Source organism: Lycorma delicatula, chromosome 6 (assembly GCF_047948215.1).
Source record: "Lycorma delicatula isolate Av1 chromosome 6, ASM4794821v1, whole genome shotgun sequence".
In the NCBI taxonomy this organism is placed as follows: domain Eukaryota; kingdom Metazoa; phylum Arthropoda; class Insecta; order Hemiptera; family Fulgoridae; genus Lycorma; species Lycorma delicatula.
In genome coordinates this window covers 1,983,504-2,044,451 of record NC_134460.1, presented here as the reverse complement: position 1 = coordinate 2,044,451, position 60,948 = coordinate 1,983,504, and the positions used below count along the sequence as shown (strand labels likewise).

General features: G+C 31.8%; 1 pseudogene; it reads right to left on the bottom strand.

Moving 5' to 3' along the window:
* Positions 1 to 644: 644 nt before the first annotated feature.
* LOC142326337 (cAMP-dependent protein kinase type I regulatory subunit-like) lies at positions 645 to 58,589 on the bottom strand (annotated as a pseudogene).
* Positions 58,590 to 60,948: the final 2,359 nt, after the last annotated feature.

Genomic DNA, 60,948 nt, shown 5'->3' with positions numbered 1-60,948 from the left:
ATATTTATAATTTACACAAAAATAATACAAATAAATTAAAAAAAATAAGATAGAAGAATTTAATAGCAAGTGAAGGTGTAAGATACTGCACAAACCGGTTATTGGAACGTAAGTATAAATAATCTAATTACTGTGTTTAGGTGGTTTATATTTCATATAATGTTAAATTTTATATATATATATATATATATGTACACAATGAAATATACACAAATTTTTATGAATTTTGTTACAGCAATGAAACTTAATAACTTATTGTAAACATTTCTTGGCTTACAATATTTCAAGAATATTTTAAGTATTTATCAGTTAACTGGTACATCATTTGATTTTTTTTCATCATTGAAATAAAATTGAAATGCAACATGTACTTATAATTTAACTCTATTATTTTTTTTTGTAGACGACAATTATTCTTTTATAATGTAAAGAATAGCCATGAAAAGCATTGTTGATCTTGTTTGATTTCATCGTGTAAAATAAATGAAATAAGAATCAAATTATTGTCGTGATAGTCATCTTTTCACTTAGATACCTCCAAACTTTTAATTATAATAAAAATTAATTTTATATATGTTTACAGATAGAGAATGGGTTTTGATAGATGAAACAAAGCAATATTTTCATTTAACGTATTATTTTAATAGAAGATATACTGTGTGAAAATTTAGAAGTGGTTTCACAAGTTTTTTTCTTTTCTGACATGGAAATTCTGTTTAGTCCTTTATTGTTTCTCTTGCTTTGGCGATGAATCTCTTGCCTGACAGCAGTTTGAAAATTGAATGAAACCATGCTCGCACCTCATTGTCATAACTTGTTGTAGAATATACTTGCAAAGTAGATGGTACGTAAATAAATATTTCATGAATTTTAAATACCAGAGCGATCAAAGCAAGTGGAAACCTATATAAAATTGTAAAAAATAATAAGAAAATAAATGATGCATTTCATTCTATAAAAATATTAAGTATGATTTTAAAAAAAATAATATAAAACTAGTAAAAGGATCAGGTGGTATACCGATATCTTGTATCGATTTTTGTTACCATTCAACATTATTCTTAGCTGAAAATTTTAGCTCGGCCAAGTAGATTCATATAACACACATTCCTGGATGCGATATAGATTTGTTACCATCTACATCAGTGAACCTTAATTCAGAATAATGTTTTTGCATTTATTCTTGGTAAAGCGCTCTGATCTTGTACGAGAGGAATCCTTGCTGCCTTAAAAGGGGCTTAGAATTTTTTTGAGCGAGTTGTCTTGTTTAGCAATATTCTGTGGATTATTCCTTTCTAACCTTCTAACTTCCACTTTTTTCCTTTATTTTCTTCTACCTTGATCTATTAAAAGGGTGTTTTTCAATGATTTCTCAATGGATATCTACCCGATGCGGGGTCTGTAAAAAATTCAGTGTTCTTTGTATCTATCTAGTCTGGAGGAAGGTATAGCTTTTCTTGTGTACCTACCTAGCTAGCGATTCTATTTCTGTAAAAAATGTCTATATAAATACTTCTACCTTGGGTTAAATATTTAAGGAGTAAAAATGGACCACCTAATCATTCCTAATAAATATTTTTGTTAGAAAAAGTTCAGTGCTATCATACATGAAATGAATTTAATAATTAAAACAAAGCTATATTAATTTCACAACCGCTAATTGAATTTGTCTTATTTTCTTTGTGGTACATAAACATAGTTTTCATCTTTTCTGTTGCCTAAAAACACCAACTATGTCTCTGAAGGACTTCCTGTTATTTATCATGCATTAGCTTGTCGTTTCCTGTTGAACCGTTCAGTTACTGAGCACGATATAAAAATAACATGAGGCACCCAGATTTTATCTTGATCCCTGAGTGTGCAATCAAAATTAACAGGCAGTTTTTATCGATTCATAAATAAGTGTTTCTTTGAGATTTATGCGTACATTTACCTCTAATGTAACAATAACTGTCTGGATGATTTGAGTATCCACAAACTTTTACAGAGGCCATGTAGCAAATAAAAATGAGAAAAAAATCTCTTCAGTATTATAAAGAATTTATGAAAATATAGCAAAACACTAACAACTGTGTAAACACAACACACAGTATAGACAATTGAAGCTAGACTGAATAAAATTTTAAGCTCTGTAATGGCAACAACAGATGTCTGTATGATATCATACATCTCTACTTTCATGATACAATGTACACATACTTTATTTATTTTTTCTTTATTAAGCATGTGTGCATGCTGTTTAACTGATTAAAAGTAAAAATACAGAAACTATTCTGAATTGTAATGATTAGTTGATCAAAATGAATTTATTACCAAAAAAACATTACAAATTTATGATTTACGCAAAACCTTAACATAGTAACACAATTTCAATGGCATATTGGAGATCACAGCATCCAAATTACAGTAAGGAAAGTTGTGTAACATGTTAGATAGAAATTTTGCATAGACAGTGTTATTTCAACATCTGACAATATGTTTAAATTGAAACAATGTTTTATTTAAATTTAATAAAACATTTAATTATTTAAAACAAATAATTTTAATTAACTATTTTACATCTGCAATGATATTAGATTATAAGAATTAATTACATTTTTAGTAAGTAGAAGCAAAGTATATAATGCCCTAACACCAATCAGCTATGCATAATCTAATTGTTCAAAAACATGTTCATTCACTTCATTCGATTTAATGCTGGTAAAAGAGTACTCGATGAAACACATGATGTTACTGTTCCCAACTGTGAGGTACATTTCACGAATCATTTTCTGTGGCCAAGCAGAAGTTGTAACTTCGGTTATTGAATTAAATAATCTGTCATAATCACAATGTAGTGATGAATATAAAGCGCAAAAGAGATAAGAGGTACAATTGCTTTCTATTTCATTAAGAATAATGATTTTACATATGCGACCAGTTCCAGTGGTGAATGGAGTGAAAGGGCTGCTTGTAGAGCTGAAAGATTTCCTGCGTTTTAGTGGGCTTGGCCTACTCTGTGTAGAAGATGACAGGCAATTGTTTCAGCCCTCACTTTCCTTACTAAGCCCGGCATGAAATGCTGTTTTCTTGAGAATGCCAATGCCATTTTGTGGGACATGCATCTTGTATCTTGTCGCATTAAATCTTTTGTTCATAGCAAATGACATATATATATATATATATATATATGATTATAATTATTTTATTGATTTATTTTTTCTAAGTACAATTTCTTCCTAAGTAACTAGAAATAAAAAAAAATTATCATAACAGCTGCGGTTCCTCTATCATGTTTTAAAATAAATATCTAAATATCAATCAGGTTTAAGGTAATTCTTGATTACAAATCATTGTTCAGCTGTTCTTCTGCAATGTTAGGACAAATTAATAAAAACTGCCAAGTTTTACTTTAGTAAAAAAATAAAACTATCGTGAAAAGTCAATTCTCCGAAACGTACAGACAAATATGGAATGTACATGAATTTTGGTAAGAAAAAAAAACAATGTCTAAATCTAAATATTTTATAATTTAGATCACTATATGTTATAAACATATCTGCACTACACTTTCCCCTAAAAATGCTCCACTCTCTGGCACTTTATCTTAATAAAGAGATGGTATTCAAGCAGTGTCTAAACAGGAGTAACAATAAAAATCTCCAACTTGAACCGACAACTAAAGCCTTTGAGTGGCATTTAGCGTAAGGTTACTCATTTTAATTCAGAAGAATAAACGCTATTGAGAGCAGTCTGCACGGTTTGATTTGTCCAAACTCCTTCAATTCATAATAAGATTCTGATATCGCTGCAGTCTCAAGTTCCATGAATTCTGCTAGTAGACTCTTTTGTTCTCAAAATATTGTGACAATCATTTTTCAGTTCAATAATATCATTTGAATCTGTTTAGCTTGCTTCTCTTTGATTTTCTGTCATCATGACTACATCACTCATAATATTAGTATAAACATGAGATTATAATCTACAGATTTTAGTTTCACTGTTTGCTTGCTCACAAAAAATGAATTGCAAAACGGTTCTCACAGTTGGAAACAGCAATATCATCGTCTTTCATCAATTGCTCCTTTACCAACACTAAACAGAATGAAGAAGTGGTTGAACAAGTGATTACATAAAAAATTCCTGATCTGTGACTTCTGTGTTATACAAGTCATGCAAGATACAAGTGATACCATATAAAGTTGATTTCTTTACATTTATTAAGACACAATATAACCATTCAATGTGAATTAGAGTAAAAGGACCAATTTCAGGGCTGAATATCAACTATAGTTTAGTTTGCTTTGTGCTGATATGCAATAATTTTGAGGCAAAGGCATCAGAAAAACAATTAAAATATTCATTTTCCTCAGCAAGCCTAACTCGTGATATTGAGTTTTTATTAAGACTGGCTCTGCATTTTTTTTGTTTTGGGAATAGATATGTGTCATGTCAGGTTATCTGTTGAATTGTGACACCTTCAGAGACATATAAATATTAATTATTATTATTATTGTGAATTAGACTTCTTGAGTCGATTGGAACCCCTTTTCCTCATATAGATTCCATGAATATCAATTACATTTTTGAACTTTGTCTTTGATAAAATTCTGGATTTATCTCTTGAACTGAGGCAATAGCTACTTTCTTAATGTTCCCTTAACAGAGTGATATCTGTCTGCTTATGAAACATATTTCCCAGGAAAATTATTATATTAAAAGCACAACATACTAGGCTTTGATATCTTGATGAATTAATTTACATTTCTTATAATTTAATTCACCGAATTTCTTCATAACATAAAGCATAAAGATAATTTTATAATTTATTTATGGACTGTATTCACAATTATATGTGAACTTATCATTAAACAAATAATTATACTAATACACTTAATTATACTAATAACTTGTAGACTTGTTTGTTATTTATTTGTCATAATTTAATAATAGCTAAACCGGTAATTTTTCTTTTTCAGCAATGTCAGAAGGAGTACTGACATGGAGGACTTTTATCCCAGAATTTAATCAGAAATAGAATCTTCATTTTCATTAAATTAGATTGGAGAGGAAACTGTAAATCGGTGAGTTTTTAATTTAATTATTATAATATATAAAATGTGCAACACAATAAGTAAAAACCATTAAAAAATTAATGTAGAAAAGTGGTAACATCAACATACATTTAAGTGTCCAGCAGCTGTTACAGAAGGGAAGACAGTTGTAACAAAAGATTAGAAGGGCTCTAAGAAAAAAAATTCCATTGGTTTTTTAAGTTCAGAGAAGATACTTAAAAGGATTACGAAAACCTGGGATTAACTCATCGCTTCTTGATTCTACAAATTTTTATTTATTTTATTATATTTGAAGGCTTAGCTCTGTATCATAGTTTATAAATGTAATTAAATTACATTATATCAAAAATTATTTGTCTTGAAGATCAATACAATATTAGTAATGAAGCGATTAATTTGGATAACATCGAAAGTTCCAAGTTAACTTCAAGTCTTTTAGATTACTTCATATAAGAAATGCAGCATATCCTGGTGGGTTTCAATGTAAAATAATTTTTAGAAAAACAAAAATGGGACAGATAATATAGATGGTAATATACATAGAACTTTTTATGGTAATAAATGAACTTTTATTCTGTTTTTCATATACTGAATCTGTTTTTAAAGTATGTTCTGCATTACCTATACAAATGCTACTTGATGAGAGTAAGATGTGTATATTACGTACTTAAAATATCATACTCAAATGCGTGATAACTAAAAGAAAGTGTATACTTATATTGCTATGTTTATTCTTGATAAATATTACTGTGCAGTGTACTGATGGGGCAGCGTAACAGCAAGTGCAGCATTATATTTATAAGGTAATCTAATTTTTATATTTCCATTAGCAGACAAGTCTTAAGAAACATAGCCATTTCCTGATTTTTGGAAAATATTTTAAATTCTTTAAGACAAAAAAAAATATTAAGAACAAGAAAAGATATTAAAATATTAAGAACAGACAATAAAAGAAATATTGGAAAACATTTATTTATACCGATAAAACAACTTAGAAGCTGTGGTATCAGTATCTGAAAAGAAACTTCCTTTTCAAGTCGTACCTCACAAATTGTACACAAGTAGTAGAAATTTTATCATTTACCAAGAATACACATGTAAATTTAGGTCCTCTCTTCAAGATGTAGAGTGTGGAGCGCCTCAGGGAAAATTTTTTGCTTTGTTTATTGTTTATTAATGATCTGCCGCAAATTCTTGAGCCATTCATTACAACTCTTTTAACAGATGACACAGCTGCTATCTATTTCTAAAAATAATTAATAAAATTTAATTGAATTTTTCACAATTGCAGCTTTAAAAAATTTTCACTGGATGGATTATAACAATGTAACTTAAAATATGGATAAAACGGTCACATTGTGCTTCTTGGTTAAACATAACATTGCAGATTGTGTGGCCAGAATTCCCATTATATATATAGTAATTTTGTTGTCCACAAGGCAAAACCTTTGGGTTTTTTATTTGATAAATTCTTGTAGGATGATAAATCTGATTTTGTTTACCAAAATGGAGTGAACAGTTTTACTCTGAAGGATCTTTATAAAACGCTAAGCTTGTACTCATTATCGATTACTTTTATGCCTAAATATTTTCTTGTATAATGTGTAAAGTCAAATTTGTGGGCTTTTTAAAAACATAACCTTTTAGAATAAAAAAAGTGCTTTCAGATCATTATTGAGGCATACTCATCATACCCATCAGCTTATTTTACAATTAAAATATTTAGTTTTACAGAAACAATATTGTTCTGTTGATGAATTAAAAAAAAGACAATTACATGATTTATCTGCGTCCACTTCTACATGTACAAATATTAGTATATGCTCAAAATGATTTTCAGTAGCGATTTCTTTACTGTTAACATTTTGTAGTAATATTTTATAATCAATTTATTTACCTTAATGTCATTTCATGTATATGATTAAACAATTAATATGAACTTTAAACACATCTATTTCGTTTTTAAAATTTTATAATTTCTTCTGATTGGAATAAAACATTTATTTATAAAGCAGCAAGTTAGGTTAAATAATTTGTTATAAAAATCAACCTTACCAACTGTTTATATTATATCCCTAGCGTTTTGGGTCATTTGACCATCATCAGGAGATAGATTTTTTGTAATTAAAACTTTAAAATTAAAAACGTAAACAAAAAATAACAAAATATTATGAACAAAACAAGCCGTCAATGTAACTAGATAATCAAGTTAGGCAACTTGATAATTATTAAATAGAAAATCATCTTCAAATTTTATATGTCCCTTTATTAATTTATTGTTGTAAAAATATACATAATTTTTTTGAGATTGCTGGTTTTATAAAAATTGTTGGAAAATCTGATATATAAATAAAATTATCCGGGCTGTAAAAATCATGTTGTTTATTGCTGTAAAAATCAATAATGTTTATTTTATAAAATGTGTTAGCGTAATTGGATTTTTCGAAACAGCCTTTCTTTATACTATTAATATGTTGTTTAGCTGTAATAGAAAAAGAAGGGTTGGTCATAACAATATATTGTTGACGGTCGTTTTCACGGTTTAAACTATACCAATCTTGTCTATCTAAGATATTTATTTCATTATTTTAGTAGAATCGCTATTGTGTATAAAATTTATGTTTTAAAAAGTAAACTTAAAAAGTGATAGAACTTTTAATATATCTTTATATAAATATTTTTTTTCTTTAAATTGAGATTATACCAACCGGATTTGAAGTGGTGAACGTGTCTTTGCAAATCAGCTGATTTCGTAGTCGGGAGTTACAACTTTCAAATCGTAGTAATATTATTTGTATACCCACCGGGTTGGTCTAGTGGTGAACGCGTCTTCCCAAATCAGGTGATTTGGAAGTCGAGAGTTACAGCGTTCAAGTCCTAGTAAAGCCAGTTATTTTTATACGGATTTGAATACTAGATCGTGGATACCGGTGGTAGGGTTTCAATTAACCACACGACTCGGGAACGTTCGAACTGAGAATGTACAAGACTACACTCGTACATATCATCCTCTGAAGAATTATCTAAACGGTAGTTAGCGGAGGCTAAACAGGAAAAAGAAAAAGTAATATGATTTGTAATACTCAGTATTACTCATTATTTCAGAAGTAATACCCTCAGTGATTAACGGAGACTGCAGAAAAAAAATTAGAAATTGAGATCACGTTATACAGATTGTGTATATCGTAAGTTTTTTCCTTGATTTTCATAACCTATTCTGCTTGTGAAATTAAAAAATTTATTAAACAAGGCTAAAATGTTTCATTTGTAAATAACGGTTAATGAAAGATTTCGCTCGGGTTTCAGCAATCCTGGTGAAAGAGGTCGTACTGAGCATTTATAAGCTAATAATTAAGGGGCAGAATTAGTGATTTCAATGTATTTTTTACCTTAAAAATAGAATAAAATAGCTACCAAAACAGTATCTGCAATAGGTTTTAAGAAATCTGGGATGAAAATCAATAATTTAGAGTAAAAAACCCGTTATTATGTTTGATCTACAATAACTTTGTTAAATGGGTAATAAACATGTAAAACCTTCATATAAAACTAAATGAGAATGTAATTCTGAACATAATGGTGCAAGATAAGTCAAATAAAACAAAGAAAGTTTAGAAAAATTAGAATTCAATTTTGAAACAATACAGTAAGTTGTACCTACCAGTTTATAACAAATATTCATAACCAAGCCCACCAGTTTCAAAACCTCCCTTCTGTACTGCTTTTGTAGCTCTTTATAGTACTTCAGGGCTATCCATAAGTTTCTCAGCAGCATCCATAATGTAAACAATTAATTCCTCACGAGAATATATTTTTGTTTTATATATGATATTTCTCATCTGTCCATAGATGCAAAAATCTAAAGGTGTTATAACAAATGTTCTTGGTGCCCAGAAATGTGGACCTACACGACTGATCCATTTCTCAGTAAAATGATTGATACATTATCCTTTAGGTTTATTTATTTTATCTTTTTTTTTAATGCAAGTATTTGAATGACTATTTATATATCTTTGCAGATTTCATCAAGACAAGAGGGAGTACAACACTTATAATTTAAGATCTGATCATATGATCATCGGGTTCAAGAATTAAAGAGCCAAATCTTCCAATAACATCCATTTAATTATTTCATATGGCAGTCATAAACTTCATGATGATAAACTTTATAACTAAATTTTATGATGGCTGTATCATTATATTGATTGATATTACTGTGAAGTCAAGTAACAAACTTTTAAAAAATAAAAGCGTCAAGTACCATAAAACAATAAAAGTAAATGAATTACAGTCAAACTAAAAGAGAATGATGTGAAGTTAAAGCAAAATTAAGTAGGAACAAGTTTACAAGTTATTACAAAAGTAGATTCTATGGAAAGCCAAACGAATAAATTTAAAAAATAGAAATAATAAGCCTCCTCTATGAATCATGAGACCTTGCCGTTGGTGAGGGGGCTTGAGTGCTCAGGGATGCAGAGTAGCTGGACCTAAGGTGCAACCATATCGGAGAGGTATCTGTTGAGAGCCAGACTAAGGAATGATTCCTGAAAGAGGGCAGCAGCTTTTTCAGTAGTTGTTAGGGGCGTGAGTCAGAATGACTTAAACGGCCATATCAACATCACTCAGTCCTCTGGGTACTGCGCAGCTGAAAGCAATGGAAAACTACAGCTGTTTTTATTTCCAAGAAAATGTGGCTCTCTGCATTTTCATATAGCAATGATGGAGGCGCCTTCCTTGGTAAAATATTCCGGAGGTAAAATAGTCCCCCGTTCGGATCTCCGGGTGGGGACTACTAAGGAAGGGGTCACCAGAAAATTAAAAAATAACATTATAGGAGTCGGAGCGTGGAATGTTAGAAGTTTAAAAAAGGTTGGTAGGCTAGAAAATTTACAAAGGGAAATGGATAGGATAAATGTGGATGTAGTAGGAATTAGTGAGGTTCGGTGGGAAGAGGAAGGCGACTTTTGGTAGGGTAATTTTAGAATAATTAACTCAGCTTCAAATAATGGGCAGGCAGGAGTAGGTTTCATAATGAACAAGAAGATAGGGAAGAGAGTAGAGTATTTCAAAACGCATAGCGATAGAATCATTGTAATAAGGATTAAAATCAAAAAATCAAAACCTAAACCGACAATGATTGTTAACATCTATATGCCTACAAGCGCCCATGATGATGATGATGATGATGAGGTAGAGTGTGTATACGAAGAGATTGATGAAGCAATTAAACACGTAAAAGGAGATGAAAATTTAATAATAGTTGGAGATTGGAATGCAAGCATTGGAAAAGGCAAGGAAGGAAATATAGTGGGTAAATACGGGCTGGGCAAAAGGAATGAAAGAGGGGACAGACTTATAGAGTTTTGCACGAAGTATAATTTAGTAATTGCCAACACCCAATTTAAAAATCATAATAGAAGAATATACACTTGGAAAAAGCCAGGTGATACTGCAAGGTACCAGATAGATTATATCATGGTTAAGCAAAGATTTAGAAATCAACTCGTTGACTGCAAAACTTACCCTGGAGCAGACATTGATAGCGACCATAATTTGATGATAATGAAATGTAGATTGGTGTTTAAAAACCTGAAGAAAAGGTGTCAGATGAATCGGTGGAATTTAGAGAAGCTTGAGGAAGAGGAGGTAAGGAAGATTTTTGAGGAGGACATCGCAAGAGGTCTGAGTAAAAAAGATAAGGTAGAAAATGTAGAAGAAGAATGGGAGAATGTTAAAAAGGAAATTCTTAAATCAGCAGAAGCAAACTTAGGCGGAATAAAGAGAACTGGTAGAAAACCTTGGGTTTCAGACGATATATTGCAGCTGATGGATGAACGTAGAAAATATAAGAATGCTAGTGATGAAGAAAGTAAAAGGAACTATCAGCAATTAAGTAATGCTATAAACAGGAAGTGCAAACTGGCGAAAGAAGAGTGGATTAAAGAAAAGTGTTCAGAAGTGGAAAGAGAAATGAACATTGGTAAAATAGACGGAGCATACAGGAAAGTTAAGGAAAATTTTAGGGTACATAAATTAAAATCTAATAATGTGTTAAACAAAGATGGTACACCAATATATAATACGAAAGGTAAAGTCGATAGATGGGTGGAATATATTGAAGTTATACGGAGAAAATGAATTAGAAAATGGTGTTATAGAGAAAGAAGAGGAAGTTGAGGAGGATGAAATGGGAGAAACAATACTGAGATCTGAATTTAAGAAAGCATTAAAAGATTTAAATGGCAGAAAGGCTCCTGGAATAGACTGAATACCTGTAGAATTACTGCGCAGTGCAGGTGAGGAAGCGATTGATAGATTATACAAACTGGTGTGTAATATTTATGAAAAAGGGGAATTTCCGTCAGACTTCAAAAAAAGTGTTATAGTCATGATACCAAAAAAGCAGGGCAGATAAATGTGAAGAATACAGAACAATTAGTTTAACTAGTCGTGCATCAAAAATCTTAACTAGAATTCTATACAAAAGAATTGAGAGGAGAGTGGAAGAAGTGTTAGGAGAAGACTTCAGGAAGGTTTTTTTGTTTTAGGTTTCAGGAAAAGTATAGGGACAAGGGAAGCAATTTTAGGCTTCAGATTAATAGTAGAAGGAAGATTAAAGAAAAACAAACCAACATACTTGGCGTTTATAGACCTAGAAAAGGCATTCGATAACATAGACTGGAATAAAATGTTCAGCATTTTAAAAAAATTAGGGTTCAAATACAGAGATAGAAGAACAATTGCTAACATGTACAGGAACCAAACAGCAACAGTAATAATTGAAGAACATAAGAAAGAAGCCGTAATAAGAAAGGGAGTCTGACAAGGATGTTCCCTATACCTGTTACTTTTTAATCTTTACACAGAACTAGCAGTTAATGATGTTGAACAATAATTTTGATCCGGAGTAACAGTACAAGGTGAAAAAATAAAGATGCTACAATTTGCTGATGATATAGTAATTCTAGCTGAGAGTAAAAAGGTTTTGTAGGAACAATGAACGGCTGAAGTCCTACGCAAGAACTACCACATGAAAATAAACAAGAACAAAATGAAAGTAATGAAATGTAGTACAAATAATGAAGATGGACCATTAAATGTAAAAATATGAAGAGAAAAGGTTATGGAGGTAGAAGAATTTTGTTATTTGGGAAGTAGAATTACTAAAGGTGGACGTAGCAGGAGCAAAATAAAATATCATATAGCACATATGAAACAAGCCTTCAGTCAGAAATATAATTTGTTTACATCAAAAATTAATGTAAATGTCAAAAAAACATTTTTGAATGTTTATGTTTGGAGTGTAGCTTTGTATTGAAGTGAAACTTGGACGATCGGAGTATGTGAGAAGAAAAGATTAGAAGCTTTTGAAATGCGGTGCTATAGGAGAATGTTAAAAATCAGACGGGTGGATAAAGTGACAAATGAAGAGGTATTGCGGCAAATAGATGAAGAAAGAAGCGTTTGGAAAAATATAGTTAAAAGAAGAGACAGACTTATAGGCCACATACTAAGGCATCCTGGAATAGTCACTTTAATATTGGAAGGACAAGTAGAAGGAAAAAATTGTGTAGGCAGGCCACGTTTGGAATATGTAAAACATACTAAGGCATCCTGGAATAGTCGCTTTAATATTGGAAGGACAAGTAGAAGGAAAAAATTGTGTAGGCAGGCCACGTTTGGAATATGTAAAACAAATTGTTAGGGATGTAGTATGTAGAGGGTATACTGAAATGAAACGACTAGCACGAGATAGGGAATCTTGGAGAGCTACATCAAACCAGTCAAATGACTGAAGACAAAAAATAAAAAAAAATAATAAAGTCAATAGTTAATATATTAGAAGGAACGTGGAAGACAAAAGATGCAGTGAATGGTATCATGTTAAATACATTCAACAGAAACCGGCTAAGGAAGATCGATTGAAAGATACTGAGGTGTAGGAATGACAATAATTAAAGGAAACTGATGTAACCAAAAGTAAGGAAAATTTTTAGAGAAAACAAAGCTGAAATGAAATAGTAAAAGTGCATACGAGCGTTTAGGGTGGAAGAAACATAGCAAATGACTATACAGAGTGTAAAGTTACAGTGCTGGTAGAGAAAATGAACAGATTTTGAAAAATCAAAATTTGATTAAGCATAGAGAGACTTGAAAAAGGAGCAAGAACTGGTACAATCACAGTAACTATGTTGTGTATGCAAAAGACACGAGACCTGTGTTGGCTGTGTAAGATGAGTCTGGTGAAATACCATCAAGAATTTCAATAAAGTGTTTTTTTCTATATAAAAGAAAAGAAACTCCTGGTTTCTTGTACAAAGAACAAGAAACTGGTTTCTTGTTCTTTGTACAAGAAACCAGGAACATCAGGATGTATAATAGTTTTAGTGATTAGATATTGTAAACACCTAATTAATATATAATTCTTATCTGTATTTCTGTTATTTTAACTCTTCTATCTGCTTGAATTTTTATACAGCTTCATTCCTGATGACCTAATATAATCGTATGGAAAATCATTAGGAAATTATTTAAATATAAAATTATTAGTAAATAATTATAAAATGAATACAGAAAATCATTGTTAAAAGTAAAATGAAAAACATAATAATATATGATTTTGAATCATGTTTTGTTTTATTAGTAAATGTATTGTAATATTTTTAATTTCTATTTGGAAATATTGTGGAGAAATTATTCATTAAGATTATAATACTTAGTTTTATATTATGTGAAATTAATTTTTCTTTCGCCATTGAAAGTAATATTGTTAATTATTATTAAAAGTACAATATTTTTTTATATTTATTTGATTAATTTCTTTTGGATTTTGTTGTATGTTAAATTTATATTAAGAAATATTTTATTACTGAAAAACATTTATTAACTTTTATACTCTTTATTTATGTAAATATAAAGTGTTAATTACAAATATTTTGAAGAAAAACTTTCACGTTGCCCAACAAATATATTTTAAGGTACTCAAACTTAATTTCTTGTATATTAAAACAAGGGTTTGTTCTTATTTGTATTTATAATCAAATGTGTAAAGACAATTGTGAATGTTTGATAGTCACTAATGTAGGGCTCCTTCCTGACAAGAATATGTTAAAAAAATATGAGATTTTTCTTTGTTAATTGATTTTATTTCAGAACATAATATAATTGGAAGAACTTAAATTATTTATGATTGTAACTTTTTTTTTTTGTACAATTATGTTTTAAAATATTTTTGATGTTCTGACCTAGGTTTTACCATGGTTTCGCTTGGTTGTAAGGCAAATGCCAGAACAATTCATTTTGCTTCCATGGTTTGTGCTTAAATTTTTTTGCAAGTGCATATTATAATTTAATCATTATAATAAAACAATATTTGTTTTGTTATAACACAAATTTGTTCAAAAATATTTAATAATAATAATGAACATGTTATAAAACCATACAGGTAATTATTATTTAAGTCTATTTGTTTAACTTCACCTTGTATACCTTTATTTATTTACAGTTTTTCTATTTGAGTAGGTACTCAAAATATAATATAGCGCAAATAATTATACTTATCTCCATTGCCTATTACATCTAAAAGTAAATGAGGGACAGAGCTTTCATCATTTCAACACTGTTGTGAGAACACCAAACAACTTTGTTCGACGTTGCCATGGCATGTATAGTACAGTAGCACCACATGAAACATTAATGACTGTTGTTTACTTAAAATGTTACCGATAATTATCAATTTTCTAATCTTTTATCAATAATTACTGTTTACAGTAAGAAAACCAGGTTCATATACTATTCCTATAGTTTAATCTTTACAGGTCCTAACGTGTTTTATTCCATAATATTAAAAAATTGATTGCGATTAATAAATGCATTTAAACCAAACCGAAATGAAAGAAAAATTTTCATTTTGTAAGCTACTTTAATTAAAATGAAAATATTACAAAGGTAAATTTAATGCAAGTGAATTTATAATGTAGATGTTTGTCACCAGAAGCATGCTGTATAAATTATGTTTTAAAATATTCACAACATTAATACTTAAATCGCTAGAAAAGAAATTTTTTAACAACCCACTTGTGTAATTTTGATCACAACTTCTCCAGCAAAAATTATGAAAATGCATATTACAGCTAATAACTGATTTAGATTGTATATTAACCCTACAATGCATGAATTTTCAAATTAAAAAATGTGTAATTTATCAGAAAAATAGTTAAAAAAATTAAAAATTGTATTTTTAGATTATTTAGAAATTTTTTTTATATGGCTGACAAACGACTACTTTATGTATTTTGAACCATCTATTAGGTTCTAAATTATTTCTATGTTGTTTATACTGCTAAATTTTATTATAAAAATATTTTCTAATGCTAAATTTTATTATAAAAATATTTTCTAATGCTAAATCATATAAAAAACTATCATTTTCAACAATGTAATTAAAAATATGCAATTTTAATAAATTTGAAAAAATAAAAAACTAAATATAAATATACAAATAAAAATCTTAGATATTTTAAAAAGATGAATCTCAAATTATTTTTATTTTTAATTATATTTTAGTTATTAACAGATTTTCGATGCCTATAATCAGACTTTAAGAAAAAACACTTTTTTAAAAATTAATACTCTATTTTTGATAAGCCACAAGCTAATTTTTTAAAATGATTTATATTGACAATTTTTAACATTATAATACTATCCTTTAGCCAACACAATAATTATTCTCTAATCACTTTACATTATCTTCACAAATAAACAGTCTAATTATTGTTGTTCATCAGTACAACATTTCATAAAACATTATTTTTGTTATTGAAACACAAATAAAGTAAACACTGTGCACTTTACTCTTGTAAATCCTTTACAATTTGGAATTTTACATTTTAATTTTTTTATACGTACAGGCCCCAGTGTTCATATTTATCCAAATGAACATCAGCTGGAGTATCAGTTGACGATTTTAATTTTTTCTTTGCTGGAACTAGTATGACCTCTAGTCGATGTTGTATTTATACCAATTTTACATAATAATTAAGCTATCTCCAGTCTGAAAACAAATGATGACAGGGTTTTTTGTTTACTACTGGTAGCTGTATTTTCTAAAACTCTCCTGTATAACAAAATATTTACAACAGTTTTATCGATTGTATGATAGAACAAACTATAGTACCATTTTCTTGTTCTCTTCACAATTCATCCTCAACCATTTGAACTATTCATTAAGTCCACTCCACCCACGTGTTTGTCGCGATCATGTTTGGACAAGGTACCTATTCATGGGACTTGTTTTTCTATTATAATGCACAATATTCTTCACAGGTTGGGTTCCAACAAATGATTAAAACATTGTGAAAACTTTGTTATCTTTCCAATCAAAATTGGAGACTTTAGTTCCAACAAATTCAACAATAGTTTCCCTTGGCTGTTTTTTCAGCTCTTCATCTGAAAGAAGAATGCAGTTAGTTATCAGGTTACGATGCGCCGTGCCCAAGGACAGAATATTCCAAAATTTTTTAATTGAATTGTAGGGATTCTAAATAAAACATGATTATAAATTGAATTTTTTACTCTTAAAAAGTAGAATTTCTGAAAAATATAAAATATTTTGATGATATGAAATAATAAATTTTAATTAATTGTAGGCTTCAATTGGAGAAGTCTCTTTACGTGTTTGACATGTATGAAATTTTCAAAAATGTTGGGTGATAGAAGGAGTCTTGAGTTCTTATTCGTTTTCAGCATCAGAAAACAGATGAAAAAAGTATTGCATTTTAGGAAACTAAAATTATGTTTATCAGGGTATTTAATATTAATATGTATACTCATATTTAAATGATTACTATTTATTCTAATATGATAATGTGCTATTCACTAATGAGTGGTAAATATTTTTTTGGGTATATATATATGATTTATTTGTTTATTAATGAACAAATTATTTATGAATGTATGCCTTTTTTAGAATTATTTTAACAGGCCTACCAATATTGAAATGAATCTTAAAATATCATTTAGCAATTTAACAAAATATTTTTATGAAACACAGATTCAGAATTCACTGTTGCAACTAAAAATGATGAAACCTCACCTCAGCTCCTAGAAATACGTCCTTGTATTACTATTATTTCTCATGTATGGGTTATATCATATAGAAAATAATTTTATCGTTACTTGTTTATTTTTAAATTTATTAATATACTTTATCGTTGCGTTTTATTAAGCAGAAAGATGAGTGCTTTTATCAGAAGAAAATTTCCAAAGTTGCTGATTTTTTCTATGGCAAAAATTGTGAGAAGTATGCTTGTGAGAGACACATCGAACCTTTTCAGAAAAAATTTGTTAAATATATTTTAGAAAATCTTCTGAATGACTAAAAATGACAAAAGAATGCAGTGATTTTTATATTTAATTCAGAACACCGCTTGTAATAGAAAGATAAATCCGAAAAAGGTTTCCTATAGAATAACTGAAAAAAATGATTGCCTTTAAATAAGTCTGAAAAATTTTAATGACAGTTTTTAAAGGGTTAATACAACATATAGGTTCTTGATAACTTTCTGGTTAAAAAGGACTTTGCAGGGATTTTCATTTATTGCCAGTTACCACGTCTTAATATATAGTAAAATCTTTTCGAAAACTAAATATACAAAATAGTATAAACCCTTAAATTTTCATTACTGTTTAACAGTGTACTTAAACAACATAAATGCCAAGCAAACTGATTATTATTTCAAATTTGTAGACTGTGTCAATTTCAGGGTCTTTTATTGTACTTATCTTTGTGTATGTGTGTGTGTGTGTGTGTGTGTGTGTGTGTGTGTGTGTGTGTGTGTTGCAAATGTATGTGGGGGAGGCGTTATTTTTAATGAGAAGATTAGTTTTATTTAATTAGAAATTAAATTATTAGATCATATTTCCCAATCTGACGTAAAAAATTACGCTCGTGGTTCGTTGCTTTATTGATTCCTTTCAATGGTTATTACTTCCTTGTACGAAGTAAGGAAACTATTGTGATCGCGAAAAATTTCGTTTTTCAGATTTCAACAGAAATATACATTTTGATCATCCCTGAATCAATTTTGACTAGTTTCTGTTCGTACGTATATACGTATCTCGCATAACTCAAAAACGATTAGGATGTTGCAATTTTTTTATTTAGGACATCTAGTGTTGCACCTCCAATTTTCATTCCAATCGACTGGACCAAAAGGTTCCAAAAAATCCCCAAATCCCAAAAATGTGGACTTTTCACTATTTCTAAATTGCAGTAATAATCTCTCATTGAGAGCTTTTCAACTATTTAAGTGGTCCTTATTTCTTATTTTCATTGCTTCCAGAGTTATAGCCAAATAAAATTTTAATTAATGAAATATTTGATCTTACAAGGGGAAATCTTTGCACTGAGAGATTTATTAGTGAATAATGATACCATAATAAAAAATATCACATTTATTTTTTTAAAAAATCATCTACTCTGTTTACTACAATTGATTTTAAAACATTACAGATATATTAATTTGATTGTTTAAGTAGTATGAAATTATATCATAGTCATTCATTTGAATTAGACAAAAACATGTGTAAAATCTACTTCTGTAATGCAACACAGTAATGATTTTCACAACATTTCATTCTGGTAGGAGAAACCAATAAATTTTTTTTTGATTGGGAAAAGGAGAAAATGTTTTAATCATTAAAAGCGATGACATTTTTGGGTTAGAATGTCCAATATGGGCTTATTTTAAGGCTGATGAATTACTTTTCATATGAATACATTTTACTTTTTTCAATATTTACCATAATAATTTCCAGCGATTGGTTTTCACAGTATCCACATCTTCAGTTGGTATTAAATTATTTTTTTTATTTTACATATTGTTGGCTGGCAGTCAAAACCTGCTAAGTATTTTCACTTGGAGAGCTAAAAGTTATCATCATAATTAATGTAGCTCTGCTGTTAACATGATACAGTATATATTCATAATTTTTCATATATTATTAAGTTCAGTGCCAGAAATTTCCATCTCAAATCAGTCAGATTATTGTAAAACTATGTGTCACAAACAACAAAATTCACATAACCCCAACAGATACAAAAATGGTTGGCAAAAGATTTTCATTAATAGAATACAACACAACATGAATAAAACAAATTAGATAAAATAATATTGCACTACCGTCAGACTGCATTCAAAATACTCAAATAAATTAAGATTAATTTTGATCACACAATGATGGAATTTTATGTTTGTACTTTTTGTTGTCTGTATCATATCATAGCACATTATCTTATTACTTATATTAAGTTTATTATAAAAAAGTTTACATATAAAAAAGTTTATTATATCGATAAAAGTATAGTTGTTAGTATTTTAATATTATATCCAACTATACCTTTATCGATATAATAAACTTTTTTCAAATAATAACTTTTAAGCTTTTAAACTTTCCTGCACTTTGATATTCTGTTGGATTTTTATTGTTATTTTTTATTGAGTTTGTTGTTCTAATGTTTATGGTTTATTGTAGTGTTTTTCTTTGATGTAACCAAATAACAGAATCAGGCATCAAATCTGATCTTAGTAACCATATGTCACAACAAATGACACAATCACCAAAGAATTAAATACGTTAATAAAAGTAGTTGAATTTGGATAGTGTGATGTTTCTCTTTCAAGAGTGCAATAAAATATACTGGTGTAATTTTGTGTTAATGGTGTATTCAAAGAAAATAGGATCAACAATTTTTGTCTGATATTGCACAGCAGATGCCCATCTTCTGGTGCAATGGTTTTTCATGATTAAGAGTTCTGAAAATTCCCATCCCTATCATAAAAAACAGTCCACGACATGAATCCCCTCATGCACAAACTGACAAAACCAATGACAATATTCTAGCTACCTTTCTTTACTGGAATCAACAAGTTGACAAATTGCTTGAATCTGATATGGTTGTATTGATATCATTTTAACTGTTTTACTGCCTGATGAACGGTTGATTTTGACCAATTAATTTCAGCTGAAACACATCTAATTGATTTTTTTGATAAAATAGCTAAATCGGTTATTGAATTCAATACTGACCTCGATTTTTTGTGTTCCTGGTTATTAATAGAATCTGGTCTCTCAATTTAACAATGACCGTAATACTGATGTCTTATTAGAAACTGGTTTTTTTTCAGTACTTATGGTAAAATATTCTTGCACTGCAATCATTGAATCCCTACTAACATATGACTTGATAAAAAAAAACAAGTTCCTTAAGTGAAAAAACCTCACTAACAATGCACTGAGTGTTCTGATCGCTTTGTTTTATCTGTTATGGTGATCTTTTGCATCAGCTTGATAGCCAGATGATGAACAAGTTAATTCCAATATAATCTAAAAACAGGGGGAGGCATTTCAAAGGTTAACACTGAATGATGATTGCATTTTATATGGGGCACCATGTATTTCAAATAGGCAGTTGTAATATCTAATGCATTAAACCACTCTCCACAGGTAAGAGGTTCTCTGCTCATGCTAGAATAATTCTGTTTTGAAGGTGGCACCCAAGTGCCACAGTTGCATGCAGTCCTTCTGGGCTTGTATCCCAGTCAGGCATAAGCAATTTTTCATGCAGTGCAACTTTACAAACTTCAATTGCCCTAAAGGTTGTCATCAGGAAGGGTACCGGCCATAAAATCCTGCCAAACTGCTTCTGCATAACCCAAAAAACTGAGGATGAAAAGAAAGAAAAATTAATTTAAAAAAAAATGGAATGGAATATGCACACTTATGCATATTTTTCATTGTTTTATTGTTCCAGACTCTTTTCAGTATATTAAAACATCATATTTAATAAAAACTAATGCCGGTTTTTCTTATTAAAATATTTTATTTCACATTTAAATTTTACGTTTAACGATTAAAATTGTGTCAGTTCCTAACAGGGAAAAGTGAATAACAAATACATTTCAACATTATAACACACCATGCTGTACATCATGATAAAAATTGAGTATTTTGGTCTCCAACATCTATTGTGGAGAGGGAAGCAAATTTGGAATTTCATTATTAAAATACAGCGTTTAGAACCATTTCAGTCATTTCACAATGCAACAAATGACATGTGAAATGACCGTAATTTGTTTGCAGTTATTTTTTTCTTCATTTGTAAAAGTCTTTTTTTTATTAACTGTTACTTTTTTTATTAAGTGTAAAGCTTTTATTATTAATAATTTTAATAGTTAAAAGGTTAAATTAAAGTTGTTTTTTTTTTTGTTTTTGAACTCTAATGTAAATAAAAATTCAGTTAATAATAGTGAAATTAATATTGAATCGATCCAGTTATTTGTCAAGAAATGAATTATTTTATTTTGTCTGTATTTACAGCTTAGATCTTGTTATTTCTTTAATTTAATAATCTAACCTATTTTTTAAATTTATTTCTAAATCAAACTATTATCAACGTATCTTTAGTGTAGGAGGCCAATACGTTGCTTTGTCTGCAAATACTTATTAAAAAATCATCATGATGTTGGTACCACCATGTAAACTCAGTCAGATACAATAATACAGCAGCCTGAAGGGCTATGTTAAATCTGCAATTTGGAACACCCCAAAACCTCAAGGTAGGTATGTTGTGCAGGTAGTTGGAAATCAATGTATGTTACAATTTACTAGATGGTTAAACTAGATGGTTTATCATATTTTACACATGATAAAGTACAGTTTACCAGACAACTGTGCGGATAATCATGTTAATCTTACGCATAGATATTCAGATGGATCACCAAACTAGTAAAGGTAACCCGTGAAGATGGAAAACAAGTCTGAACTGTTAATGAAATAGTCCAACCTACTACAACCTGTCTACACTAATTATTATTTTATGTCATTATTGTAATCTTATTTTATTTTTTTGTTTATGGACAATGTTAAAGATAATTTATTTCAGCATTTTTTTTATGATTTGACTAATTTTCTTTCTCTTTTCTCCAATTCATTTACTTCCACAACAATCTTATTTTTCTATTTCTCAACTCATAATTGAAAATTAATATTCTAAATACATTGTGACGTCAAGGAATCTTTTCCTAAGGAAAAGTAAGGAATTTTTATAAAAAATCAGGAACAATTGCAAAAAATTTCAAAGTTGCATTTTTGTTACCAAATAAAGATGTTAGTATTTTTTAAGTAGTGGTGACCCATTGCTCAGCACGTTGCAACTACATGCTTTAAGCAGCCACTCTATTAACTGAAAACTCTATTAACTGTTATTGGAATTTTACTCAAACCACCATGATATTTTTTTTTGTTTAATTTTAGGTAATTAGTTTTAAAAGTGATGTGTGTAAGAAACATTTTGGATCAGGCAATTTGGGTTGAAAGGCAGTGACTTAACACAGTTTACCTGAAAATTTAATCTGCCAGCAATATTTCAACTTAATATAGACGAATACTTTGATCAGCAGTGGTTGTGATAAATATGTGTGCTATAAGCACACATATTTATCACACACACATATTTATATAATATGTGAGTAATAGCATTTCAGCAACAAGTGATACGTTTGATTCCTTGACTACATTTATGGAAAATTTCAAGCAGTTACTTCTTGTTATTGCAAGATGATGTTTCTAAGGCGCAGATTGTGGGTTGTCAATGTTGTAAAAAATAAGTTATACTGAAGTTTATGTGAAGATAGTTTTTTCCTGATAGTTGTATAGCATCAAAATTCATGGTCTTGAACCGAACTTTGATGGCATCAGCAAATACTTGTACTTTTCTTTTGGCTTCACTCATTTGACTGGTTTGATGCAGCTCTCCAAGATTCCCTATCTAGTGCCAGTCATTTCATTTTGGTATACCCCCACATCCTACATCCCTAACAATCTGTTTTACATATTCCAAACATACCCTGCCTGCACAGTATTTCCCTTCTACCTGTCCCTCCACTTTTAAAGTGACTATTCCAGGATGTTTTAATATGTGGCATATAAGTCTGTCTCTTCTTATAACTATATTTTTCCAAATGATAATCTCTATCAATCTGATGCAACAACTCTTCATTTGTCATTTTATTCACCCACCTGATTTTTAAAATTCTCCTATAGCACCACATTTCAAAAGATTCTAATCTTTTCTTCTCAGGTACTACAATCATCCATGTTTCACTTCAATACAAAGCTACACTCCAAACATAAACTTTCAAAAATGTTTTTTGACATTTACATTAATTTTTTATGTAAACTAATTATATTTCTGACTGAAAGCTCGTTTCACATATGCCATTTGATATTTTATTTTGCTCCTGCTACGTCCATTTTCAGTAATTCTACTTCCCAAATAACAAAATTCTTCTACCTCCATAACCTTTTCTCTTCATATTTTTACATTTAATGGTCCATCTTCATTATTTGTACTACATTTCATTACTTTCATTTTGTTCTTGTTTATTTTCATGTGGTAGTTCTTGCGTAGGACTTCATCCATTCCTTGTTGTAGCCTTCATTGTTCCTACAAAACCTTTTTATTCTCAGCTAGAATTACTATATCATCAGCAAATTGTAGCATCTTTATTTTTTCACCTTGTACTGTTACTCCGGATCAAAATTGTTGTTCAACATCATTAACTGCTAGTTCTGTGTAAAGATTAAAAAGTAACAGGTATAGGGAACACCCTTGTCAGACTCCCTTTCTTATTACGGCTTCTTTCTTATGTTCTTCAATTATTACTGTTGCTGTTTGGTTCCTGTAAATGTTAGCAGTTGTTCTTTTACCTCTGTACTTGAATCCTAATTTTTTTTAAATGTTGAATGTTTTATTCCAGCCTATGTTATTGAATGCCTTTTCTAGGTCTATAAATGCCAAGCATGCTGGTTTGTTTTTATTTAATCATCCTTCTACTATTAATCTGAGCACTAAAATTACTTCCCTTGTGCCTATATTTTTCCTGAAACAAAATTGGTGTACTAACACTTCTTCCAATCTTCTCTCAATTCTTTTGCACAGAATTCTAGTTAAAATGTTTGATATATGACTAGTTAAGCTAATTGTTATGTATTCTTCACATTTATCTGCTCCTGCTTTCTTTGGTATCACGAGTATAACACTTTTTGAAGTCTGACGGAACTTCCCCTTTTTTGTAAATATTATACACCAGTTCGTATAATCTATCTTTCGCTTCCTCACCTGCACTGCACAGTAATTCTGCACATATTCTGTCTATTCCAGGAGCCTTTCTGTCATTCAAATTTTTTAATGCTCCCTTAAATTCAGATCTCTGTATTGTTTCTCCCCTTTCATCCTCTTGGACTGCCTCTTTTCTTATTCATTTCCTTTGTATAACTAAAATATATTCCACCCACCTATCGACCTTTCCTTTCATATTATAACGCGGTGAACAATCTTTGTTTAACACATTATTAGATTTTAATTTACATATGACAAAATTTTCCTTAACTTTCCTGTGTGCTCCTTTTATTTTACCAATGATCATTTCTCTTTCCACTTTTGAACATTTTCCTTTAATCCACTCTTCTTTCGTTAGTTTGCACTTCCCGTTTATAGTATTTCTTAATCGTCGATAGTTCCTTTTACTTTCTTCATTACTAGCATTCTTATATTTTTTATGTTCATCCATCAGCTGAAATATATCCTCTGACATCCAAGGTTTTCTACTAGTTCTCTTTGTTCTGCTAAGTTCGCTTCTGCTGATCTAAGAATTTCCTTTTTAACATTCTCCCATTCTTCTTCAATATTTTCTACCTTAACATTTTTAGTAAGACCTCTTGCGATGCCCTCCTCAATAATCTTCTTTGCTTCCTCTTCAGATGAATCTGTAGAATTTAGAGAAGCATATGAAAGAGGTGAATCTACAGATTCATCTGACACCTTTTCTTCAGGTGTTTAAACCCCAATCTACATTTCAATATCACTAAATTATGGTCGCTTACAGTGTCTGCTCCAGAGTAAGCTTTGCAGTCAATGAGTTATTTCTAAAACTTTGCTTAATCATGATATAATCTATCTGATTGATACACTGTACTAATAATGAGATGTTCTGTTCCAGTTTTCTTACCTGTATTACTTTTAGATTTTAGTTTTCCTTTAAGGTGTGATCATACATAAATTCTTTGTTAAATTGAAATCTGTGTATCTTATTATTTTTATTCCAACCAAGTTATTAAATATTTCTTTTTACATGGTAAAATAATATAGTCTAGTTTTTGTGAAAAAGTTTTAGCAATCATATGTGTGTGCCAATTATTTTAAAAAACTGCTTTAATATGTTTTTATTGCTTATCTGTGTTATTTTTGGTTACCGTGATCATTTTTATGCAAGAAAAATATTAAATAATTTTGTTTTTTCTTTTTTGTACTTTACAATGTAATTTACTGAAACCATTTATCACAAAAAAAAACTTAATTTTTTTGTAAAAAAATCAAAAAAATAAAAACTTTAAAAATGAATGTAATAATAAATAAGGAAAAAAGGTGAGTTGGGCAGCATTGGGGGGGTGGTGGAGGCTACAAAAAAATAAAATATTTATGCATTTTGCAGAGTAAATTGCGATAACATCCATTATGAGGGTCGCTAAACTGTTTAGTAAAAGTCAGGAAAAACGAACCTTAATATTCAGGGGGAATCCTTTTTATAAAAATTTCTACAATTCCTACCTCGAAGATCCTTTTTAGTTGCTTCAATCTAATTTATTTTGGTTTTTCTTTCAACAGAAATCTGTTAATTTCTAAAGCTCAAAATAATATTAATAGTCAAAAGTTTTTACTATCTTTATGTAGCTATACAATTTAAAATACTCTAGGTACTTCTGTTTTAATGAAAAGGGGGCACTCGATTTTTATTTGTGAATTTTCACTTCTTTCTGTTACAAAGTAAATAACTTGACTTAACTGAGATTTAATTGAGTTTAGTTATGTAATAGTCCATTTTCCTTGATACCTCCTTTCCATTTCTTTCATGTCCTGATCAAATTTCTCACCCATTTCTTCACTAACTGCACCTGCGGAGAATGGCTGAGGGGGTCTGATGCTATTATAGATGTGTACATAGAATAGCAACCTGGCTTGGGACCCGTCTGGGTCCTTAGTTTGTCAAGATAAGTGTTTTGGTATCGAGTCCCGGTTAACTTAGATATTCTCTAGGATGAGATGGATGTGTGGAGAACTCTGTGATGAAGTTGCAATGTGGGAGGGTGTGGGGCACCTCACTCACAAAAGCGGACCAGAGCAGAGAAAGATAGAGTATGTTTTCATTAGAAGCTTATTAAATTTGTGAATCTGTTTCTTGATTTTTAAGTAAATCAAGTGAACTTTGAGCAAATTGAATTGCAGGACAAAATTATCATTTTTGCGATCAGCATCATTGTATGAGGGTAGTATTTTTGGTGTTTAAAGACTCAGTCAAGTAATGACCTGAGTGCATAGTCCAACTGAAGTTAGATATAGAAAGAGTTTTTGTGTGAAACCATTGGTGTTACAGGAAGGCACAGGGATGAAGTCTCCGCAAATCGGTTAATTTGATTGTAAGTTATGGTAGGTGGTTGTGATTGGAAGGGACCTGGAGGGTTGGTGGGAGCATATCCACAGCTCACTGGATTACTATCTTAAACAGTTTCTGGCAGGCCATGGGGATTTAGAAAATATCTTTATAGGTTTGGATGACTACTTCCTGTGTTGTCCGGTTTGTGAGAGTACAGATGTGACAGCATACCACGTCTTTTTTGGCTATCCCAGATTTGAGGATCATAGGAGTGAAGTTTTGCATGCAAAAGGCAGAAGGGATATGTTTTCACCTGAGGAAGTGCAACAGATTATGCTTGAGAGTGCAAGTAATCGGATGGCCATAGCAATGTTGGCCAGGAAGCTAATGCAGGAGCTCTACACCTGGGAGGAATCTCGCAGGGGCACGCAAAGAAGGGGTTGCCAGAGAGCATTTGGGAGGACAGGCTCTCAGCTGAATGCCTACAGGGTCCCTCGTATGTGTGGGGGGTCGCCTGAGTGTGATGAGGTCAGGAGCGCTCCTCTTATGCATCCGATGGTGGCCTGTGGTAGGTGGTATGCGGTTAAGTATGTCGTATGTCAGTGACTGTTTATGACTGTGTGTGTTGTTGAGGGATGTGTCTATGATGCGATTGTGTTGCTGTTGTATGCTGAGTAAGTTTTGACAAATGCGGTTGTTGTTAAGAGGATGGATGTGTAGCGGCGTGTGTAGCTTGTGGTTGCTGTTAAGTTGTGTGTGTGTGTGGTGTGCTTTTGCCTTATGCCATCTTGTTTGTGTGTGTGATTTTCTGAGTGGTGTTTGATAGTGTGTATGGGCGTTTTATTCCCTTCCTGATGAAATGAACACAAGCTGTACAAGGAAGGGGGTAGCCAGGGGTGGAGGTTTAGTCAGTAGAACGCAGAAATGCAATACGCTCCTAATATCATCTTGCGGAACTTGTCAGCAAGTTCGACACTGCTTCAGTGATCGTAAATGGGATTCCTCCACCTCTTTAAAATTGAAAAAAAAAGTGATTTTGGTTGTCCAATGGTAGATTGTCTAAATACACTGATGGAAATGTCTACCAAGGCATCTGCATCGTCGGCATCCTGACAAGAGGCCATGACTGTATTGTGTTATAGGTTTAGAGGGTTTAAAAGATGACCTCCAGTAAAGACCATCAAGACTAGGAATGGAGCGGAATAGTGTGGTGACCGGAATTGTGACAAGGGGGTGGGTGTCTTCCTGTTTTGGGATCAGGATATATTCTTAAAACATAACAATATCCACTTCACCGAACAAGACAACGGAACTATTTTTGTGTAACTAAACACAATACTTCAACTTATGAGAAAGGGGTGTATTACACATTAATAAATTACTGAACCGTTAAAAAAATTTCCATACAGATTAATTAAAGAAAATATAGTTAAAAGATTTTCTTTCATGGAAATAATATTACATTGTTGATGAATTTCTAAACGATAGTTTGAATGTTCAGTAAATAAAATAATACAAATTTACAGAAATAGAAGAATTGTACAAAATTTATGGCGCATCATTTTGATGCGTTTGATATTTTATTTTGTTTATTTTTCTATTGTTTTGTATGAAAAGCCTTAAAATACCCATCTTATTATAAATCTCAAATACAATTTACTTAAAAATTACATTACGTTAGGGATACAGGCACAATTACATTAAGGGTCTTACATCAATTCAATTTCAGTGACAATTCCTGAGAAAGTTCTGTAATCTTGAAAAAAGTAAAGTTCTATGAAAAAAGTACAAACAGTAACATGTAGGGGATTCAAATCTATTAAAATTCTACTTTTAGCTAACTACTTGAACCTGAGGTAGCAATATCACAAATCAATATCAGGAATATTATCTACTCATTCAAGTTAAGGATTACCACCACTTAACCCTCCATTAGGAGTCTGGGTGAATAATGCAGTCACATAATTTCACAGGGTAGCTGTTTAATACGTAAAGTATTAGCTGTTAATACGCACTTGCTCAAGGAAATGAAAGTGGAAACTAAGTGTCCACAGGGAAGCTTGAAATACTCCTCCTGATGGGCTGTTTTTCTTATTATGTGATCCTCTACTGACAGATGGACTGGATTTTTAATTATTCAGTCTCTTCATTGATCCTGGATCCATTCCTCCCCTGGAGTGTCTAGCGGGTTATATCTGATTACTAACTGGGTCTGTGCTGTGGATATGGACACTTTAGATTAATTTAACCGGTATAGTGTCAAAAATACAACCAAGGAATAAAGAATGCATTGAGAACTAAGTAGTAGTAGGAAAACTGAAACTTAATAATGTTGATTTCTTTTAACAGAGTGCGTTAGAGTAACAGTACTTAAAATAATTTGTAAAAGGGAATGAAAAAGATTTATTGTATTCCAGAAGATGAAGGAAAAATAGTAAGAGATTAAGAATCCAAAAAAGTCTATGAGAAATACAAGGGACTTTACAATTACATCTACCAAACATAAATTAAAAGTTAGTGAGAGAATGAAACAAATAAATAAAATTACTATGAATAAGTTTTCACATATAAATAACAAAGTATGAGGGAAATTTATTGTAAATAATGAATAATGAAAGATAGCGCTTATATTTTTTATATTCATCATTTTCCTCACTTGAAGTCATTTATTTATTTATCTTTAAGCAACAGCAGTTTTATACTCACTTGCAGTCACTTAGTGATAACTGAATTTTATAGTGAATAAAAAATTCCAAGCCTTACTGGAATTTAAATTTTGTGACAGCCACTCTGGCAAATTAATGGGTTTTAAGTTATGGCAGCTAATGAGCATCCTCAGTAAAGAATAATTTATTTAACTACAGATGTATAAGCAGAAATTTAGTGGAAACAAATTCTGTTGACAGTTCTAAACTGACATTAATAACTCATAACAATGAATTATTATAAATTTTAATTTATTCTCTATATATTATATATTAGATAATGATATTATTAAAAATGTGTCAAGTCTAAACAAACAGACTGAGGAGGATATGGTTTCTTTAATAATTATTTAACCTGGTTACAAAAAGTAAAGGTTATTTGGATACTCAAATTTCACAAAAAAAATCTATCAAATAATATTTCTATTCTACTCCAAAGTTAAACTAATTTCATACAGCTTGAAACAGTAAAATAATTCTTACATCAACTAAGTAAATTAAACTGGTGAATTAAAAATTAGTTATCGTTATGCAGAATGTATACAGTATAATTTATTATTTTATTTTTGGTAAAGAACTTACGATCTTTAGTTGTATAACCACCCACAGGTTTAGAAGTTTGATAAGGACCATCATATTCCAATTTTACTGTGTAACCATCTAATTCTTGTCGCATTGCAATGGCAATTTTCCTGTTCCAAAAAAAAAAAACCTCTGACCATCCATATCTGCAGACCAAACCATGTTACCTCCAAATCTTTCTTCTTTTAATCAAGCAATCTACAAACGAAAAAATTAAATATAATTAGTAATAGTTTAATAATACCTTAACGGTTAATACCCACGTTATAATACCTTTAAAGGTCTGCATCTTGTAAGAATCTGTAGGTGTTGCTGTTTACTGCCACAGTAAATAGCTTAATCACTTTACACATTGATTGCCAACTATGTAGGATTTATGAAGTCTCCTGTGTGTTCTTAAATTTTGAGTCTGTTGTTTATGGAGTTTTACTATTGTTTAAAACTCTCCTCTATTCAGTTGTCATCCGTTTACCATGTTTATTTTATTTTAAATACACACAATATGAAATTTACTTCATCCTAAAGTTGGATTAAGGGATTTTTATTTTTGTAGTGTAGTAATTTGTTCAGTTTGGATTTTTGAGATAACTCGGCCAATAAATTTTTTTTTTTCATTTAACTATTTTTAGTTAACGTGATACACAACAGGCATAGATTTACAAATACCTTATACAGTCCACTACTATTGAAAAAAATAAGAAAATGTCCTTCATTGGCAGAACAAAAGTCAGTTAAATTTATCAAATGAATTTACTTCAGAGTAAATAATAATAATAATAATAGAATAATTCACTCAATGAAATAAATGATAGATTTACATAAAATTAACGTAATAATTTATTTTATTTAATGGAATTTACAACTACACAAATACAGACGACGTTTGGCTATCTCTGTCGTAACCATTGAATTGTGCAGACAGTGATTATTAGTTTGCAGTATAATTATAACAACATTTATATTATACGAGTATATGCAAGTTTACCCATCATGCCTGATAAAGGTATTCAATACAAGCGATGAAAGAGTTAGTTGGCTACAGGGATTTTTAGTAGCTGAATCCGCGTGGCTAGGGATTCAACAGAAACTCACAATTGTAGCTATTTTTTCATATTTAGTGTCATCATCATGTATTTTATCTTAATATTATTTCATGTTTTTTTTATATTTAATAATTAATATAAACTTTAATCAAATCTATTTTTGATATTATAATTAACTATTTATTTTGTGATCCTGCTTTGAACAAGGTTTTACCTGGATCCATCCCGATAAATGCTGGAACAGTTCCTTTTACATCCATGAAATAGCATGACGTGAACTATCCATTCCTGACGTGAACTACATGTATTGTTACTGGGTCTTTAAGCATAATGGTGTTTTCCTCTAGTTGTTGTATTATTAATTTATTTATAAGATATTTATTTTTACAGAATTATAATAATTCCTCTGACAATTCATGCAAATCTGAAGGACCACTATTTTCTGGTTGTGGGAAACTGACACAATAAAGAAGCGCAAAGTTCACAGAAAGGATTACAAGAGAAAATATAAGTTAAGGTTAGAAAAAACTAATAATATACATGTGGTTGAAACACAACCATCAAAGAACACTGGTATCCACAATCTAGTATTCAAATTCGTATAAAAGTAACTGCGTTTACTAGGATTTAAACCTTAGAAATCTTGACTTCAAAAGTAGTTGATTTGCAATGACGAGATTACCATTAGACCAATCCGATGGGTTGGTGACTTCTTAAGTTTGAATTTTTAGAGCAGTTACTGTGGAATTTAGAAGTGCTCAAATAAAAAAACAAGAATGCTAATAAAAAAACGGTTTTGCACATAACAATACACTTTTGTTCTGTATCCTTAAACGCAATATATACTTTCAAAATCCTTCTTATTTATTTAATAAGATAGATTCGAAGGTACGGAAGGTGTCGCAAAACCCTATTTTAAAGGTTGTACAGATACTGTCGCCGTCTCTGTCATACTAGCGATGCCCCTCGATAATAATGAAAATATAAAATGTACAATTATTATCCTGCACTAAACTACACGCAACTCAACAATTTATTATTCGCCAATATCAATAAAAATGAAAATAAAGATTTACACACACCTGAATCAGTACGCTACATAACATATTTAACTCTGTCAAAATTATTATCCAGTAATACATTATTATGGACTATAATAGCATTTATTATATAAAAAACTGTTTTGGATCAAACCAGTTAATTAACTGTAGTTAATTCTCATGCAGCGAGGAAAATGTTAACTCTCGGTTAAAAAAACGGTTTTTTATTTATTTAATACCTCCAACGTTACGTAAAAAATAAAAATTGTTTTAACAGGATATAGTAAAAAATTGATAAGCTTTAATTGCAACGAACTGTTCGTTATTGAATTCAATACATAATGAATTCATAAAAACATACATTGTTTGTATATGTATAAACACTGTTTTATCACAGGATTACAAAAATACAAACACGAATGGCCGCAATCGGTCGTCGGGTTCACCTCAAAATGGCTGCCAAAATTAAAATTTTATAATAATCATTATGTAATAACGGTATAAGCTACCAAGTTTGTTCAAATACACTAATGTACGGTTTACTAAGATGCATAAAATATATAAATATCAATTTTGTAAATCACGTGTAAACGGTGGAAAAACTAACTTTTTAATAATTGAAAAAAAAAGAAAACCACCAAAACACTAAATAAATAAATTACATTAACTTAGCGTATGTAATAACGTTGTGAAAATAACTTTGTAAGAAATGAATTAACGATTGAAAAAACAGTAATAATAATATTACCGTAAAAGTCTTAGTAGACTTTCCATTGATAACTGCTTTATTTTATTTTTAAGATTCTTAAAATTAACCTGCTAGATGGTGCGCTTATAATCTAGATTGGGATAGCTAAGATGAAGAGACATTATAACTATCAAAGTTTTACTTTCCCATTAATAGCAGAGCTATAGTTCTAGAAGGAAAAGTATTAAAGGTATTGTAATCCATCCGATTTGGGTACATGAGGTTTTACCTGAATCTTGACATTTTGTCATCTAAGGAACCCAAAAATCCAGATGGAAATTTTCAGAATATTAATATTTGTATGTACGTCTGTGTGTTTGTTGTTGGCCTATAAATCACATTATATCTCCAAAACTACTGGACCAATTTTGACCAAACTTGATCAAACTACTTCTATGTATGAGGCACTGCCATTAAACTTTCAATTTGTAGTCAACGGGATGAGGCTGTAGAGCAAGGTCACCCTCAGTATATCGAGATTTCGCTTATTTAAAGTATATTTGCAAAAAGAAATATCGCATCGTACCCCAAAAAATGCTGTTGTAGTCGCCTGTTATGTTGTTACGTCACAAGTGAGCAGTAGAATTAAATAAATGAATAATTTTTTTCCTCTGGGCCAAATCCTGCAGTTAAGTATTACACAGCCCAGGGGAGTATCCTTATGCTTACGGGCCTCCATGTCTCAGCCCAACGGTCAGATCTCACTTTGTGCCCGCCTCTAACCCCCCCAGAATCCACCAAGCCCGGCTATGCCGTCCCTGCTCCGGAAGCCGGTACTCGGCCTTTATGCCAATGCCTCTAACGGGGACACCTCTTAAGTATTTTTTCTGTGTCGGTTTAAATGTAATTCTGAAGACCCTTCTTTTAGCAACAAAAGATTAGAATGTGATCGTTTGTGTCACTCGAAGTAAAACTACCAGAAACATCAGAATAATGATAAAGTACACTGGAAAAATCACTCACAAGACTAGCGCAAAAATCACAACTTGAAACTACACTGGAATGTGATGGTTTCATCATTCGCAAATATACCAAATATTAAGTAAAATTCAACTCAAGGTAGACTGTCTGGGGAAGAACTTTTTCAACAAACAAAGGAACTTAGGAACCTCAGGTTAAGATTATGTATGGATCTTAGCAGCTTACCTAGCATAACGACATGAAACACATCACCGACACAAAAAAGAATATATTGGAACTTTTCCATCGTTGTGGAGCTGACTTAAATGCACACCTTTGTGCAAACAAGCAAATCAACATAACAGCATGCGAAGCATGTTATCAGACAACATCCTCTATCTGTCTCTCTTAGTCGACTAATTTTCTAATGAAGACAATTTATTACTGTCACATTGCATTGTCATCTACAATAATTCGGTATGCAAATTTTGACCAACTTCAGTTAACAGGAAGAAAGTAAAAAATCGATGTCCAAGTTTTGATCATCTTGCCGTCGATAGAAAGACTTACACAAAAAACGAGTTAAATAAAAGCATATAAAAAAAACGCCAAAAGTTTTACGTAACCAGAAAACTTGAAAAATCTTTAAATCGTACTTACACTGACAAAATCAGTAATCACATTTTTATCAATAGTATGGTTTTTGAAATAATTTCTTATAGAAATTATACTTTATCAAGATCTGAAACAGAATCCTCACAAAACATCATTGCTGAAGCAATTTTTAACAATCTCTGATCTATTTGAGAATACTATGTATGAATTCCTTGTTTCTGTCCAAAAAGCTCTGAAAATTATATAAAGATATAAATTGTGTTCTTTCCATGCGTAAGCACATAATTCTCAAAAAGCATTCACATTCTAATCTTTCGTTGCTAAAAGATAATGGATCTTCAGAATTACATTTAAACCGACACAGAAAAAATAATAAAAGGTTGAACTCTGAGTGTGGCTCTTTTATTGAAACTTTTTTAAGTTATATTGTTATATACTCATTTGTAGTGATGTAATTTGTTGTCATGGATTTTGGAGTGACAAAAACCTATGTGGTTATTCACCCAAAAAACAATTAATGGTAAAAAATTAATTGAAGCCTTCTTAAAATTTTTGAATGAATATTTTCAATATGAACTTTATTTTGTAGTATCAACATTGTATAGCAGAGAGTACGAGAAGAAAATAAATGCCAAGTGTGCCAAGTTTATAACACTGTTTCTTTTGTGAGCTTTGTGATAAGGAATTCAATAAATCACTGAAAAAAACTCATTGTACATAAACAAGACAAATGAAGTGAAGTTCTTAAATTTATTAATTATCTACACTCGTCAGAAAATAACTGGCATACTTTAAAAAATATGTTGGTATGAGGTAATTTATTATATTGTAATAAACAAGTCAATACTCCACAACATACTTTTATTAATTGTTTTTATGATAATGATTCCCAATATCTCAGAGTTTTAGAAAATATGCTCATAAATGTAAACACATTATGATATGAAACTAGAAAAAAGACGAGCCTATAGCCCACCTTGTAAATGTTAATGAAACGTCTGATTTTGTTAAATATTTTTGCCAGTTGTAACTAAATAACTTCATGAATTTAGCATACTATCAACAACAAAAAACTTTTACGATGAAAAGTTTCAAAATTCTGAACATTTATAGAAGTTTCTTCGGTTGTGATTTTTAACACAGCTCTAACCCCATTGTTTTCCTTTTTTATCCCCAAAGATCAATAAATTTATTAAAGGTATATTAATCGCTTTTATTTAAATATATTAATAAATGTAAAATATAAAATTAAAGAAAGCTGATACGATTATTCCAGAGCATTTATTCAACACAATCCTTTTGTTTAACCAAAACAATAATTATTTGTTAAAAAAAAAATATATAAGCAATATCCTGCAAATAATCTCATGTCCCTTCTATTTGCTTCCTTTCTATTTGCTTTATCCCTTCTATTTGGTTTTCATAATAAAAAGTGAGCACATGTTTCGGTTACGAAATCGAAGCACGGTGCATCAGTTTCATAACAAACCGATGCACTACGCTTCTTTTTTAGATTTATAGATTACTTGGGATAAATTTAACTATACTGATTTTTATTTTTTTTATTACCTTATTTTTTAAGCGTAAATAAATGTGTAAATAGAGTGGCCGAAAAGTCGCCATACCCCTTAAGTTAACGAAAAATATGAATTTTTTTTAGGATATTATAACATACGGTATTTTCATTGGGATCAGGTGGCAACGGTTTTTTAGAACGTCACACTGAGTCAAAGACAGTTGTGCCAAAATAGCTAAAAACAAGTAGGTACAGCATCTAGGACAAGTATATGAGTTCATGAATGACAACATACGAATCAAACACATCTAATCAGGGATATGTTTCGGCAACGCTTTAATAAGCAGTCACCATCATGAAAAGCAACAATGTTGGCTTGAGAAAAACATACGTTTAAATAGGCAGTGTTAAAGATAGGCCATGGAGTGGACGCAAGTTAATGCGGTTAGAAACACGAGCTGCTATTAGTTTCCATCGAACAATCCTCAATGAAATCACTTGTAAACAGTCAACAAAACTTCGTGTACTGAATGCAAGATCGTATGAAAAAGAACCTGAAAATTGTGTCATTTCGTCTGATGTTCATCAATGAACTGTCAGATGCCAATATGGAGCGTCGCGCTGTATCCTGCCGGGCTTTATTAGAAAAATTCCCTGCTGCAGTGTACCATGGAAAGGTGCTTTTTACTGACGAATGTGCAATCTACCGCAGTTCACGTGCCAGAAATGTGATATTTTGGGTGAAAGAAGATCCTTATTACGCGACACAAAAGGAAAGAAATTCACCGCACGTCATGATACGGGTTGGAATGACAACTCGTTATTTGTTTGGTCCTTATTTTTTTGACGGGCCAGTGAATGCACAAACTTATTTAGAGATGTTGCAGGCGCGGGTAATACCACAGCATCAAGAGAAGGATCTCATGGAACAGCATGGTTGCAGCAGGATGGAGAGCACCTGCACATTTTGCTCTATCAATATCAGCATTTCTAAATCATAAATTTTCAGTTCAATTATGGAGTATCAAGGCACATGTATCTGTATGTCACTACACCACAAACGAAGAGTTACATGACGCTGTGAGGGACGCCTTCCATAACGTAACACCAGAAATGCTCTGTCGCATATCACAGGACGTGGTGACGTGTAGAATCGTGCGTGCAAAAATGAGGGCAAGCACACAGACCCACTGAACCATTAATACTACTTATCAAGGGAGTCAATAAATAATTCATTATTGCATCGCATTTTTCATTTATAACTTATTAGAAATTTTTAGTTTTTATTTTAGGGGGTACGGTGACTTCCTGGCTATTCTGTACATTTTTCAAAACTATCTTTTATGATTTTTTTTAATATATAATATAGTTTTTAATATATTTATTTTACAATAAAACAGGCTTGCTTGACCTCTGCTAATATAGTATTTATTACCATAATCTAATTACCCAGCAGACCATGATTATTTCTGCAAGCATTATTTTCTATGATGAAAATAGTTAATTATCCCTGTATGTATTATTTTCATGAGAAATAATTTAAGTTTCTTGTATACAGTAAATGATTTATAAATAAACTGTTGAAATTAAAAGTTTACTGGATAAGGAAGATTCTCATATACCATGCTGCACGGGATTTGCCAAATTTCTACTGACAAAAACCTCCTCTTCCCTGTCCATACTAAACCCTTTTTTTATTATATAGCTGCAGGTGACGGACACCTGCAGCTACCACGTCGCCCTCAGGAACTAAGCTAGAAGCCCAACCGCGGAATGAAGACCCCGCGCCTAGCTCTAACTATTAATGAGCCGACTTATTGAATGTCTCAGATCCGAGAAACTACCGCTATAACAAAATCTTTCCCGCTAAAAGTTTTAAACACAGCGAAATTTGGTCCTAGTTCCCTTAAAGAACCCCCGCTTAATTACTCAAAATGAGTACAAACTAACTGACTCCGCTTCGGTCTGCCAGAAAGAGGAGAACGAACGCCTGCTCCCACAGACTTTCGGTACGCTACGGGAACAGTGTGTTTCCCGTACGTTTAGGAGTGTCTACGAACGGATTGAAAAATTCAAAAATGGTCGCACAAGTACGACGAAGGAGCCGGACCATCGTTTACCGCCACAAATGAGGGAAACATTGAGCGTGCACGCGACATGGTTTTCTTAGACAGACGAGTAACTATCGATGAAGCGGCACATCGTCTGCAAATTATTCACGGTTCTGCCTACGGAATCGTCCACAACAGACTCGGGTTTCATAAAGTCTGTGCAAGATGGGTCCCAAAACAACTCACACAGTCGCATAAAAAAACGCGCTTGGACATCTGCCAAAAACATTCGGATCGGTACGGTTACAAACTCCTCTTAGACAGAATCATTACCGGTGACGAAACACGGATCCATCGTTACGAGCCGGAGAGTAAACGGCAGAGTATGGAATGGAGACATCCAAATTAGCCCTGCAAAAAAATTTCAAGACCCTTCCACCCGCACGAAAACTGATGCTTACGGTTTTTTGGGACTCACAACGCCGAGGACTGCTGTCGAAAGATGTTGTGTTGTTGCACGACAATGTCCGTCCACATACTGCTGCCCAAACTGCTGAAACGCTCCAGAAACTCGACTTTGAAGTACCGGCTCGTCCTCCGTATAGTCCTGATCTTGCCTCTTCTGACTACCACTTGTTTGGTCCACCCAAAGAGGCGTTAAGGGGCCGTCGATTTACCTCGGACGAAACGGTGAAAGAAGCGGTGTATTCCTGGCTCGCAGCTCAACCGAAAACCTTCTTTTATGAGGGCATCAGGAAACTTGTGCAACGATGGACCAAGTGCGTTGAAATGCAGGGGGACTATGTTGAAAAATGATGTACATGTAAGTTTCCTATTTGTATTGCGATAAAATTTATAACTACATTGCGGATAATAATCGACTTACTCTCGTAATTGCCAAGGATTATAAAAGAAATTATTAATTTAAAGATTTTTTCATTCCATGTTATTTACAAAGTGAATATATTTTTTGACAATTTTATGACAATACATTCGTTACGTTTTTTCATACCGCAAAATTTTGTAGCTGAAATTATAAAGAAGTAAAATTGAAACTTTAAAAATTATTCTTGACTAGAATATAAAAATTTATAAGAAATCGAAAAAAAAATCAAATCAAGTCTGGAATTACAATTCAATAAGTAATTTTATAAGAGTTTGTCCGGATGCAACTGATAATGTACTTTTTGTGAGTTTTCAAGGAATCTGGTGGAAAATAAAATCTTTTTCTGAGCCTCCACTTGTAAAAACGTTCTTGAAGAATCAATAAGTTATTAATTACGAATACATGACATGAAGGCTTGTAAAAACTAAATTTTAGTTTTAAAAATATATCATATAAAAATGGATTATTCAAGACGATATTGTTTTACTAGAACATATGCAAATTATTAGTAGGAGACGATATTCCTTGAACACTCATTTATCCAAAACTTGTACTTTTTTCTAGATTTACATTATTTTTTTATCTAAACGTTAGTCGATTTGTCCGTGAACATTTTTCTATCGAGTGTGTGCTAGGTCTACATACAAACCTAAAACTAATAAATAAAATCCTCAACTTTCGCGTGCATCCACAAACGCAAACATCTACTCGCGATATAAATTTGTATTTACCTCATCTTTTAAGTCGTCATCAATAAGAACTGTGTTCATCTTTAATAAATCCTTTATGATATCACGAACCTGAGAAAATATTACATTTTGATCAATATGAAACATTTAAATGTTTTGTTAGATAGCAGTATTAACACAAAAATAATTAAATATATAACTGTCGATGTTATGATATAATAATTTTTTGTTAGCTAAATGGAATATTTAAGTCCAAATATCAAATATTATTGAAATTATTACAGTTGCAAATATCCAAATACAGAGTGATTTTTTAGTCCTGTTACCCGATTGTTAATGTCTGGTAATTGTTTTCTAAGAAAGGAAAATTTTGTTTTGCGACACGAAGTTGGTAGCGCTACTCGACGGGTATAGATGCGGCAATGTGACTTGATTCTCCTTCAACTGTGAAAATTTTGTGCCGTTTCCGGTCGTATTACGAACAAAATGTATTTTACCGTAGAACAACGAGTTTTAATTCTTGAACGATATTTTCCTACGAAATCGTACGCGAGTGTAAATTTGTCGGTGTTCCTCCGCCAGAAAAAATGTCAATTTCTAGGCTAGCAAATCGATTTCGAGAGACAGGTAGTGTTTGCGACAGAAAACGTAGCGGTCGACCGACTCGCTTGACAGATGACGTTTTAGAGAATGTGAAAACAAGATTGCTCGATTCTCCACGGAAAAGTTTACGAAAACTTTCCACGCAAGTCGGTTTGTCATATTCGAGTGTTCAGAAAGCCGCTAAAAAATTGAAATCGTATCCGTATCGCGTACGATTAGTCCAAGAGCTTCAGCCTCCAGATTTAAACAAGCGATTGCAATATTGCCGTCGGTTTAGGTCTCTCGTAAACGGTAACGGAATCGAATTTTTAAATACAGTGTTCTTTAGCGATGAAGCTTGGATCCATCTCGACGGTTATGTGAACGGTCAAAACCGTCGAATTTGGGCGGTTGAAAATCCTAACGCTTTACAAGACAAATCTTTGCATCCTGAAAAAATTGGCGTGTGGTGTGTGATATCTCGTCATCGTATAGTCGGACCCGTATTCTTCGAAGAGATAGTAAACGGTGAAGTATACAGGAATTTTGTGCGCCGATTTGTGTCCCTCTTGGAACCTCAAGAACGGTATTGCTGGTTTCAGCAAGACGGCGCTACATACCACAAGTCTCGAGAAACCGTGGATTTTCCGCAAGAGTTCTTTGATGATCGAATAATAAACAAGGGCTTATGGCCTCCAAGGTCCCCAGACCTCACATCGTCTGACTGCTTTTTGTGGGACTATATTAAGTCCGAGGACTTCAAAAACAATCCTCACACTATCGATGAACTTAAAGTAAATATTATAGACTTCATCACGAATATTTCCAATGCGACTCTTAAAAAGGTTTCTTCTAATATGCTGAAAAGAATCAAGGGGTGGGCATTTTGAGCATATTCTTTAACAATTATGTAAATAATAGCTTTTTATTAAATCTCTTTAGTAAGTAACAAATACATTTTTTTATTCCACGGAAATTTCCCTTTCTTAAATTACATTTAAAATTGGGTAATAGGTCTAAAAAATCACTCTGTAGAACATTATTAAACGCAATAAGATATCTATTAAACACAACAGATGTCTTCGTCTCCTGAAATCAATCTTTAAAATTGAATTTAAAGTCAGTTAGGCGATTTCTTTTTAACAGTTAAAATTATCTGGTTTGTTATAAAAACTAAAAATGTAATTATTCCAAGTCGGCTTACCACGATATCTCTTCTAAGAATTAAACATTGAAGTATTGTATGGATAATGGTTAAAATAGTTGTGCAAATATAACTAGCAAACATCTTAATGAGCATTATTACGTTTTTTTTAAAAATATCATTGTAATTAAAAAAAACAAAAAAAACTATCTTACCGTTTTATTCGATCTGGTGGACAAAAGAGCTACAACCACGTATATTGAAATATTATAAAAAATCCATAATTCAAATCGGACAAGATCTTGTAATTTAAATGAAAAAATTATCAACGCTGTACTTGCATATCTGGTATACAAATGATTAAACAAACGTTCCCATCTGAATGCATTTTTGACTTCAGAAAAATATTCGTTTAAATCATTATGCGGCAATCTTACTTTCCCTATAAATTGTGATGGTGTGTCGTATTCTAATGCGCCTCGTCTAATGTTTACCGTGAACTTATTTAGCAAATGATGTAAAATTTTCATCCTTTTTTGTAAACATAATAAAAATATAACATTCAGCGTGAAACTCATACGAACTGTTAAAGTCATTAAATAAACAAACAAGATTGTAACAAGCACCGCATGAATGTTGAAATTTTTGTAGTCCAGGTAAGCGAGTAACAATGGAAACGGAATGACGGTCAGTAATAAAGCAATATTAAAATATTTATCGTCCTCGTTTTCAAAATATCTGTTTAGATTATAGGAAGGAAAATACGTTTGAACACTTTTATCAAATCTTTCGATTTTTATAAAAATATTATTAATATTCTTAAACAGAGGTATCAGTGTTATCTGTTGTATAATTATAGTCGATGAATAAAAACACAGTAGAATATTTAATAGTTTAGAATGAAACCTGTCATTTTCTTGCGTATTTATGTCGTGAAAATATACCGGAAAGAACAAGTAGGAATAAATAACGCCTAAGATTAAATACGAATACCAAAATTCGTAACACTTCCAGTCGTATCTGAAGTATCCGAATTCGGGACTTGTTATTTTTAATGGAAGTAAACCGACAAATTTTAAAATGTTTAATACTATTCGAACTGAATTATATAAAAACGAATGCGAGTCCGTCATTTTATATTATTCCCGTATAACTATTTACGATTAACCAAATAAAATTTATCTGTAAAAAAGTAGTACATTGCTTATATTCTGCACAAAGCAGCTAAAGTGTATCGATATTTGTGAATTAATAAAATAAAGTATAAATTAGGAAATGAATTATATATAGGCTTCATAAAAATATATTGTGATAAAAGAGCAATTTTATCTTTTAATGTAAATTTAATTTAAAAGGTTCTGCCGCGTAACTTAATGATTTAACGAATTGAACATTTGCGTTTTATAATTTTAATACAAAACGTTATAAAAATAATCTATAAATAATGTAACGTTCAGTTAATACAATTATCTGAAGATACTATACAAACGTTGACGGTCGATAAAATTATTATAGTTCAAAATGTATTAAAGAAAATTATTTAATTATTGTACGTAAGTTGTGCAAAAAGTTTTTATCCGATTTAAAACCGCTTACAAAACTAATCAAATATATCAAATATAATATCATTTTTTTTCTACATATACGAGTATAACCGTAAAATTATGTGGTAGGTTAAAGCTTGGAGATCGAATGAAAATTCTGCAATTATGCTAAAAAGAGATTATAAATATTGAATTTTTAATAAACATAATACTTTAAATATTTAGCGTTTGTTACGTACTTAACGGATACTTGAGCCCCTACGTTGTCTATTAGGATAAGATCCAAGAAAAAACATTAAAAAGAAACTGTCGAAAGAAAGGTAGACAGAAGTTCTGGTTAAGCCACTGATTATTTGATGAAATTGGATAGGTTCAACCTAAACCCGGTAATGTAAGTTACAAAAAATATAAAGAACACATCGAGTAATGAACAAAAATAGCATCTGATTGGGGTTTGGCATTCAACCGATACAAAAATAGCCCGTTCGCTTTCAATCTTCTAGGATTCTACGTTAAAATTCTTTCAGCTGTTCACAAACAAAACGAAAGGAAATTGAATGAACAAATAAAATTTGTCTTAGATGTCTTCTCCCTTTAAAAGAAACAAATACCAAAAGAAGAGATCTACTGTAAATAAATAAATTAAATAAGATTCAACGTAGGTGAAAAATACTTTTTATCTGGTAACATTAAGGATAGATGGATATTTTTAGCGATAGGTCTTAGATACCCGTAATCCAATTAATGTATAATTAACATACGTTAGTAAAATAAATATCAGGGTGATTTGAAAGCGCGTTGGGAATTTCTGAGTAACGTCTGTTTAATTATTATATAAATAACTGAACGGATTCTGAAGATTACAGGAGCGTTTTTAGTTGGTTGTTTGAACAGGCAAATATCGAGATGTTTGATGTAACAGGAAAGTAGTTGTTACATGTGCTTTAGAGTCTGTCTGAAATTGTGTTCGGAATTTATTGTTTGAATGTAAATTAGAATACAGTTTTATAAAAAAAATATTTTATAAACTCACCGTAACTTAAATGTTTAGATAAAAAAATACTGAATTTTTTATTCCTGCCATCAGATAACTGCTGTAATAAACTGCTTTAACGAGAACCCGAATATTTATTCAAAGACAATTTCAAATCCCATCGCCGATTCAACTGCAACGATACATTTTTTTTACGTATATCTCAATATTCCACCTATTCAACAGCTAACTTCAAGATTCCTTGAGATGTATACTACTTTCCCACACCCGTTCACCTACGGATACGGAACCTCGTATTCATAGGTGAATAGCCGAAGGAAACGATTGACTTTTGCGACGTGTTTTTTCCTCTTTTTAAGTTGACTTAAAATAATTTTTTTTTACGTTACAATTTCTACAAAGAAAAACCTTACCTTCAGTAAAAACTAGCGGTAACGTTTTTAAAATGAATATTCTCTGACGAATAGAACTAATTTTACACATTGAATAACAGCTGTTTTGTGTGCATGTGTTTAAAGATAAGCCGTTTACATCGAAAGATTATTTACATATAATTAGTTAAGAGTAATGTAATTATTTTAGGGTGTATGAGTTTTAATAAGTCGCTTTCATCTTTAATTGTACATTTTTAAACAGAAGTTTTACCTTCGGCAAAGATTAATTTGAATTCTTTGAAATTAAGGAGATTTATTTTTTTGTCGTTAGCGCGTACATTTTTCATCTCCTTAAGACATTTTTTAGCCTTTCCGAGTTAAATATTTTTCGACTCGAATAGACAATTTAGTACATTTATAACACCTATGTAATAATTGATAAAAAGATCTTTTTTTCGCTTTGACTTCTTAACCGGGCGAAGTGTGCATCGTACATCGCGTTCTGGAAATTCAACGAACGTAATAGTCAGTACAGAACTATTATCATCGTATTTTCTTCGATATCGATAATGATTTGCGATTTCAAGAAAGTTTCATAAATCTTATTGATGAAATTGTAATTACAACTTATCAAATTGGAAAATTTTGTTCCTACGTCGGCCAGCACATAAACCGACAACAAATAGATAATTCTTCCTAAAAGCGATCCGATCATAAGAATTGTCGATTCTTCTTTCGCTAATAAGTCCAAAGGAACTAAAATCAACCGTTCTCCGAAACATACGAATAACAATATTATAAAAAGACCGAATACCGAATTAAAAGCGTTCATACGTTTAGAGAATTTTTCGTTTATTCATTTTCCGCATCGATTCATCTAATACAGGATTATTTTTGTGCGGATTTTTAAAGTAGATATGTTTGCAATAGTTTGAAGCCGAATTCGTAAAATCATTGTAAATATCTAGTAACTCCTTAGCGACATACAACATAATCCCGGCATAATTTTTATTTTTTTAAATCCCGTAATAAGGTACGGAGGTGACCGTACATAAGTATTTAGTATCTTACCGATTGCCAAGTTATCCTTTAAAGCCCTCAATCTATATAAAATAAAAAAAGATATCAGATCGGTTCTCAAAGAAGCAAAATGTTATGAAAGTTCATTCTTATATGCCGTACTGCATTCCAAAAAGTAAAACTAACATCATGAAAACGCGTTTGCTGCGATAGAAACACAGTAACATAGGAATATCCTAACGGATTTGATAAATCAGAATACGTCTCGGTGGAGTAATTATAGTCATCATAAATTCGCTTCTAGTCTTCTAGCCCCAGGTACAGACTATCTCTTCTAAGATATTTTCAAAAGAAAATATCGTGTAGTGTAAATGATAACGATAGTAACGAGTAATAATAATAACAAAAATAACTTGTTCTAATCTAGTTTTCAATTTCACAGCCCTCTATTTTCGGTCATCATTAGCACTTAGGCCGACATAAAATTTATCAGTCTTTGTATTCTACCTCGAAGAAGTGTCGGTAGATGGACTTATATACATTCAGGCCGTTCTGCGGCTTAACAACGGTATTGGATTTGAAATGTATCGGTATTACGGACGAAGATTACGACTTCCTAGTTTTTAACGGTGTGACAAGATTCATACGCGATGATTGCAGAACGGTGAACGTAAACCGATTATTTGTTCTTGTAATTCAACTTTAAATCCCGGAGATAAAACGACAGTATTTATTAAATTTAACGATCTATTAAAATTTAAAAAATGAGTTTATATAAAAACCGGTTGTGCGAAGATCAAAACCGAGGATAAAGGATACAGGATTTCATGCGGTCGTATTACAGTGTCATAATGAAGAGGTGTTGACCCAGAGTTCTGGCCGAAGAAAATGTTTCCCTTATATTTTACGGAGCGCTGAAGGAACACAAAATATATAACGTAGACGTTGCAAACTGACATCAAATTAGTTACACTAACGTTGATGTTTTATATCGAAACGTTAGAGGATTTCGAACGAACGCTGTTCTTTACATCGGTGGAAACAGTACAACGTGATTATTACTTTTACGGAGAAATTTCTTTTCGATATCCATCTAACGGCGTATTTTCCTGGCTGTTGGATATATTTTTTTCTGATAGAAATACACTGAAATTATTAAACGTCGTGTAGGAGATTCTCTTATTGCTGTTGACAAGAAGATTAAATCTTTCGGAACTTTACACAAGAAGAAATTTACGCCGCTTAAAATAGCGTGTTGCATCATTTACTCTCCTTCGTGAATTACACTTGGATACGGGAACGCAAGAATGGCGGGAGTTTCAATATTTCTCCCTACAGATCGCAGAGCCTGGACAATGTCCCTTGCTGCTGTCATCGGTTATTTAGTGGCGGTTATAAATTTTAAGTTTTATTTACGGACGGATTTGGTAATTTTCGTTCCTATCCGTATGGACCGTCGTGAAATTTATTTACCGGTTCTGACCGTGAGACGCTAAGCTTTTGAGTCTAGTAATCCCGGCGTGATTCCCCTTCGGTCCATCCACTCAAGTCCTTTCGGTACCAGCACCTATGGGCTAACAGGAGTGCCCCTACCGGAGCCCTAGTTATTTGGAGGAAGAAATGCACCCCGTTCTCCGGAGGGAGTCGCATATGCCGACTAAATGAAATCGCGGTCTCTTCGTAGGACGGTGTGGGGTGTAGGTTAGCTTTTTATAGTTTTAACAAAATTTAATCGCGAAAACGGTTTTTCAAACTTTCGCGGCCGGAATTTTCGTGCGGTTTCCATTTATAGGTTACGCGATATAGAGGCTTCTAAGCCCGGTTTGTCATCTTTGACTCTCGTACCGCCTCTTCACGACGGTTCGTTTAATACGGCACGAGGCGGTTTTCTTATACCCTGTGGAGTACGGCCGCTCTCCGGAACAGTCTGCGGGCCTGCGCCACCCCCACCTCGGATACGGTGTATAATCCCGCATCGTAGCGAAGAGTGACGTTTCTGACGAACCACGGTGCTCCAAATATCTTCCGCAACGCTATGTTTTGGACGGCTTCTAATTTTTTTTGAAGCGTGGAGTTCAACAAAGCTCCCTACGCCGGGAAAGCATATGTTAGAATCTGCAGGACGTATAGCCGAAAAATGAACACTTCCATATACGCTGCATCCGGTTCTAATGACACTCTACTTTCAGTATCACTTGCCCGTCGTCGTCTTGCCTATTCGCCATAGCCGTTGTACTGTTTGTATATGTGCAGTTTATCTGTTTAGTTTATCTTGTAAAGTTTAATACGGTAATTTATGTTAATTACGGCGTTAAAGTTAGTACAAAAGGACAGCGTCTACGATCTTTTACGGTAAATGAAAAACTAAGCGTTTTAGAAGAGGCTGAAAAAATTGTAAATCGGGAGGCAGGAAGAAAATTTGACGTAGATGAAAGCCGCATTCTAGACTGGCGTAAGAAGAAACCGCTTCTGGCGAAAGGCACTGATAATAAAAGGGGTTTTCGTGGCTTAAAACAGAAATACACCGACATAGAAAAAAAGTTGTACGACTGTATCGAAAAAAAGGAAATGAGGTTATGCTGTCACGACAGAAATATATCAATCATATGGTCGTCAAATCGCTAAATCGCTGAATAAAGTTGATTTTAAAGCAAGCCGTGGATGGACCTACTAAATGGCGGTAAGGTCGTAATACATCAAAAAAATTTACTTACGGTCGAATTTGGTTCATATTCAGAATATATATTAGTTACGTGAAACGAGATTTTTTGCAAAACATGGACCTCCTAGGTGGTTGTGAAGTCGTGATATTTCATAAAAAATTTATTTATGTCCGATTTGATTTATATTCAGAATATAATTACTTACGTGAAATGAGATATTTTTGTAAAACTTGGACCTCCTAGATAGAGGGAAGGTACATGATATTTAAAAAAAAAATTTAGTTATGGTCCGATTAGGTTCATATTCAGAATATATATTACATACGTGAAACGAGATATTTTTGCGCGGTGGTGGTGGTATTTCAACAAAAATTTCTCGTATCACATAAATAATATATATTCTGAATATGATGCAAATCAAATCATAAATAATTTTTTTGTTGATATATTACGACTCCACCACCACCTAAGAGGTCCATGATCGGCAGAAATATCTCGCTTCACGTAACTAATATATATTCTCAACATGAACCGAATCTGACAATAAAAAACTTTTGAAATAACAATACCCCACCACCACGCAAAAAATATCTCGTTTCACGTAATAATCGGACCGTAGAAAAATAATTTTTGAAATATCACTATTCCACCACTACCTAGGAGGTCCCACGATTTGGAAAAATATCTCTATTCACGTAACTAATATATATTCTGAATTATAGCAATATCGGACCGTAAATAAATTTATTTTCAAATAACACGACCGCATCGCTACGAAAAAATGTCTCGTTTTACGTAACTAATATATATTCTGAATATGAACCAAATCGGACTATAAGAAAAAAATTGTTTGATATATCACGATCCTACCGCAACCTAGAACGTCCATGTTTTACAAAAATATCTCATTTCACGTAAGTAAATATATTCTGAATATGAACCAAATAATTTTTTTTTTAAATATCACGACTCCACCACCATCTAGAAGGTCCGCCGTATTTTGCAAAAATATCTCTTTTACGTACCTAATATATATTCTGAATACGAGTCAAATCGGACAATAAATAATTTTTTTTTTAAATATCACGACCCCCCAACGCTAACTAAGAGGTCCATGTTATGCAAAAATATTTCGTTTCACGTAATTAAAGCGTATTTTGAATATGAACTAAATCGCACTGTTAGATAATTGTTTTTTTAATATCAAGGAACCACCTTGTAGGTGGTTCCGTGAAACGAGATATTTTTGAAAAACAAAAATATCTCGTTTCACGTAACAAATATATATTCTGATGAGCCAAATCGGACCGTAAATAATTTTTTTTGAAATATCACGACTCCACCACCACCTAGGAGGTCCACATTTTGCAAAAATAACTCATTTCACGTAAGTAAATATATTCAAAATACGAAACAAATCGGATCATAAGTAAATTTTTTTGATATATCACGACCTTTCCACCGTTTAGTAGGTCCATGTTTTTCAAATACATCTCGTTTCACGTAAGTAATATATATTCTGAATATGAATCAAACCGGACTATAAATAATTTTTTTTGAAATATTACGACCGCACCACTACCTAGGAGGTCCATGTTTTGCAAAAATATCTCGTTTCCCGAACGTAATATATATTCTGCATACGAAACAAATCGGACCATAAATCAAGTTTTTTTGAAATAACACGACCTAACCGCCACCTAGGAGGACCATGTTTTTCTTAAATATCTCGTTTCACGTAACCGACATATAATAATAAAAATAATTTTTTTTTTAATATATCACGACTCCACCGCTTCTTGTGTCTCGTGACAAGACGGTGAGGAGCCACGAACTCGCCCAAAATGAGCCGATCACTTGCTCGAGTTCTTCTCACAGTCGAGCCACGCGCGTATTTCAAATTCAACTTCTAATAAAGAAATGTAAATAAAAATAATCGAAATAATACATTTATAATTAATCAAATATTTATTTGTTATTCAAAAATAGATTTAATATTAATTAATTAATCTTAAATACCTCCTCCTCTTAAACCTCCTCTATGAATCATGAGACCATGCCGTTGGTGAGGGGGCTTGAGTGCTCAGGGATACAGAGTAGCTGGACCGAAGGTGCAACCATATCGGAGAGGTATCTGTTGAGAGCCAGACTAAGGAATGATTCCTGAAAGAGGGCAGCAGCTCTTTCAGTAGTTGTTAGGGGCGTGAGTCAGGACGACTTAAACGGCCGTATCAACATCACTCAGTCCTCTGAGTACTGCGCAGCTGAAAGCAATGGAAAACTACAGCTGCTTTTTTTTTCCAAGAAAATGTGGCTCTGCATTTTCACATAACAATAATGGAGGCGCCTTCCTTGGTAAAATATTCCGGAGGTAAAATAGTCCCCCGTTCGGATCTCCGGGTGGGGACTACTAAGGAAGGGGTCACCAGAAAATTAAAAAATAACATTCTACGAGTCGGAGCGTGGAATGTTAGAAGCTTAAAAAAGGTTGGTAGGCTAGAAAATTTAAAAAGGGAAATGGATAGGGTGAATGTGGATATAGTAGGAATTAGTGAGGTTCGGTGGGAAGAGGAAGGCGACTTTTGGTCAGGTGATTTTAGAGTAATTAACTCAGCGTCGAATAATGGGCAGGCAGGAGTAGGTTTCGTGATGAACAAGAAGATAGGGAGGAGAGTGGAGTATTTCAAAACGCATAGCGATAGAATCATTGTAATAAGGATAAAATCAAAACCTAAACCGACAACGATTGTTAACGTTTATATGCCTACAAGCGCCCATGATGATGATGAGGTAGAGTGTGTATACGAAGAGATTGATGAAGCAATTAAACACGTAAAAGGAGATGAAAATTTAATAATAGTTGGAGATTGGAATGCAAGCATTGGAAAAGGCAAGGAAGGAAATATAGTGGGTGAATACGGGCTGGGCAAAAGGAATGAAAGAGGGGACCGACTTATAGAGTTTTGCACGAAGTATAATTTAGTAATTGCCAACACCCAATTTAAAAATCATAATAGAAGAATATACACTTGGAAAAAGCCAGGCGATACTGCAAGGTATCAGATAGATTATATCATGGTTAAGCAAAGATTTAGAAATCAACTCGTTGACTGCAAAACTTACCCTGGAGCAGACATTGATAGCGACCATAATTTGGTGATAATGAAATGTAGATTGGGGTTTAAAAACCTGAAGAAAAGGTGTCAGATGAATCGGTGGAATTTAGAGAAGCTTGAGGAAGAGGAGGTAAAGAAGATTTTTGAGGAGGACATCGCAAGAGGTCTGAGTAAAAAAGATAAGGTAGAAAATGTAGAAGAAGAATGGGAGAATGTTAAAAAGGAAATTCTTAAATCAGCAGAAGCAAACTTAGGCGGAATAAAGAGAACTGGTAGAAAACCTTGGGTTTCAGACGATATATTGCAGCTGATGGATGAACGTAGAAAATATAAGAATGCTAGTGATGAAGAAAGTAAAAGGAACTATCGGAAATTAAGAAATTCTATAAACAGGAAGTGCAAACTGGTGAAAGAAGAGTGGATTAAAGAAAAGTGTTCAGAAGTGGAAAGAGAAATGAACATTGGTAAAATAGACGGAGCATACAGGAAAGTTAAGGAAAATTTTGGGGTACATAAATTAAAATGTAATAATGTGTTAAACAAAGATGGTACACCAATATATAATACGAAAGGTAAAGTCGATAGATGGGTGGAATATATTGAAGAGTTATACGGAGGAAATGAATTAGAAAATGGTGTTATAGAGGAAGAAGAGGAAGTTGAGGAGGATGAAATGGGAGAAACAATACTGAGATCTGAATTTAAGAGAGCATTAAAAGATTTAAATGGCAGAAAGGCTCCTGGAATAGACGGAATACCTGTAGAATTACTGCGCAGTGCAGGTGAGGAAGCGATTGATAGATTATACAAACTGGTGTGTAATATTTATGAAAATGGGGAATTTCCATCAGACTTCAAAAAAAGTGTTATAGTTATGATACCAAAGAAAGCAGGGGCAGATAAATGTGAAGAATACAGAACAATTAGTTTAACTAGTCATGCATCAAAAATCTTAACTAGAATTTTATACAGAAGAATTGAGAGGAGAGTGGAAGAAGTGTTAGGAGAAGACCAATTTGGTTTCAGGAAAAGTATAGGAACAAGGGAAGCAATTTTAGGCCTCAGATTAATAGTAGAAGGATGATTAAAGAAAAACAAACCGACATACTTGGCGTTTATAGACCTAGAAAAGGCTTTCGATAACGTAGACTGGAATAAAATGTTCAGCATTTTAAAAAAATTAGGGTTCAAATACAGAGATAGAAGAACAATTGCTAACATGTACAGGAACCAAACAGCAACAATAACAATTGAAGAACATAAGAAAGAAGCCCTAATAAGAAAGGGAGTCAGACAAGGATGTTTCCTATCGCCGTTACTTTTTAATCTTTACATGGAACTAGCAGTTAATGATGTTAAAGAACAATTTAGATTCGGAGTAACAGTACAAGGTGAAAAGATAAAGATGCTACGATTTGCTGATGATATAGTAATTCTAGCCGAGAGTAAAAAGGATTTAGAAGAAACAATGAACGGCATAGATGAAGTCCTACGCAAAAACTATCGCATGAAAATAAACAAGAACAAATCAAAAGTAATGAAATGTAGTAGAAATAACAAAGATAGACCACTGAATGTGAAAATAGGAGGAGAAAAGATTATGGAGGTAGAAGAATTTTGTTATTTGGGAAGTATAATTACTAAAGATGGACGAAGCAGGAGCGATATAAAATGCCGAATAGCACAAGCTAAACGAGCCTTCAGTAAGAAATATAATTTGTTTACATCAAAAATGAATTTAAATGTCAGGAAAAGATTTTTGAAAGTGTATGTTTGGAGTGTCGCTTTATATGGAAGTGAAACTTGGACAATCGGAGTATCTGAGAAGAAAAGATTAGAAGCTTTTGAAATGTGGTGCTATAGGAGAATGTTAAAAATCAGATGGGTGGATAAAGTGACAAATGAAGAGGTATTGAGGCAAATAGATGAAGAAAGTAGCATTTGGAAAAATATAGTTAAAAGAAGAAACAGACTTATAGGCCACATACTAAGGCATCCTGGAATAGTCGCTTTAATATTGGAAGGACAGGTAGAAGGGAAAAATTGTGTAGGCAGGCCACGTTTGGAGTATGTAAAACAAATTGTTGGGGATGTAGGATGTAGAGGGTATACTGAAATGAAACGACTAGCACTAGATAGGGAATCTTGGAGAGCTGCATCAAACCAGTCAAATGACTGAAGACAAAAAAAAAAAAAAAATCTTAAATATCATAAGTTTTGTTGGAGAAAATCAAAAAGCAATTAAATGTTGTGAACTCTTGAAGCATAAATGTATAAAAGTATATAAAGTATAAATAAATGCAAAATTATATAAAAAATAAGAAGCCGTATAGAAGAGTAAGAATGTCTTTTCTATATTGTGAACAGTGATGGGAGTTAGGTGTATTAACAACTCCCAGAGAAAAAAAGAGCAGTAATTTATTAATCATCGTAAAAAAAATATCACCGATATTATCAACATTCACGGAACCGTTATTGCAATTACCACTGTTAACATTTTCATTATAAATGATAACCTCAAATGAAAGTTCCAAATCCATCTACGAAGATATTCTGTTTCCAAGCAGAAACCTACCTTACCTTACTGTTTATGTGGAAACAATGATGAGAATATATTTCTCAAGTTCAGAAATTAAAAGAACCGATTATATTTCAGAATAATAAAACTATTCACATATTCCATAAACAATGCTAGACGAATAGCATACAAAAATCCACCTCATAACTCCCAATTAAACATTCAACACATATTTTCAAAAGAGGCAGTCATGCTATCAAGAATAGATCACCACTGATGGTTTGCTAAAACTGCCACACATTTGGAAAGACAGATTAAATAAATGGTAATTAATTCAGAAAACAAATCTGTAGATTAGCAACTAATAAATTATTATATTATATGGTTTTTTTTTGCTTTTAAATGTTTTTTTTTTTTTTTATTCAGTAAGAAACCTTTTACTTCTTATTTAGCCACCTTTTTTTTTAGTAAACTTGCACAAATAAATAAGTTAATTTAATCTTCTGCATCTATCTAATTCTTTATACGTCAATTGAATATGTAGTTTGTCTTTATGTTGTATGTGTACAGATATTTGTTTATAAAACTCACGAGCCGATGAGAATGATTCTTTTACCAATGTTTTTATTGAACTTTGAAAACGGTTTTGGATATAAATTTGTTCAATAATTCCATTACGGGGAGAGTAGTAAGGCTTAAACTGAGTACAGTATTTTAATGATATTTATAATTTTGTGACCTTGACTAAATTACGTTCTGAAAGAGATACTGGTCTCGCATATTAAAAAAATAAAAACTGACTATTCTTTATTTTGGCACTTCATTTATCAAAATTGGAGTAACTGTTCTCAACATTATATTTTGAATAAATAATTTGATGTATTCATGCCTGATAAATGTATCTTAATAACGCACATTGCTATAGGTAAGTTGATTAGCCAACATAGAACTCTTACAACTCAAAACAATTACATGATGAATAGTGCTGAATCACATATGTTAAGTAAAAACTTAAAAAAAACCTTTTAACTACGCAATAACTGTGAATGAATTATCTATACGTATTTGAGAACAGTACACGAACAATTTATGAATTGTACATAAGAACAATTAATTACATTCAGAACAAAGTTACACAACAATTATTAAAAAAAAAAGAAGATTTTTCAGAGTTATTAAAATATTTTGACTTGATGAATTTCAAATTAATATGACACTTAGTACATATCTACGTATAACTATATGTAACTTCATGATGAAGTGTAAGTGATAAAGCACAATGTGAAAAAAGATATACCAAAATAATCTGAAAGTCGTAATCGTCCGACTTCCGTTGGTTCTTCTCCCTCTGCTCTATACTGTAAGACGAGTGCTGTACCTTCAAAAATGATATAAAAGTCATCTCCAGGCTCACCTTGTCGTACTATTGTCTCACGATCTTCAAATGAAACTGGCTCTAAGGCATCTGCTACTGTTAATCTCTCCCACTTATCTAAACTCTCTGTAAAATAAAATTTACTGTATTACTTTTCTAAAGCATAAACAGACTAGCAGGCTGTCTATCTATTAATATCAAAAAATAAAATTAGACAAATTATCACACAAGTGTGATGCGATGACTTTGGTAAAAAAAAAAAAAATATAAAAATAAACCAAGATAAAGAGTAGAAAAAACAAACAGTATAAAAATTAAATAAAGAAATTTAAGAAATGTTAGAGTAACCCTTTTTTAAACAATAATATTAAAAAGAGTATAAAATACTGTCATTCTTAACGAATACAGAAATGCATACAACAATTCTTACCAAAATAAGACACAATGTAAACAATTTTCAAAGCAGATCGAAGATAGATAAACTTTCATCAAAATTTAATCTGCAATTTATGTAATTACAAACAGGAAAAATCCAGTAAAAAGTGGAATCAAAAACTATAATTTTAGCCACAACACTAATAGTCGCAATACTGTTTTCAGAAATTTCAAAGTTGAACCATTTTGATACGATGGTTTATACAATTTTGATGAAATTTTTATTTTCTCATTCTTATAAATAATACTAAATAATTTTAAATATCTTTAACAAGTAAAATAAACTTTCATAAATAAAATGAAAAATAATTATTTATTTATACTTAATTCGTTAACAGAATATGTCACGTAAATTTGATTTAAAAAAGTTCAATAATTTATTTTACCTTGCCCCAAGTTTTTTCCACACTGTTTTTATATTTTCTTTCTTTATTTTAAAGAATTCAGGGGCCAAATGTATAACCATTGTTGTGAAACAACCCTGTTACCCTTAAACCAGACTGGTTCCATGGTAGGAAACAGAATATTTTTGACAAACATTCTGGACGTAACTGCAATACTCAGTCCAAACCTTGATAATTTAAATAATCTAAAACATTATTTCTAAATAAATTATTATTAATAGATTTATAATTTTAAATTTGAACATATTTTAGCTTTAATTAGTTTACAGATTTATGTAAAATTTAGATTACTAGTAATTGGCTACCGTTATTGATATTCTGCAGCTTTATCATATCAATAATACAAACATTAAATCTTATTTATGTAACATTAATTCAATTAATTTCTTAATTCAAGGTTAGCATGTGTCCAGTTCGTTTGCAAATTTGTACTTCATGTAAATGAGTTTATCATTATTTGTATTTTATGAAGTTAGCAAAAAAGAATAAGAAATTGCATTTTTTCTGAGGAAGCATATCTTGAAGGAACCAATGGTATGAGTGTCACAATGAACACAAAAATGTGCTCACTTTAAGGAATAAAAAGGGTATATTGTGTAGCAACTGATCAAGCTACTGTGAAAAACTATGAAATGGTATTTGGCTGGTAGGAAGTGAAATTCCTTTGGAAAAAGTACCTTGTGCTTCATTTACTGTTGATGAATTGAGTATGACACCATAAAATTTTACAACAAAGAAGAGTTAAGTATATCTATTATCTTAATTACCGACTGGAAAAACTGAGCACAAAGTGTGCGCTCATTGGCTTTTACAAATCCAGTTCAAACTGGTGGCAATGATTTAATCATACGAATTTATGAATCTTGAAAATGTAATGCAGGTTACTATAAAAAAGCAAAAATATCATCTTTTTCTACACCACATCTTAGAATATTGGATATGTAGATAGCAACTACTAAAATAATGAATTACTACAGACATTAAAATACAAGGTAAACACAAGTAAATAAAATAAAAAGACAGAATTTGTACAAACCGAGTATGGAGACACGAGACAAAAATTCTTCATACATTTTGCGTTTCCGTATTGTTGAGCCCATAAGGATACGACGGTAAGAATCTCTATCAATGCCTCACAATTTAACATCTGTTTTTGCACGAACAGTAGCTGCCCTGGGTGTTCCATAAATAAGAACCAATTCTCCAAAACTTCCACCTTCACCGATTGTTGTAACCAGTTCAGAATTCACATAAACCTGTAATAAAATAACCGTAATTCATTTGGGTTTAAACAACTAAGTTTCAATAAAACAAAATACAAGGTTACCATAAAAGAATGGTGCGGTTTCAGTAATTCATAGGAAGATTGTAGGGAAATTTCTAGAACTTATATTGGTATCCCTGAAAGCCTCCAACCCAAAAGTTTGTTTATCAGCAGTTGTAACCACAACGTCAGTTCTTGTATTGTTGCGGTAAGTTTAGTGAGTTACTATGTTCTCGGATAAAGACAAAGCAGAGTGTGTTTTATTTATGGCTGAATTAAAATCCATAATTTTAGTTCAACGTGCATTTCGACGTGAATTCGGAAGAGATCCAACACACAAAAATAACATAACACGTTGGTTCAAACGATTCAAAGAAACTGGATCGGTTAAGAAACAGAAATCAACCGGCAGACCAAGTGTACCAGAAGAAACGGTTGAACTAATTAGACGATCGGCAATTAGAAGTTCTGGGAGGTCCATCCCAGAGCGTCGTTGAATCGTCGAATTAGGTATTCCAAAATCAACAGTTCACAAAGTTTTACATAAAAAACTGAAATTACACATTTATAAAATCCAGATACTGCAGGAATTGAAACCCGATGATGGTGTAAAACGTTACAATTTCGCTGTTGAACTGTTGGACAGAATAAGTGAAAACAAATCATTTTTAGATGATATAATTTTTACAGACAAAGCTACATTCCATGTGAATGGATGTGTTAACAGACACAATTCACGAATATGGGGCTCTGAAAACCCACACGCAATTATTGAGAAAAACGCGATTTCCCTAAAGTTAATGTTTGGTGTGGCGTGATGAAAAATCGTGTAACAGGGCGTTTCTTATTTGCTGAAAAAACAATTAATGGAGTTGTGTATCTTGACATGTTAACCAATTATTGCTTTCCTCAGCAACTTCATTTCCAACAAGATGGTGCTCCCCCGCACTTCAGTGCATCGGTCACGGACACTTTGAACAAAAAATTTGGAGATCGATGGATAGGCCGGCAACGACCCGTACTTTGGCCTCCAAGAAGTCCAGACGTGACACCTTACGATTTTTTCTTGTGGGGGTACTTCAAAAGCGTTGTTTATACACAAAAGATTCGCGACCTAAACCGCTTAAAAAACAGGATTAATGAAGCAATGACAACCGTTAACGAAGAAATGTTAACTAATGTTTGGAGAGAAGTTGAGTATCGTTTGGACATTTGTCGAGCGACTAAGGGCACACATATTGAAATTTATTAATTATGTAAAAAAATGTTTGAGATGACAAATTTGAAAAATAAAAAACATAAACTGTAAGTAATTCTGTTTTAATTTAAACCGTGTTCAAAACCGAAAACCATTCTTTTATGATAATTCTGTATAAATAAAATACTAAACAAAGAAAAAGTAGCACATACAAATAATAAAATTATTTTGGCAGCAATTTATGAGGATATCTCATATATAAAAAAACTGAAAAATACTAAAAATACAGGAAAGGGAAATGTTTAGAAGTAAAACAACAAAAAGAAGTTTAATTCAGTATGTTTTATAAATTTTAAATCGCAAAAGTTTCATAATCAGAACTTCTTAATGCTACATATTAATAACCAGACAATCGTCATTTAAACAACATAAACTTACCTCGACTTCACCCTGATCGATGACATAAAAATTATCTCCTTCATCGCCCTGCTGAATGATAGCTTCCCCTGGAAGAAAATTAACTGGAAACATAGCATCAAATATGTCAGACCTCTCATTTTCATCTAAATGAGAAAATAGTACATTTTTGGCAATCGCTTTTGATAATGCAGCCATGGTTTTGTAGTCTTTTGGAACCACCTAGAATAAATTCAAATTACAAGCAAATTAATACAATTTTATCATTGATAGATAAAAAAATCCCAAAATAGAATTAATACAATCGACAACTCCAAAAAAAGAATATAGAAGTTACAAAGGGAGTTTAGAAGATTGAAAAAGGTACATTACATTATGCTTTTATCTATACACTTTAATTAATGCTACAGACAGCATATCCATCTTGCAGGCAGTAGTACCTAAACATAATACAATAGATACATTACATTTTAAACAGCATTTTAGAAATTTAAATAATAATCTTTAAATCTTTATTATTTTAATAATAAAAGTTTACTGTACTAATCGGCAAGTTAATTAACCATTAAGGTGTTTACAGTTTAATACTTTGAAGATAATTCCTTAGCGGTTCAAGTAATATCAAAATTGATTGATGGTTTTTCATAGCGATTGTAATGTAATAGTAATACAATGCATTAGTAATAGATCAACAAACAAACAAACAAACAAACAAACAAACATATGGATTTAATTTTAGAGAAAGTAATTAACTTCTAACCTAATTTTTTCATTAAAATGAAAAAGTTGAATGCAAACAGGTGTTTAAATAGCAGCATCATAAAATGTAAGATGACAATATAGAGTAAAAAAAATTCCACTGGTGAAAGTAATACTTAAGAAAATTTCTTAGGCCCATGAATTTAAGAAATGATGGGTAGTATTCCTATTTTATGCATAAATTCACACCGATATTCAAATTTCTAATAATATAGTCTACAAATGAATAGATTGATATAAGGTCTACAAAATGAAAGTCAGTTTATAGTTTCTATAATCATAAGTGTTCAATTAAGAGCACAGTCCCATGACCGTAGAAGATCAAATGCCAAACTGTAATTCATCACAGCCTATTGTAACACAGTTCCGGTCTATTAGTTACCATAAGCAAATGATTTACTTCAACCGCTACGAGATATAAATAACTCCAAAATATTAATATTAAAACAATTTTTTTTATAATCTTTGATCCTGAAAAAGACTTTTGTAAGAATTTTTTTTTTACTATAGTTCCCTGGTAAAGATATGATTTTATTTCGGCCAAAACAATCCATCCTTTTTTCCAAATACCTAATTCCTTCTCTCCGAAGGTGCCTGTCTCAAATTTAAAAAAATTCGCTCGACGGGTTTCAGAGTTATAAGACAATACAGGCCAACATACATAAGTACATGTATCGGTTCATCTGTCAAAAAAGATTTTTTAGACTTTGAGAGCATTGGAATAATTTTTTCCGCAGATTATTTACTATTTTATTTAAATTTTTTCTTCGTTAAGAAAAAAATTAAACGTCTCCTTAAAGCACAAAACTTAAAAAAGATCAATTTTTCGGAATTTTTTATCGATGTATATACAGGGTCATTCACGGGAACCGGATGTTTTTAAAATAATCATAAAAAATTATTTACTTTAAAAAAGTTTTATCGGTACTGAAATACTTGTTAAATCAAAGCATTTGTTACTTACTCGTGAACGAAAAATTATGTCCGGCAAGTGATGTCTATTTTGGGCAATACATTGTTGTAGCCTTTCACGGTAACCGGCCTCGATTCTTTGCAGCATGTCTACATCAATCTGGGTGACGTGTTTGACGAATTGCGATCTTTAGGTCCTCCAATGTACGCGGTTTATTGCCGTACACACGCGATTTCAGAAACCTCCACAGAAAAAAAATCACAACTACTCAAGTCGGGTGACCGAGGGGGCCGAGGAATGTCGCCGAATCTGGAAACGATCCGTCCCGGAAACAAGTTACGGAGAACAGCCATCGTTGCCCTCGCTGTGTGCGCTGTAGGTCCATCCTGCTGGAATAACACATTTTGAAAATCGATTCCCCGGTTTCGTAACTCGGGGATGAAAAACGTATTCAACATCGCAATGTAACGATCAGCTGTTACAGTTACGGCAGCGTCATTTTCTTCAAAAAAATATGGCCCAGTAATACCGACCTTTCCTATTGCACACCAGACAGTCACCTTTGGGCTGTGAAGTGGTCTCTCGTGAAGCTGATGCGGGTTTCTTTCTGCCCGATACCGGCAATTCTGTTTGTTGACGAAGCCATTCAGATGAAAATGGGCTTCGTCACTCATTGGCAATAACAAATTTTCATTTTCTTCAAAAACGGTAAGCATTTGTCGACAAAATTGTAATCGCTGCGTGAAATCTTTCTCGTTTAACTGCTGCACGACGGCTATCTTGTAAGGGTGGAAATGCAGGTCTGTATGCAGAATTCGTCTTACCTTACTTGTGCTCATTTGAAGCGCTGCTGAATGCCTCTAAATAGAGCGGCGTGGGCTTCTGACAATGGCTTCCCTTACTCG